Consider the following 72,089-nt stretch of genomic DNA (forward strand, 5'->3'; position numbering starts at 1 on the left):
ATGATTAGAATAATGAATAATGTTCTATATTCATATATTGTTTATCCTGGGTTCATGATTATATACCCTAACTGATAGTTTCCTCATCATTCTTTTTAATTCTTTGTAACTCATTATATACATGTATGTGGTCATTAAAACACAGTTTAATAATAGTGTTTTATTCTTGTCTTTTGTAGTTCTTATGTCACCAAACTCATTAACATGACAAATATGGGTACATTATATTTTTGGTGAAGCGCTAAACTCGTCTGGGTCATGCAGCGCCTGAGGTTAGGTAATGTTTGTCAGGAAACAGGACAAGTGTTTCCTGACGCAGGTCTTAGTTATATGATGACCCACAGCTGGAGCTTTTGGTCATCTGACCGAGGCCTTCCACTGGCTTACCACTCCACCACCTTAAAAATTATGGTTATAATTATAACCATTAGGGCATATTATTATAATTATGGGGGAGTGCTAAACCCGTAGGATTATACAGCACATGTGGGGGGGATGGAAGCTATTCAGGCTTAATTCAGGGAACTGAAGCACAGATCCAATTACCTAGATCAAGAGCCCCTCACCAGCATCAAGGAACCTTCCTTAAGGGGATGATATGTTATAATCAAAACTAAACCAGTATGGGTTATTCAACACATTATTTTGACATAACCATTAGTATTTTAATAGTATAAGCATCCTGGAGGACAGTAGTATACCTTAGATATGGCTGGGCTTTGAAATAAGTTGAGGTAGGATAACAATTCTTAGTTTGTGAAACTGATGTGTAAAAAAAATTCAAATCACTAATTTGGTATTTTTGTTGTGGTTTATAGGGCCATTGACAGCTTAAGCCGTATCGAGCCCGGCCTTCCAGTGTCCGGAAAGAGTCCTCGACTAAAGTGGAAGTATTATTATAATTAAAGGGACGCTAAACCCGTAGGATTATACAGCGCCTGTGGGGATGTGATGGAAGGCATTCAGACTCAGTTCAGGGAACTGGAGCACAGATCCAATTCCCTAGATCAAGAGCCCCTCACTAGTGTCAAGGAACCTCCCTTGAGGGGCAAAGTGGAAGTTTTTGACTAATGGCGGTACATATTAATGTCCAGATTCACACTCATTTTTATTATTATAATCAAGGGGAAGCGCTAAACCCGTAGGATTATGCAGCTTCACACTCATTATATACAGCATAATCATAAAGCAAGTAAAACTATTTCAAGTCAATTCTTTACATTCCACAATCCATAGCCATACTTTGGCAGTATCAATAAATTTAAATGAATGGGGAAATATCCCCACCGTTTATGCCAAAAGATGATGGGTTAACAGATAAGATTTTCTTCGGATTTTCAACTCCGGAGGGTTTGCCACCCAGGAGAACCCAAGAAAGTCAGTGCATCATCGAGGACTGTCTTATTTCCACTGGGGTCTTCAATCTTGTCCCCCAGGATGCAACTCACACCAGTCGACTAACACCTGGGTACCTATTTGCTGCTAGGTGAATATGACAACAGGTGTAAGGAAACACGTTGAAATGCTTTCACCCCGCTGGTAATCGAACCCGGGCCCTCAGTGTGTGAAGCGAGAGCTTTAGCCACCAGACCACCGGGGCACCCAGTGCCAGGCAAGCAGCACATGGGGAGAGTGGCACCATGTGGGAATTATTATTATAATCAAGGGGGAAGTGCTAAACATCATGTGGGAAGTGACACCCTGTGGGGAGAATAGTACCCCTACCAAATTATTATAACCAAGGGGAAAGTGCTAAACCAGTAGGATTATAAAGTGCCTGTGGGAGGATGTGGAAGGTATTCAGGCTTAAGTCAGAAAACTGGAGCACAGATCCAATTCCATAGATCAGGAGCCCCTCACCAGCATCAAGGAGCCTCCCTTGAGGGGTATTTAGGGAGCAGCAAAACCTGAATAGGTCATAAGTGCACAGGGACCAATGTCTTTGGGAATGAGAGGCATTCAGCTTGAATATTGAAGGAGATGAGCTCCTCACTGGTATCAATTATGATCATAAATATGCACTTAACCCACAAGGGCCATACAGTGCTGTGACTTTTTTTTTGTATCATGAAACCTTCTTTGATAAATTAGACACATGTGCAACTCTTGGGTATCTTTATTGAGGAAACGTTTCGCCACACAGTGGCTTCATCAGTCCATACGTAGGAGAAACTTGAAGAACAGGAGGAGAATGAGGTAATCAGTCCCTCAACCTTGAGTTGATGTGGTCAGTCCGTCAATCTTGATGGACTATTCAAGATTGATGGACTGACCACATCGACTCAAGGTTGAGGGACTGATTACCTCATTCTCCTCCTGTTCAAGTTTCTCCTACGTATGGACTGATGAAGCCACTGTGTGGCGAAACGTTTCCTCAATAAAGATACCCAAGAGTTGCACATGTGTCTAATTTATCAACATGTCGGTTCTCTGAACCATTCATCTACAAACCTTTGAGTAGAGGTTTGATTCAAGGGGATGTCAGGTCTAATTCAATGGATCAAGAACAACCTCACTCCTTCAAGGGTTAGTCATCCAGCACCTGGTAAACAGGAGGTAACAAGGTTTGATCCAAGGAATGCCAAGAGTGGTCTAATTATCTTAGGGAAACACTAAACCCATAGTGGGTCATACAGCAACTGTGGAATGGGAGGCAAGCAAACTTGATCCAAAAGAATGAAGCATTCACTAGCACAGACACCTCCCTTGAGAGTAGCTCTAATTACTTGGATCAAAAGTCCTTTAGCATCAAGACAATCCCTTCCTCAGAGCAAGTTCATGGACATGGGAGGTAATCACATCTGATTCTTGAGAGGTTAATGCAATTCCTAGCACAAGAATTTTCTTTGAAAAGCACCAAACCTGAAGGGGGCCATGTATGGTTTAGGGAAAGTGAAGGCAATGAGGTTTGTTCTAAGGGGAAAGCAGCTCCCATTCCTTCAATCAAGATCCATTCTTCCCTATGGAAATAATTACCAGAGGAAATGTTCAGTATACCTGATCTTACAAATAGTTATGGATAAAGAAAGTAAAAGATCATTTTTACTTTTAGTTATAAATTTTTTAAATAATCAAATACCTTAACCAAATAAAATTCCCATTAAAGAAAAAAAAAAAAAAGCATATCCCTCACTGTGGATTATTATTTTTTTTATTATCACACTGGCCGATTCCCACCAAGGCAGGGTGGCCCGAAAAAGAAAAACTTTCACCATCATTCACTCCATCACTGTCTTGCCAGAAGGGTGCTTTACACTACAGTTTTTAAACTGCAACATTAACACCCCTCCTTCAGAGTGCAGGCACTGTACTTCCCATCTCCAGGACTCAAGTCCGGCCTGCCGGTTTCCCTGAACCCCTTCATAAATGTTACTTTGCTCACACTCCAACAGCACGTCAAGTATTAAAAACCATTTGTCTCCATTCACTCCTATCAAACACGCTCATGCATGCCTGTGGATTATTATATCAAAAAGAAGTGCTAAACCACAAGGGCTGCCCCTCACTGTGGAAATGAAGTTTCACGAAAGGTACAGCATATGTGGTCTAGCTGGTACCTCTGTGTGACATTGACAATGAAATAGCTATGCACTTTTGGACTGATTTTTTTTTTTATGGAAATAAATTGTGCAATATTTAAGACACCAGTTCTGAGAATAATATATGTAGATCCTTAAAAAATTACTGGTGGGTTAATTCCACTGCACTTAATAATCCAGTGCTGGCAAGACAATGCTCTATGCCTGGCTGTCCTTGTGAAGCCCTTTCTTTATCTACCACATTTAACATTTTAGTGCAGTTTTATTTACCACATTTAACATTTTAGTGCACTATCTTGTTATAAGTATATGACTGAGTTGATGGAAAAGTAGGCAAAAATGAAGCACATTATTATTATAATCATAATTAAGTGAAGTATAATGCGATCTTTTAGTGATATTTTACCCCACACAGTGGAATTCGTAAGTCCACTGTGTGAATGAAACGTCAATAAAGGATCTATTATACGGAATTTGCGTCTACATTTCCATTGGGTCGATATTTTATATCACTGATCTCCATATGACTGCCAATGAATATAAGTTTACTGTTCATGTTTCCCTTCAATTTTTAGTATCAAAGCAATGTCATTTTGGTACTTGTACTTTGAAATATCACCAGGGATAAGGATTACAATAAGTAATGGAAAATGTTTTGACAAAAGGAGTTTAATACAATGAAGTGTAATGTCTAACGTTATTTAAAAATAAATAACCTCATGAACTCAATTCAACATATCTAGCTCTCACTATTTAATTAAAGATTACTATAATCTAAATTTTTTTATCATTCACACAACATACTGTATGTACATAAGACTTTGGTTATAAACATTCTTAGCAATGCATGATGTGTCCATGAAAGAATCTTCAGTACTGCCCACACACAATGAAGGTTTCTTGGGCAGCACATCATAAACTGGCTGTCACTTACTTAGTAACTATTTAAAGCATCAGCTATACTGGAATAGTAGAAACTATGAACAGTCATTTGAGCTTGCATTATCTATGGCCCATTCCTTGCACACTGCAAATACTATTTCCATCTACATAGCATATAAAGAATACTTTAGTTAATCTCTAGAAAATGTGACAGCCACTTTCTTAAATGAACACACACAACTCCCCTGCTATGTGCATATACAGGCACTAACAGAGGGATTAACGCCCTCATCCACCACCAGGCATTGGTGGGATTCCTGGAGAATCATTTCCACGTAGCCTACCCATTCTTCTCGATGGAGGACCAGGTGGTCTGTGAGAGAAATCTAAAATTAGAAACATATATACGGTATTGTATATTTGTAAAACACTAAGCAATAAAGTCGAACAATATTTTTATTTATAAAAATTCTAAAGTCTCCTTTAACATGTATTATAAAGGAGAGTTAAAGTTGAATTTTATATCTAATGTGCCAAAGTATTTTAATGTAACGAATAGAAATTTTTATTTAATGCAGTAGTTGCAACAGTATTACACAAAATTTAATTAGTCATACAATATATATTTATATAAATATTCTTGCAATTTACCCATATCTAATACCCTTCTACTAATGCTCCTACAAAAACCAATATTGAATGGAGAAGCAACTAAATAAACCATACTTACGGTCCTCTGCCAGTTGAACGGTAATTAGAACTATACCCATTCCCCCGCTTCGTTAAGTCTGGGTTGATCATCGTCTGAAAACTGATATATAAATGATTATTGTAACATGAGAAGAACTGCTTATTTCAGCACTGCATACAATATAAATAATTTTAAACAAAGAATAAAACTTGAAGCACTTAACCCTTTCAGGGTCCAAGGCCAAAATCTGAAGTGGTGCCCCAGTGTCCAAGAATTAAAAAAAAAAAAAAAAAAAATTGTTATTTTTTCTTATGAAATGGCAGAGAATCTTTTTGTGAATGTAATAAAACAAAAAGTACGAAATTTGATGTAAAACTGACGAAATTATGCTCTCGTGAATTTTGATGTGTCAGCGATATTTACGAAGCGGCGATTTTGCAGACTTTGACTCCCATTTTAGGCCAATTACATTATTCCAGTCAACCAAATTCTTAGCTATTTCACTAGTATTACTTCTATTCTATCGACTGAGCACAAGAAATCGCCAAGTCAACTGTTTCAACTACAAAATAAAGTGACTGGAAATTGGTAATTTGGCCAAATTAACACAAAGTTCAAAATATTCCAATTTCAAAATAGGGTCCAGAATAAACAATGTAGGTATTCCTGGAACTAAACTAACATTTCCTCTGCTCATTAGTTACGTTTTGAGGCTTTACAAATAAATTCCATTTTGATTTTTTTATTCACAATGAATTTTTATTCAAACCAAAAAATTGAAGATTTACTGTTATGCAATATTGTAATAATTGTATAAATATCATCACCACAGACGTGTGAGGTTGTTTGTTTACTCTTGAACATCTGCAAAAATTTAACATTTCCGCCACTCTGAGCTCAGTTTCAAGCCATTTCCAGTGCTAAAACCAATCAAAATTATCTCTATTTCTGTAATATTTCTTCCATTCTATCAAATGAGACCAAGAAATCACAAATACAACTATAAAAAACATACGAAAAAACACTGCAAAGTCGCTGTTTCAATAAAAAATCAGGGTCTCAGTTTTTTTCTCTCATTATACACAGTGTGCTGCAGGATTTGTTTTATGTGGTGCACACATACCACATAGATGTATTCTCTCATATCTAGGCCCAAATTTACCACTCACAGTTTATCAGAGTGAGCTGAGCTCATGACGTAGATCTACGGTTTGGACCCTGAACGTAAAGCCGTAGATCTATGGGACGGACCCTGAAAGGATTAATATACACACCTCACTCCTACACTCTCTAAACTATATTCCTTTGATGAGCCTTCTAAACAGATATATTAAATAATTTCACCAAATTAACAGATTACAGTATACAATACAGTACATACTGACATTTTCATCAATAAACTAAATGAAAGACTGTAATGAAATATGTAGTCCAAAAGTAAAAATTGTTTGAAGACTGACTTCTCCAACTCATTTTTTTCAACTGGTCCTCCAGAGAGCATGTTTTTATACTGTATGGATTAAAGCCAATTTTCCCTATGCATGGTCAAAAATGTTAACATGTTAGAAAATACGTAAATTATAACAGAATTTTACAGAAATGCACAAGTACCTAACTGGGAGTAAATTCTATGGATCTTAGTAGAAAACCAATGTTCTAACAGTGACAACACTGAAATGTTATCTTCAGTCAAACTATAATAAGATTTTTGGAAGGATTGACAATTTTCCAAACAAAATATGAAAATTTATGAAGATTTCCTCAAAGTAACTGAACCAAGAGCCTTTCACTAGCATAAAGGCACAGCATTAAAGGGACTACAGCTTAAAATACTCGATAACATGATATACAGTTAACTTACAATAAGACTATAAAGTTAATGAATCCCCAGAGTAGGTTGGGGATTGTAGATAAGCTCCATCCTCCCCCACCTCCAATCCTGCCATCTGTGAATAAGAAAACACATTAATAAAGGCAATACAATGGCTGAAACAATTCACAACCAACCCACAATTCTGAGAGGAACCTTGAGATCATGTTACAAAATATCAAGGACTATTGTCAAGTTGTGAGTTTACAAGCAACTTAATTTCAGAACAGACTGAATCATCATCTAAGGTTTCCTCTTCAAAGTACTGGTTGGCTGCAAAGAATTTTTTTTAAAAGAAATACTGAACATAATGGTCAATAGATCACTAAAGTTTCATTGGAGTTCTTGTGTTATATACTCTAGGTCTAGCTTTACAGAGGCATAAATAAAGCCGTCTTATTCTCTACCCTTAGCGACAGTAATAAAAGTCGCTGAACACAAAATTAAACATATCAAATCAATAAACATGATAATTTAAACACAAAGATTACTAATTATTTACTACACAGAAAAAGCCCATAAGTAAGATTTTATTTAGGCATTGGATCTAATGGTACAATTTTTTCACATTTTTTTTTGAGTGTGCACATGTTACAGGAACAGAAAATGAAGTGTGTGTTATGTAGACTTATCTTAGGTTAACCCAATATTATTATATTTATGTGAAAGTGCTAAACCCATAAGGGTCATACCATAGCTGGGAAATCAGAGGTAATTAAATATGATCTAAGAAAGAGGGAAGTCCAATTCCTTGGATCAAAAGCCTCTCACCAGCATCACAGAGCCTCTGAAAGGGAGAATAACTCAATAGTAAGTATATTTAGGTATAAGTACAATTATCACTATTATTATCATATCAAAAAGAAGCATTAAACCTAATTATTACTAATAGTAGTGTGTAAATTATCTAGGATAACTCAAAAAAGTCAAAAGGCACTTATTTCCATTGGAGTTCGAGTCATATGTCCTCTGGGGTAACATTCCGTACCTCAGTAACTTTATTCCAGGTATTAATGAATTAGTTAATGGAGTTTTAAACCTGACTACATTAGGGTCACTAAGGTTGCACATAATCTTATCACCACCTGAGAAGAATCCTAAGTTAATTTAGGTACAATTTACACAAGTAAAATTAAACAAGTTTTGTGTAATTACAAATATCTTAAAAGCTGACATAGCCATTCTAACTAGATGTGAAAAAAGACATTTATGTACAGTTTAGGACATTTATTTAAGAAGCCACTAGTGTAAGTTTATCTAGGCACTGGTACACATAAGTACAATTATCATACATAGTGTAAATTACCAAGAACAACCCAAAAATAAGTCAGCGACTTATTTCCACTGGGGTCTGTGGCATGATGAAACATTTCCTTTAATAAATGTCCTAAACCGTACATAATTGTTTTCCCACACAACTGTCTTGTATAGTAACACGTGTAAATTACCTAACACACAAAAATAGTCAAACGTGACTTATTTCCATTAGGGTCTCAGTCCCAGATTAAACTCTAGTAAGTAAATAAGTCTATTTGGGTACAGATACACATAGTTACACAAATTATCATACAGTAACATGTGTAAATTGCCCAGGATAACCCCCCAAAAATTTAGGTGGCCTGGTGGCTAAAGCTCCCGCTTCACACACGGAGGGCCCGGGTTCGATTCCCGGTGGGGTGGAAATATTGACGTGTTTCCTTACACCTGTTGTCCTGTTCACCTAGCAAGTAAGTAGGTACCTGGGTGTTAGTCGACTGGTGTGGGGTCGCATCCTGGGGGACAAGATTGAGGACCCCAATGGAAATAAGTTAGACAGTCCCTGATGATGCACTGACTTTCTTGGGTTATCCTGGGTTGCTAACCCTTCAGGGTTAAAAATCCGAAAAAAAAATCTTATCTTAGAGTGACTTACTCCCATTGGGGTCCTTGACATACATACACTGAAATACACATTTCGGTGTATATATCCCCTATAAATGAAAGTTAAGAGTATTTACCTGATGATATGTAAGTCATCAGTGTCAATAACCAGCTGTGGAATCACTCAATATCGACGTAATAATGAGAAAAAGAATGAGTATAACAATACCATCATGGCTCACTAACACGTCATGTTTACACCAGCTGCAGCAACTCCACCCCGTGACGTCACTGTGATCTCAGCCAATCATCACTCGAGTTTTACCTCTTCCTGGGTTCTGATTGGTTGTCGTCCCATGACCTCTGAGTTTCAGCAGATGAATCACTAGAATTCGCATAGCATTTAATGAATATTTAAAACAAGTTATTGTGGATTATTAATAGATTTATATATTTTATTAAATTAATTCAATTAATAATCAGTAATAGTGTAAGAAATAAGACCTCCAAGGACACCAGTGGAAATTAGTCACTGATATTTTTCGGATTATCCTGGGTAATTACACGTGTTGCTAATTAATTAATTAAATAAGTATGTAAGTAAGTAAGTAAGTAAGTTTATTCAGGTATACACAAATACAGTTACATAGAATTATCATACATAGCAGCATATGTGTAGAGAACCTGGGATAACCCAAAAAAGTCAGAGTGACTTATTTCCATTCTGCTCCTTTATTTTCATTGTATGATAATTTATTTAGCTGTATTTATGTGTATCTGAACCTGAGTAAAATTACCTAGTTACTAAGAGAGTTAATAAGTCGATATTTTGTTAGTTGTAATCAGCTGAAATCTGGAGAATTAATGGCGAATTATGGATTATTTTCTTTACTGTTAAGAGGGATGAAGACGGATGTTTACAAATATATTTTTTTACGTGTAGAAATGTGGGTTTAGAGTGTTAGTATAGTGGGTGATAGGTGAGTGGGAGTGGGGTGAAGGGAGGGGAGTGGGAGGTGAGGGGAGGGTTTTGGGGGTGGGGGGTGGGTTGATGGGCGGGGGTTAGGGGAGGGTTGTCGGGAGGGGGTGAGGGGAGGGTAGTGGGGAGGGTTTAGAGGAGGGGGTGATGGGAGGGTCGTTGGGAGTGGGAGAGGGGTGGCTAATGGGTGATGGGAGGGTAATGGGGAGTGGGTGAGGGGATGTGGTTAGTGGTAGGGGTGAAGTGAGGGGGTGAAGGGAGGGGGTGAGGGGGTGTAGGGAGGGGGAGGGGAGGGGGTGGGGGGAGGGTGAGTCGTCTGCAGCAGCACCCGCCGCGTGAGGCCGCTGCCGCTGCCGCTGCTGCCTCCTTCACTCTCCTATTTATCACTTCCCTCCTTCATTATGGGTAACATTCATGCTAGCAGCCCGGGGGCGGCGCCACCCCCGCCCCTCCACCCACCGCCCACACTCCTCACGCCCACACCTGAGGAGAAAAAGAGTGAGAATGGCGAGGCGGCGACGGATAACCCGGGTACCATGGAAGACTTACACAAGAAATGTAAAGGTGGGCATCATTACCCCCTCATATATACCCTCCCAATATTGGCACCATCATACCCAAGCTACCAGTCTTATTTTAAGGTCATTATGGGTATAATTACTAGAGATAATAAGGTCTTAACCTCGTGTGTCTGGGAGCACATCTCGTGGTATTTATTTTTAACTTAATTAACTTGATTTAAGTGAAATTTACACAATTTTTGGGTAATTTACAATAGGTTTACAAAATAATACTTGTTAGTTACTGAGGGTAAACCCAAAAATCAAAGTTACATTTCTATTTGGATTCTTAAATCAATTGCTGGCCTGTATAGGCCTATAATTATTTACCTCTAAATTAATGATACAATGTTCATAATAAAAGAATTTGCTTTTTATTTTACTATAGTCGTTTAATATTGTTAAGAGATTATTATATATGTGAACTTTTACCTTGAATGAAGATTTTTTTAGATACATGTTTACAATTTTAATATTTTGACTTATTATCTGGAACCTGATCCACGAAATCATAATGACGCGACTGCAGACAAACTAGACTATGGGTGGGGTTAGAACCCACGATCAGAGTCATAAAACTCCAGACCGACGCGTTAGCCACTGGGCCAGGTATTTAAGCTAGCTGGTCCAGTGGCTAACGCGTCGGTCTGAGTTTCGTGACTCTCGGATCGCGGGTTCTAACCCCACTCGTGGTATGGCTTGGGACCTGGGTTAGCCACCCAGGATAACTCGGGAAGGTTAGTGCGTCACTGAGGACTGTCTATCTTATTTCCATTGTGGTCCTTCAGTCTTGTCCCCCAGGATGCGACCATTTGACTAACACCCAGGTACCTAATTGCTGGGTGAACATGGACAGCAGATGTAAGGAAACATACTCTTATGTTTCTACTCGGCTGCAGATCGAACTCCAGATACTCTGTGAGGTGAAAGCATTGTCTACCAAACCATGCCACAGACGGGGTTAGAACCCGCGATCAGTCTCTCTGATTGCGGGTTCTAACCCCACCCGTGGTATGGTTTGTTTGCAATTGTGTCATTACAATTTCGTGAATCATTGTCTACCAAGTCACCATTGTTGAGGTAATAGTTAACAGTGTCGAGAGATTGTGAAAGCAATTTAAATATAGTTGCCATTCACTGTAGTTAAATTGCACAACTTCAGTTTTTCAGAATATTTCTTTTGTAGACATCCTCTTTGTATCTAAATTTTTCATAAGCTTGTGCATTCATTTTTTTCCTTTTTTATTGCAGATGTATTTCCAGTAATGTTTGAAGGTGGGAAATTTATGCTTAACAAAGGACTGAGTAACCACTTCCAAGTTTCACATACTATTAACTTCTCCACCTTACAGCCGCCTGGCTACAGGTAATTTTTATTTTCCATAAATAAACACTGTACCTAAAACCCATTTTGATTGTCATTTGTTTCTATCATTATGCTTATTGAAAAATATAGTTTTTTTTTTTTTTTTTTTTAAACAAGTTGGTCGTCTCCCACCGAGGCAGGGTGACCCAAAAAAGAAAGAAAATCCCCAAAAAGAAAATACTTTCATCATCATTCAACACTTTCACCACACTCACACATTATCACTGCTTTTGCAGAGGTGCTCAGAATACAACAGTTTAGAAGCATATACGTATAAAGATACACAACATATCCCTCCAAACTGCCAATATCCCAAACCCCTCCTTTAAAGTGCAGGCATTGTACTTCCCATTTCCAGGACTCAAGTCCGACTATAAGAAAATAACCGGTTTCCCTGAATCCCTTCACTAAATATTACCCTCCTCACACTCCAACAGATCGTCAGGTCCCAAGTATCATTCGTCTCCATTCACTCCTATCTAACACGCTCATGCACGCTTGCTGGAAGTCCAAACCCCTCACCCACAAAACCTCCTTTACCCCCTCTTTCCAACCCTTTCGAGGACGACCCCTACCCCTCTTTCCTTCCCCTATACATTTATACGCTTTCCATGTCATTCTACTTTGATCCATTCTCTCTAAATGACCAAACCACCTCAACAACCCCTCTTCTGCCCTCTGACTAATGCTGTTATTAACTCCACACCTTCTCCTAATTTCCACACTCTGAATTTTCTGCATAATATTTACACCACACATTGCCCTTAGACAGGACATCTCCACTGCCTCCAACCGTCTCCTCGCTGCTGCATTTACCACCCAAGCTTCACATCCATATAAGAGTGTTGGTACTACTATACTTTCATACATTCCCTTCTTTGCCTCCATAGATAACGTTTTTTGACTCCACATATACCTCAACGCACCACTCACCTTTTTTCCCTCATCAATTCTATGATTAACCTCATCCTTCATAAATCCATCCGCCGACACGTCAACTCCCAAGTATCTGAAAACATTCACTTCTTCCATACTCCTCCTCCCCAATTTGATATCCAATTATTCTTTATCTAAATCATTTGATACCCTCATCACCTTACTCTTTTCTATGTTCACTTTCAACTTTCTACCTTTACACACATTCTCAAACTCATCCACTAACCTTTGCAATTTTTCTTTAGAATCTCCCATAAGCACAGTATCATCAGCAAAAAGTAACTGTGTCAATTCCCATTTTGAATTTGATTCCCCATAATTTAATCCCACCCCTCTCCCGAACACCCTAGCATTTACTTCTTTTACAACCCCATCTATAAATATGTTAAACAACCATGGTGACATTACACATCCCTGTCTAAGACCTACTTTTACCGGGAAGTAGTCTCCCTCTCTTCTACACACCCTAACCTGAGCCTCACTATCCTCATAAAAGCTCTTTACAGCATTTAGTAACTTACCACCTATTCCATAAACTTGCAACATCTGCCACATTGCTCCTCTATCCACTCTATCATATGCCTTTTCTAAATCCATAAATGCAATAAAAACTTCCCTACCTTTATCTAAATACTGTTCACATATATGTTTCAATGTAAACACTTGATCTACACATCCCCTACCCACTCTGAAGCCTCCTTGCTCATCCGCAATTCTACATTCTGTCTTACCTCTAATTCTTTCAATTATAACTCTACCGTATACTTTTCCTGGTATACTCAGTAAACTTGTTCCTCTATAATTTTTACAATCTCTTTTGTCCCCTTTCCCTTTATATAAAGGAACTATACACGCTCTCCGCCAATCCCTAGGTACCTTCCCCTCTTTCATACATTTATTAAACAAAAGTACCAACCACTCCAACACTATATCCACCCCTGCTTTTAACATTTCTGTCATGATCCCATCAGTTCCAGCTGCTTTACCCCCTTTCATTCTACTTAATGCCTCACGTACCTCCACCACACTTACATTCTGCTCTTCTTCACTCCTAAAAGATGGTATACCTCCCTGGCCAGTGCATGAAATTACCGCCTCCCTTTCTTCCTCAACATTTAAAAGTTCCTCAAAATATTCTCGCCATCTACCTAATACCTCCCTCTCCCCATCTACTAACTCCCCTACTCTGTTTTTAACGGACAAATCCATACTTTCCCTAGGCTTTCTTAACTTGTTTAACTCCAAAATTTTTTCTTATTTTCAATAAAATTTCTTGACAGTGCCTCTCCCACTCTTTCATCTGCTCTCCTTTTGCACTCTCTCACCACTCTCTTCACCTTTCATTTACTCTCCATATACTCTGCTCTTCTTATAACACTTCTGCTTTGTAAAAACCTCTCGTAAGCTACCTTTTTCTCTTTTATCACACCCTTTACTTCATCATTCCACCAATCACTCCTCTTTCCTCCTGCCCCCACCCTCCTATAACCACAAACTTCTGCCCCACATTCTAATACTGCATTTTTAAAACTATTCCAACCCTCTTCAACCCCCCCACTACTCATCTTTGCACTAGCCCACCTTTCTGCCAATAGTCGCTTATATCTCGCCCGAACTTCCTCCTCCCTTAGTTTATACACTTTCACCTCCCTCTTACTTGTTGTTGCCACCTTCCTCTTTTCCCATCTACCTCTTACTCTAACTGTAGCTACAACTAAATAATGATCTGATATTTCAGTTGCCCCTCTATAAACATGTACATCCTGGGGCCTACCCATCAACCTTTTATCCACCAATACATAATCCAACAAACTACTTTCATTACGTGCTACATCATACCTTGTATATTTATTTATCCTCTTTTTCATAAAATATGCATTACTTATTACCAAATTTCTTTCTACACATAGCTCAATTAAATCTCCCCATTTACATTTACCCCTGGCACCCCAAATTTACCTACTACTCCCTCCATAACATTTTTACCCACTTTAGCATTGAAATCCCCAACCACCATTACTCTCACACTTGATTCAAAACTCCCCACGCATTCACTCAACATTTCCCAGAATATCTCTCTCTCCTCTACACTTCTCTCTTCTCCAGGTGCATACACGCTTACTATAACCCACTTTTCACATCCAATCTTTATTTTACTCCACATAATCCTTGAATTTATGCATTTGTAGTCCCTCTTTTCCTGCCATAGCTTATCCTTCAACATTATTGCTACTCCTTCTTTAGCTCTAACTCTATTTGAAACCCCTGACCTAATCCCATTTATTCCTCTCCATTGAAACTCTCCCACCCCCTTCAGCTTTGTTTCACTTAAAGCCAGGACATCCAGTTTCTTCTCATTCATAACATCCACAATCATCTCTTTCTTATCATTTGCACAACATCCACGCACATTCAGACTTCCCACTTTGACAATTTTCTTCTTATTCTTTTTAGTAATCTTTACAGGAAAAGGGGTTACTAGCCCATTGTTCTCGGCATTTTAGTTGACTTTTACAACACGCGTGGCTTACGGAGGAAAGATTCTTATTCCACTTCCCCATGGATATAAAAGGAAAAGTAATAAGACCAAGAACTATTAAGATAAAATCAAAGAAAACTCAGATGAGTGTGTATAAATAAGCATGTACATGTATGTGTAGTGTGACCTAAGTGTAAGTAGAAGTAGCAAGACGTACCTGTAATCTTGCATATAGGTAAAATATAGGTATTGTATTTTAATGATAAAATTCATTGTTATGCAGTAATAAATGTTGAGGATAATTCAGCCATGGTTACAAATACGTACATCCTGGCTCGTGGTAAAAGAATTGGACCCCTTCCTTTCCTTGGATCAAATCTGACTTTATCCCTTTTGGGATAAAAAAAACCCATAAGGGTCATACAATGACCCTTATGGGTTTATTTATCCCCTCCCTTATGAATATTTAAATAAATAAATTATTATATCCAATACAGCTGACTTACTGCATACAAAATAGTGTATTTGAATGAGATAAAGGCTACTTTTAGATTTTATGAATTCTAAAACTTAAAAAAAAATTGTACTAGGGGGGGATATAGTGTTGGAGTGGTTGGTACTTTTGTTTAATAAATGTATGAAAGAGGGGAAGGTACCTAGGGATTGGCGGAGAGCATGTATAGTCCCTTTATATAAAGGGAAAGGGGACAAAAGAGATTGTAAAAATTATAGACGAATAAGTTTATTGAGTATACCAGGAAAAGTGTACGGTAGGGTTATAATTGAAAGAATTAGAGGTAAGACAGAATGTAGAATTGCGGATGAGCAAGGAGGTTTCAGAGTGGGTAGGGGATGTGCAGATCAAGTGTTTGCATTGAAGCATATATGTGAACAGTATTTAGATAAAGATAGGGAAGTTTTTATTGCATTTATGGATTTAGAAAAGGCATATGATAGAATGGATAGGGGAGCAATGTGGCAGATGTTGCAAGTATATGGAATAGGTGGTAAGTTACTAAATGCTGTAAAGAGTTTTTATGAGGATAGTGAGGCTCAGGTTAGGGTGTGTAGAAGAGAGGGAGACTACTTCCCAGTAAAAGTAGGTCTTAGACAGGGATGTGTAATGTCACCATGGTTGTTTAATATATTTATAGATGGGGTCGTAAAAGAAGTAAATGCTAGGGTGTTCGGGAGAGGGGTGGGATTAAATTATGGGGAATGAAATACAAAATGGGAGTTGACACAGTTACTTTTTGCTGATGATACTGTGCTTATGGGAGATTCTAAAGAAAAATTGCAAAGGTTAGTAGATGAGTTTGGGAGTGTGTGTAAAGGTAGAAAGTTGAAAGTGAACATAGAAAAGAGTAAGGTGATGAGGGTATCAAATGATTTAGATAAAGAATAATTGGATATCAAATTGGGGAGGAGGAGTATGGAAGAAGTGAATGTTTTCAGATACTTGTGAGTTGACGTGCCGGCGGATGGATTTATGAAGGATGAGGTTAATCATAGAATTGATGAAGGAAAAAAGGTGAGTGGTGCGTTGAGGTATATGTGGAGTCAAAAAACGTTATCTATTGAGGCAAAGAAGGGAATGTATGGAAGTATAGTAGTACCAACACTCTTATATGGGTGTGAAGCTTGGATTGTGAATGCAGCAGCGAGGATGCGGTTGGAGGCAGTGGAGATGTCCTGTCTAAGGGCAATGTGTGGTGTAAATATTATGCAGAAAATTCGGAGTGTGGAAATTAGGAGAAGGTGTGGAGTTAATAAAAGTATTAGTCAGAGGGCAGAAGAGGGGTTGTTGAGGTGGTTTGGTCATTTAGAGAGAATGGATCAAAGTAGAATGACATGGAAAGCATATAAATCTATAGGGAAAGGAAGGCTGGGTAGGGGTCGTCCTCGAAAGGGTTGGAGAGAGGGGGTAAAGGAGGTTTTGTGGGCAAGGGGCTTGGACTTCCAGCAAGCGTGCGTGAGCGTGTTAGATAGGAGTGAATGGAGACGAATGGTACTTGGGACCTGACGATCTGTTGGAGTGTGAGCAGGGTAATATTTAGTGAAGGGATTCAGGGAAACCGGTTATTTTCATATAGTCGGACTTGAGTCCTGGAAATGGGAAGTACAATGCCTGCACTTTAAAGGAGGGGTTTGGGATATTGGCAGTTTGGAGGGATATGTTGTGTATCTTTATATGTGTATGCTTCTAGACTGTTGTATTCTGAGCACCTCTGCAAAAACAGTGATAATGTGCGAGTGTGGTGAATGTGTTGAATGATGATGAAAGTATTTTCTTTTTGGGGGTTTTCTTTCTTTTTTGGGTCACCCTGCCTCGGTGGGAGACGGCCGACTTGTTGAAAAAAAAAAATTGTAATAATAATAATAAGTAATAATTAAATTGATAGTACTCTATAATAATTCTGTAATCTCCTCTGGAAGTGGAAAAGAATCTTTCCATAAGCCTTGCATGTCGTAAGAGGTGATTGAAATGCCAGAAGCAAGGAGGCTAGTAACTCTTGTATAAATTACTCTATGTAAAAATAAGAAACTGTGTTTCTGTTTCAGGTCACCGTACCTCAGTGGGAAATGACTGTTGTGTTGAAAGAATGAATGACTGAATTCTGTAATAATAATGTAGATATTTTGCAAAATTTGATGACATTTACTAATACAGTTGGAAAGCCCCTGGTTATGCAGAGCATTTTGGTCAAAAACAGAGTAACAGGATAAGCATTTCTTTAGAATATTACTTGGGTATTAATCATCCTGTATTTATTGACATATACACAAGGATTATATTGATGTAGGTTTTATTTCTCTAGTTCAAAAACTGAGTGTTTGACCTCTTGACCTAGACTTGACCTCTAGCAAATACATATACAGTGGACCCCCGCATAACGGACGCCTTGCATAGCGGACAATCCGCATAGCGGACGCTTTGATCGCTAAAATTTTGCCCCGCATAGTGGACAAAAACCCGCTCAGCGGCCTTCGTCCGAGACGCGTCCAATGTGCGGCCTGAGCCACGCTCACGTGTTCCGCGGATGGCATTGTTTACCAGCCAGCCTCCGCGGTAACATCCAAGCATACAATCGGAACATTTTGTATTATTACAGTGTTTTTGGTGATTTTTTTCTGGAAAATAAGTGACCATGGGCCCCAAGAAAGCTTCTAGTGCCAACCCTACAGCAATAAGGGTGAGAATTACTATGGAGATGAAGAAAAAGATCATTGATAAGTATGAAAGTGGAGTGCATGTCTCCGAGCTGGCCAGGTTGTATAATAAACCCCAATCAACCATCGCTACTATTGGTGGTACAGCTGCTGCTGCTGCTGTATCACCGTCAGCTGCTGCTGCACTGTCAGCTGCTGCTGCACTGTCAGCTGCTGCTGCTGTACCACCGTCAGCTGCTCCTGCTGCTGTAGTACCGTCTGCTGCTGCTGTAGCATCATCTGCTGCTGCTGTAGCATCGTCTGCTGCTGCTGTAGCATCGTCTGTTGCTGCTGTAGCATCGTCTGCTGCTGCTGCTGCTGTAGCATCGTCTGCTGCTGCTGTAACATCGTCTGTTGCTGCTGTAGCATCGTCTGCTGCTGCTGCTGCTGTAGCATCGTCTGCTGCTGCTGTAACATCGTCAGTTGCTGCTGTAGCATCGTCTGCTGCTGCTGTAGCATCGTCTGTTGCTGCTGTAGCATCGTCTGCTGCTGCTGCTGCTGTAGCATCGTCTGCTGCTGCTGTAACATCGTCTGTTGCTGCTGTAGCATCGTCTGCTGCTGCTGCTGCTGTAGCATCGTCTGCTGCTGCTGTAACATCGTCAGTTGCTGCTGTAGCATCGTCTGTTGCTGCTGTAGCATCGTCTGTTGCTGCTGTAGCATCGTCTGTTGCTGCTGTAGCATCGTCTGTTGCTGCTGTAGCATCGTCTGCTGCTGCTGCTGCTGTAGCATCGTCTGCTGCTGCTGCTGCTGTAGCATCGTCTGCTGCTGCTGTAACATCGTCTGTTGCTGCTGTAGCATCGTCTGCTGCTGCTGCTGCTGTAGCATCATCTGCTGCTGCTGTAACATCGTCAGTTGCTGCTGTAGCATCGTCTGCTGCTGCTGTAGCATCGTCTGTTGCTGCTGTAGCATCGTCTGCTGCTGCTGCTGCTGTAGCATCGTCTGCTGCTGCTGTAACATCGTCAGCTGCTGCTGCTGCTGCTGTAGCACCGTTGTTGGTGTGGCTTATTGAGAATACCAAGAAACAATTAACCCCAGAGGATTTGCCACCCAGGATAGCCCAAAAAAGTCAGTGTCATCGAAGACTGTCTAACTTATTTCCATTGGGGTCCTTAATCTTGTCTCCCAGGATGCAACCCACACCAGTCGACTAACACCCAGGTGAACAGGGAAAATGCCTGGAACTAGTGCTCATATTGGTGAATTTAGAGCCAGCAAAGGTTGGTTTGAGAGATTTAAGAATCGTAGTGACATACACAGTGTGATAAGGCCTGTTCTGGAAGAAAATACCAAACAGGACCTACAGTACTCAGGAGGAAAAGGCACTCCCAGGACACAGTGTCTCATCAGTCATTGCTGCATCTTCAATAAAGGTAAGTGTCATTTATTCTTCATTTAGTAGAGTAGTACATGCACAATATATATTGTGCATGTACTACTCTACTATTGTGCATGTATCCTTCTCTTTGTGTGTAGGAAAATATATATTTCATGTGGTAAAATTTTTTTTTTTCAAACTTTTGGGTGTCTTGCACGGATTAATTTTATTTCCATTATTTCTTATGGGGAAAATTCATTCGCATAGCGAACATTTCGCATAACAGCCAGCCCTCTTGCACGGATTAAGGTCGCTATGCGGGGGTCCACTGTACGTATATGATGCATTTTCTGCTAGAAACTGCAATAAATACTGTTTTTTTTTTTTATCCTGGCCGTCTCCCACTGTCTTGCCAGAGGTGCACAGATAAAACAGTTTAGATGTTGTAAACAGCAGATATCCCAAATCCCTCTCTTAGAGTGCAGGCTCTGTACATCCCATCTCCAGGACTTTACTCTGACAAAAATATGCACATACACAAAATTTCTATTGCAGTTTCTTGTAATAGAAACATCAGCTTCTATTATTTGTCAAATAATTTTGTTGGATGATACTCTTGAGAGGTCATTTATGACCATTGAACTAGGTAAAGAAGTCAAACATTGAATTTTTTTACTTTTAAAATTAAGACCTACAGCAGTGAAATTCTTGTCCTCTGCTGGTTCCAAATATGTATACTGTAATTTAATAGGCATCTGATGATTAATACCCAAGTTATGGTACCTACTCCAAAGAAATATTTATTGTCCTGTGATTTTTAAATGACCTAGGTCATAACTCTTGACCTAAGATATCCTTGAATACCAAATTTGAAGAGATATAGAGTAGAGCTTTGGATAATGGTTGTCTTGTCCTGGAGATAAGAAAGTCTGAATTTAGAAGGGTGACTCTTTTCTTTTTCATTACAATTTGCCCATTTTTCTTTGAATTATGCAAGTCTATACTAATATGACTTTATGAGAAAAATAAATATTATAGATTTGGTGCTACGTTTGTGGGCACCCAGCAAGTGTCGCCATCAGAAGCATATCCCGTTATGTTAGGAGACATCGATCCATCTGGCAACCTCAATGCTAATATCATACATCAAGTCTCGCCACACCTCAGAGCAAAATTTGTAGCACAAGTAAGTATCCAATACACTTTTGATAATTTTAGTGTTATCATTATTGTAGTTTTAAGACTAATTTGAAGTACAGTAAATACACTGGGGATTACAATTACAATTTGATTACTGATGCCAAGCTCATGCACAACATCGAATGCAGAGCTAAAGCTAATACAGGAAATTTAAGTTGTAAATTTGTGCAATACATTTAAACGAATAAAGATGCTGCTGCAATACATAACACATTCATCAACACTATAGCTAACAAATACAGTGGACCCCCGCATAACGATTACCTCCGAATGTGACCAATTATGTAAGTGTATTTATGTAAGTGCGTTTGTACGTGTATGTTTGGGGGTCTGAAATGGACTAATCTACTTCACAATATTTCTTATGGGAACAAATTCGGTCAGTACTGGCACCTGAACATACTTCTGGAGTGAAAAAATATCGTTAACTGGGGGTCCACTGTATATGTATTAGGTACGGTCACACAGAAGAAGTTGCTTTGAACACCAGAGATACTTACCATAACAATACAACTCGCTTATTATTTAAATGTGCAGAGGAAGTGAAGAAATTAATAGGTAATATGAAAGGTATATTTTAAGGAGCAGAAGAGAGCAGAGTATTAGAGAGGTGCTTAGAAATTGCTGATGAACATAAATGACGGGTAAACCATTTACAGGTATTGATGATTTGTTAATCCTTTCACAGATCCAGCAAAGTAAATGGCAAGCAACACAACTAACAATGGATTGGCGTGGTTCAGACTTCACATCCTCTCTGACTCTAGGGAGCATAGATATCATAAATGGGTCAGGTGTGGCTGTCATGCACTACCTCCAACAGGTCACCAAAAAGCTAGCACTAGGAACAGAGCTTGCTTACCAGTATGGCTCTCAGGTTCCTGGAGGTCATATTGCAGTACACTCCATTGCTGGCAGATATACTAGTGAGCTGATATATGGTTTATTGATTTATTTTCTATTTTATTTTGAGAAAGCTATCTTGCTTGCTGTCTGCTGTGCTGTTGCAGCTCTTCCACATGCCTCATTTCAAATAATACTTTCTGCATTCCTTGTTCCGAACAATAAACCATACCACGGGCAGGGATAGAACTCTGATCGCGGGTTCTGTCCCTGCCCGTGGTATGGTTTGTTTGCAATCATGTCATTACGATTTCGTGAGTCATGTTCCGAACAATACTTTCTACATTCCTTGTTTCAAACAATACATTCTGCATTCCTTGTTTCAAAGAATACTTTCCACATTCCTTGTTTCAAACAACACATTCCACATTCCATGTTTCCTCCTCTTATGCACAGTCATAAACTGTTGAAGGAAAGGGGTCAATAGATAGTGGCTATTATTTTTTGAGATAAAAAAAAACATAAGATAGAGAAAATGAACAAGTAGAGGCTCCAGAAACATCAATTTTTGCATGATTCTCTGCCTTCACAAGTTAAAAGACAAGATGGGAGTTAAACCATGTAACAGCATTGTATATGAACATGGCGTGCAAACTTGTGCCTGCTATATTTTTCCAGTCTCCTGTCAAGCAAGTGCTAGATGTACACAAAAAGGTAGGGAACTTCTCTTTCAGTCCATACCAAGAGTTTCTGACAAGGGTAACTACTAGCTGGCCATTGCTAATTTTGTAGACAGTAGCTCATTGTTATTATTTGGCAGAACACACACTTCAAGGGGTGGTTGCCTTGACGCTAACATTTAGGTACCTATTTACTGCTAGATGAACAGGAGTAGCAAGTGTAAGGAAGCTTTACCATGTCTTGCCCTGCCCCATAATTGGTATTGGGTACTTTCGAATATTTTTCAAAAACTTAGTCTGTGTTTAGAAATATGTTTGGTATAGAACTGTAAAAGGAATGGAACAAATAGAGTTTAGACTTAGTACAGTACATTACTATTATTACTACTGTAATGTCAATTGCACAAGTACTATTATTATAATGGTTAGTCCAAGGAATGATTAGCCACTTCTTTATGGGCAGGTCTGCACAATACTGTACACTAATTGAATCCGATATCGGAGGGACATTGTGCATCTCTGGCAAGATAGTGATAGTGTGAATGGTGGTGAAAGTCTTTCTTTTTCGGGTCACCCTCCTCAATGGGAGATGGCGAACGTGATAAAAAAAAAACTTGGTTTTTTCTCTCACCTCCACCTCCCTATCGCCCACCTACCTCTCTTCTCCCCTGCTCACCTTTGTCTTCCACTTTTTTTTTTTTTACCTCCTTATGTCATCCCTTTATTTTTACTACAGTTGAGGGTTCTACAGAGGTTAGGGTAAGATTTCTTACATTTAGTATTTTACATTCCAAGCAATGTCATGTTGGATTCAGAGCACTGCTATCTTGCCTCAGCTAATTTTAATACCTTGAATTAGCAGTATTATAATACTGTAGTTAATTTATTGGCATGTACTTTTAAAATGTTTCTAAAAAATGCTTCTCTTTCAACAGGTGACAATTTTACAGCCTCAGGCACTCTTGGTGGTGCTGGGATTCATCTGTGTTATTTCCAAAAAGCAACAGAGCAGTTGCAGTTCGGAGTTGAACTGGAAACCAGCTTACGAATGCAAGAGTCTGTTGCCTCTATGGCATATCAGTTGGAGATTCCCAAAGCTAATACTGTATTTAGAGGTAATTATTTCATTAATTTACATTAAAGTTTAATAAAAACAGTGGATTTGTGATGAGGGAAAAAATGAATGATGACTGCAAGTACTAATGCATAATTGATCAGGCCGTGATCCTCCATGAAGCCTGATCACAGACCGGGTCGCAGGGGATTTGACCCCCGAAACCCTCTCCAGGTATATTCCAGGTAAGGGAAAGGGAGAAGATACCTACTGTATTAGTTCTTGGCATTTAGATCCTGTGGTATAAGTATTTGAGATTTTTTTTTTTTTGCAAGAAGTTTAAATGAGAAAGTTGTAGAGTGGAGGAACAGTATGTATCTTCACTTCAGTTCTGCCATGACATAAACTGACCACTTAAATACACAAGCACATTCTAGACACTCCTCACTTGATTAGATATGGCAGAGCAGTATATATTTGGTTGTCTAATGAGGGGAGATGTATACAAATTCTTTACAGCTGCTGCTGTTTTCATATTAGCAGCATACTAATATTTTGTGAGAGGAGGTGGTAGGCTGTTTTCTTGCTGATTGTAGCTTCAGTTTGTTAGGTAAGACACACATGCAACAGTTAGGTATCTTTATTTCGAAACGTTTCGCCTACACAGTAGGCTTCTTCAGTCGAGTACAGAAAAGTTGATAGAAGGAGAAGATTCTTGAAGACGATGTAATCAGTCCATCACCCTTGAAGTTTTGAGGTGGTCAGTCCCTCAGTTTGGAGATAGACTGATTACATCGTCTTCAAGAATCTTCTGCTTCTATCAACTTCTCTGTACTCGACTGAAGAAGCCTACTGTGTAGGCGAAACGTTTCGAAATAAAGATACCTAACTGTTGCATGTGTGTCTTACCTAACAACCTGTCGGTATTTTATACCATTTTAATGTTCAGCTTCAGTTTGACCAAAACATTTGGTTTAGGCAACTTATTTTTCTTGTCAACTAAACTAGAGAGAACTGATCTTGTAATATTATTGCTGGGAGTTGGCAGCTCTTCACAGCTCCAAGATGCGATTTGTTTCTATTTGGTACAGTTTGTTATGGAAATGTGGCCTTTATTCATTTTTTTACAATATTGACATGTACTAAAGGAGCCAATTCATGCCTGCTTCCATATTTTTTGACTATTTTTTCTCTTAGTTTTATCAGATACATTTCTTCTTTCTTTCAACACACCGGCCGTGTCCCACCGAGGCAGCGTGGCCCAAAAGGAAAAACGAAAGTTTCTTCTTTTACATTTAGTAATACACTTACCATCCGACTTACGACTGAGTTTGGTTCCGAGAAACCGGTCGTAAGTCGAAATGGATATAAGTCGAGCTTTACTACTGAATATCAACATCACATTTTTGTAATGACTTTATTTTATTGTTTTATTTTGGTATTTCATGTTTTACTTTACTTTTTATGCTGTTAGTACTGTATTTTATACTGTAAGGTTTAGGATAAACACTGTGTACAACACAAATAGTTATTTATTTTCCAGAAATTTGGCAAAAAAAAAAAAACACGGTCGTAAATCGAGTGGTCGTAAGTTGAGCAGGTCGTAAGTCGGATGGTAGGTGCATATACAGGGGAAGAGGTTACTAGCCCCTTGCTCCCAGCATTCAGATGCATTTATCTTTGGTATATATTTGGTGTAGGTGTAGTGCATTTCTGTTTGGTACAGTTTGGTAAGGGAATACATGTATATGATTATCATTGATAATTATAAATGTTTTAAATTATTGCAAAATTACTATACTGTACTGACGGGTTTAAAATTACAATACTGTATCAGTGCAAGGTTTGCCTGTATTGAGATACGTTGAGATAGGTGTTTTGTGCTCTCTGGCTTACCTTAATGCAGCCAAACTGTGTATTACAAGAATTGCTGCTGAAACTGGCTTAAGGATTTAGTCAGAACATTGTGTGTTAGAAGATATACAAGGTTTATTAATGTACATTTTTTTTTTTAACAAGTCGGCCGTCTCCCACTGAGGCAAGGTGACCCAAAAAGAAAGAAAATCCCCAAAAAGAAAATACTTTCATCATCATTCAACACTTTCACCTCACTCACACATAATCACTGTTTTTGCAGAGGTGCTCAGAACACAACAGTTTAGAAGCATATACATATAAAGATACAACATATCCCTCCAAACTGCTAATATCCCGAACCCCTTCTTTAGAGTGCAGGCATTGTACTTCCCATCTCCAGGACTCAAGTCCAGCTATATAAAAATAACTGGTTTCCCTGAATCCTGTAACTAAATATCACCCTGCTCACACTCCAACAGATCGTCAGGTCCCAAATACCATTCGTCTCCATTCACTCCTATTGAACACGCTCATGCACGCCTGCTGGAAGTCCAAGCCCCTCACCCACTAAACCTCCCTTACAACTTCCTTCCAACCTTTTCGAGGACGACCCCTACCCCGCCTTCCTTTCCCTACAGATTTACACGCACTCCATGTCATTCTACTTTTATCCATTCTCCCTAAATGACCAAACCACCTCAACAACCTCTCTTCTGCCCTCTGACTAATACTTTTATTAACTCTACACCTTCTCCTAATTTCCACACTCCGAATTTTCTGCATAATATTTACACCAGACATTGCCCATAGACAGGACATCTCCACTGCCTCCAACGACCTCCTCGCTGCTGCATTCACAACCCAAGCTTCACACCCATATAAGAGTGTTGGTACTGCTATACTTTCATACATTCCCTTCTTTGCCTCCATAGATAACGTTTTTTGTCTCCACATATACCACAACGCACCACTCACCTTTTTTTCCTCATCAATTCTATGATTAACCTCATCCTTCATAAATCCATCCGCCGACACGTCGACTCCCAAGTATCGGAAAACATTCACTTCTTCCATACTCCTCCCCAATTTGATATCTAATTTTTCTTTATCTAAATCATTTGATACCCTCATCACCTTATTCTTTTCTATGTTCACTTTCAACTTTCTACCTTTACACACATTCCCAAACTCATCCACTAACCTTTGCAATTTTTCTTTAGAATCTCCCATAAGCACAGTATCATCAGCAAAAAGCAACTGTGTCAATTCCTATTTTGTATTTAATTTTTTTTTTTTTTTTTTTTATCATACTGGCCGATTCCCACCAAGGCAGGGTGGCCCGAAAAAGAAAAACTTTCACCATCATTCACTCCATCACTGTCTTGCCAGAAGGGTGCTTTACACTACAGTTTTTAAACTGCAACATTGACACCCCTCCTTCAGAGTGCAGGCACTGTACTTCCCATCTCCAGGACTCAAGTCCGGCCTGCCAGTTTCCCTGAACCCCTTCATAAATGTTACTTTGCTCACACTCCAACAGCACGTCAAGTATTAAAAACCATTTGTCTCCATTCGCTCCTATCAAACACGCTCACGCATGCCTGCTGGAAGTCCAAGCCCCTCGCACACAAAACCTCGTTTGCCCCCTCCCTCCAACCTTTCCTAGGCCGACCCCTACCCCGCCTTCCTTCCACTACAGACTGATACACTCTTGAAGTCACTGTTTCGCTTCATTCTCTCTACATGTCCGAACCACCTCAACAACCCTTCCTCAGCCCTCTGGACAACAGTTTTGGTAATCCCGCACCTCCTCCTAACTTCCAAACTACGAATTCTCTGCATTATATTCACACCACACATTGCCCTCAGACATAACATTTCCACTGCCTCCAGCCTTCTCCTCGCTGCAACATTCATCACCCATGCTTCACACCCATATAAGAGCGTTGGTAAAACTATACTCTCATACATTCTCCTCTTTGCCTCCAAGGACAAAGTTCTTTGTCTCCACAGACTCCTAAGTGCACCACTCACCCTTTTCCCCTCATCAATTCTATGATTCACCTCATCTTTCATAGACCCATCCGCTGACACGTCCACTCCCAAATATCTGAATACATTCACCTCCTCCATACTCTCTCCCTCCAATCTGATATCCAATCTTTCATCACCTAATATTTTTGTTATCCTCATAACCTTACTCTTTCCTGTATTCACTTTTAATTTTCTTCTTTTGCACACCCTACCAAATTCATCCACCAATCTCTGCAACTTCTCTTCAGAATCTCCCAAGAGCACAGTGTCATCAGCAAAGAGCAACTGTGACAACTCTCACTTTGTGTGATTCTTTATCTTTTAACTCCACGCCTTATGCCAAGGCCTTCGCATTTACTTCTCTTACAACCCCATCTATAAATATATTAGACAACCATGGTGACATCACACATCCTTGTCTAAGGCCTACTTTTACTGGGAAATAATTTCCCTCTTTCCTACATACTCTAACTTGAGCCTCACTATCCTCGTAAAAACTCTTCACTGCTTTCAGTAACCTACCTCCTACACCATACACCTGCAACATCTGCCACATTGCCCCCCTATCCACCCTGTCATACGCCTTTTCCAAATCCATAAATGCCACAAAGACCTCTTTAGCCTTATCTAAATACTGTTCACTTATATGTTTCACTGTAAACACCTGGTCCACACATCCCCTACCTTTCCTAAAGCCTCCTTGTTCATCTGCTATCCTATTCTCCATCTTACTCTTAATTCTTTCAATAATAACTCTACCATACACTTTACCAGGTATACTCAACAGACTTATCCCCCTATAATTTTTGCACTCTCTTTTGTCCTCTTTGCCTTTATACAAAGGAACTATGCATGCTCTCTGCCAATCCCTAGGTACCTTACCCTCTTCCATACATTTATTAAATAATTGCACCAACCACTCCAAAACTGTATCCCCACCTGCTTTTACCATTTCTATCTTTATCCCATCAATCCCGGCTGCCTTACCCCCTTTCATTTTACCTACTGCCTCACGAACTTCCCCCACACTCACAACTGGCTCTTCCTCACTCCTACAAGATGTTATTCCTCCTTGCCCTATACACGAAATCACAGCTTCCCTAACTTCTTCAACATTTAACAATTCCTCAAAATATTCCCTCCATCTTCCCAATACCTCTAACTCTCCATTTAATAACTCTCCTCTTCTATTTTTAACTGACAAATTCATTTGTTCTCTAGGCTTCCTTAACTTGTTAATCTCACTCCAAAACTTTTTCTTATTTTCAACAAAATTTGTTGATAACATCTCACCCACTCTCTCATTTGCTCTCTTTTTACATTGCTTCACCACTCTCTTAACCTCTCTTCTTTTTCTCCATATACTCTTCCCTCCTTGCATCACTTCTACTTTGTAAAAACTTCTCATATGCTAACTTTTTTCTCCCTTACTGCTCTCTTTACATCATCATTCCACCAATCGCTCCTCTTCCCTCCTGCACCCACTTTCCTGTAACCACAAACTTCTGCTGAACACTCTAACACTACATTTTTAAACCTACCCCATACCTCTTCGACCCCATTGCCTATGCTCTCATTAGCCCATCTATCCTCCAATAGCTGTTTATATCTTACCCTAACTGCCTCCTCTTTTAGTTTATAAACCTTCACCTCTCTCTTCCCTGATGCTTTTATTCTCCTTGTACCCCATCTACCTTTTACTCTCAGTGTAGCTACAACTAGAAAGTGATCTGATATATCTGTGGCCCCTCTATAAACATGTACATCCTGAAGTCTACTCAACAGTCTTTTATCTACCAATACATAATCCAACAAACTACTGTCATTTCGCCCTACATCATATCTTGTATACTTATTTATCCTCTTTTTCTTAAAATATGTATTACCTATAACTAAACCCCTTTCTATACAAAGTTCAATCAAAGGGCTCCCATTATCATTTACACCTGGCACCCCAAACTTACCTACCACACCCTCTCTAAAAGTTTCTCCTACTTTAGCATTCAGATCCCCTAACACAATTACTCTCTCACTTGGTTCAAAGGCTCCTATACATTCACTTAACATCTCCCAAAATCTCTCTCTCTCCTCTACATTCCTCTCTTCTCCAGGTGCATACACGCTTATTATGACCCACTTTTCACATCCAACCTTTACTTTAATCCACATAATTCTTGAATTTACACATTCATATTCTCTTTTCTCCTTCCATAACTGATCCTTCAACATTACTGCTACCCCTTTCTTTGCTCTAACTCTCTCAGATACTCCAGATTTAATCCCATTTATTTCCCCCCACCGAAACTCCCCTACCCCCTTCAGCTTTGTTTCGCTTAGGGCCAGGACATCCAACTTCTTTTCACTCATAACATCAGCAATCATCTGTTTCTTGTCATCCGCACTACATCCACGCACATTCAAGCATCCCAGTTTTATAAAGTTTTTCTTCTTCTCTTTTTTTAGTAAATGTCTACAGGAGAAGGGGTTACTAGCCCATTGCTCCCGGCATTTTAGTCGCCTCATACGACACGCATGGCTTACGGAGGAAAGATTCTTTTCCACTTCCCCATGGACAATAGAAGAAATAAAGAAGAACAAGAGCTATTTAGAAAAAGGGGAAAAACCTAGATGTATGTATATATATATGCATGTGCGTGTCTGTGAAATGTGCCCAAAATGTAAGTAGGAGTAGCAAGATATCCCTGTTATCTAGCGTGTTTATGAGACAGAAAAAGAAACCAGCAATCCTACCATCATGCAAAACAGTTACAGGTTTCTGTTTCACAGACATCTGGCAGGACGGTAGTACTTCCCTGGGTGGTTGTTGTCTACCAACCTACTACCTACTTTAACTCTCCATAATTTAATCCCACCCCTCTCCTGAACACCCTAGCATTTACTTCTTTTACAAGCCCATCTATAAATATATTAAACAACCATGATGACATTACACATCCCTGTACATCTTTCTTTCAATACACCGGCCGTATCCCAACGAGGCGGGGTGGCCCAAAAGGAAAAACGAAAATTTCTCCTTTTACATTTAGTAATATATACAGGAGAAGAGGTTACTAGCCCCTTGCTCCTGGCATTTTAGTCGCCTCTTACAGCACGCATGGCTTACAGAGGAAGAATTCTGTTCCACTTCCCCATGGAGAATCCCTGTACATACTCTCATTTATTCTTATTGTTCCAGGAACACTGGATTCCAACTGGACTGTTGGAGCAGTTATGGAAAAAAAGCTGATGCCTCTACCCTTCACTTTGGCTTTGTCAGCCATGATTAACCACCCGAAAAATCAGTTTAAACTTGGATGTGGTTTTATAATAGGCTAATGTAAGAAAAGTGTGTATAAAATCCTGATTGACATGGTTATTCTTCCATCATGCTTTCCTGAATTGATGAGCAGGTTAAGCTTCTTTGACAGGATACGTGGAGGAATGAGTACCCATTCATAAATACTGTATAGGGGTATTGGAATGTATATAGAAATATGGAAAGCCCATTGTCATAATATTCCTGTGCATTGCTGGGGAGTTTAACTGTGACCAAGTACCATGTACTTACTAATATAATAGTACAGTTATAAAAATCTTATTTAATTTCATTGATAATAGTTTCCCAAACTGTGCATTGCTGCAGGCTGGACTTTTAACAAGCTTGTTCATCCTGTATATTCCTGGCAGTATTATTGTACTTGAATAGGTTGATAGATGACTTGGAAAGTCTGTTACCATTCCTCATGAACAAACACTAATAAATTATATTTTTTATTAAAGTGCTGTCAGATACCTAATTTTGTTTCTTTTTTAAAAATAGGTAATGCTTTAATATTAACCAGCATTTGTGTACCGTTTTATAAATAGTAAGCCACATGTGGTTAGTTATGCTAGAATGATAATAATTTTGTTTTTACTAAAGAATCTATAGCAGAATTGATAGCCTATGAATATAAAATTAATTTTCTTTATAGTGAAATTGACTGGAAATATCTAATTTTTCATAATTTAAATATCTGAAACAAAATAAATAGCATTATATTTATTTGATTTGATGTCTATTATTTTTAATATTACCAGGAACTAACTGCATAAAATATTTACAAAAAGGAAAATAATTTAAATCAGTTGTAATTTTGAGCATAGCAAGCAACAGATATGGTATATATTGTAGATATTGGTGCTTTGTACTTGTATAATTTGGGAGAGTTTGTGCAGTAAAACTAAATTTATCAGTTGCCTAATATTGCGAATAAATGGGTTTCTGCAGTTTATGAAAATATATCTGATACTATCAAATGATAAATAATGCCAGTATAAAAAAAGAACTTAATATACTGGTCATTGACACAAATCCCCATGGAGACAATAGAACAGAAGATTAAAAGAAAACTATCTTTTGGCCTTAAAAGATCCTCTTCAGAGGGCAGCAGTGCCAGGCATAAGTATACAGGTCTCGTTATGTTTTATCATTTCATGTGGGTTACTCCGGTCCATTTCCAGTACAGTACGTTAATTTAGTTTTGTAGAGTTGAATATAAACATAGATGAGCATTAATTACAGAAAGGAAAGTGCAAGGCATGCATTGTTGACTTAATTTTGGAATTAAAACCTGTTATTGAATGATGCATTGATACTTTTGGGTCTTTTTATGTCTCTTAACACAATTAGCTTATTTTAACCTGTGAAATCATTGCACTGAGAATATTTAATATTTCACCACAAAGCTGATAAATGTCAGCTTAATAGGCATGCTTTTCTGATGTATGTTTAGAATCATTCAACTTAATATCTTTATTTTTTTGGAAATTTTAATGCCTATCATAAGATAATTGATACAGAGGCTTTGTAAGGTTTTTCTTTAATGTGCTGCTGTGCTATTATGACCACATTAGGTACAGAATTTATATTACTAAGTTGTACACAAATGATTTTGCATTACCTCCCATTTTAGATAGCCATGCATATATGTAACTGATTGTTAGAATTGTTTTCATAATTGTTACCATGTACAAAACAGATGGTTCTTTTAACACATGTATTTTATTTATGCTCATAAATGATACTGTAGTTTATCTCTTAGACCAAACCCCTGAATCAGTGGCCAAAAATTTCACTTAACCTATTATAGAAAATGGACATTGGGATTAAGAAATTTGACACCATTTTCCTCAAAGACCTTCCTCAAATCACTTGATACAATACTGGATGAAGGCCAAGTTCTCTCCTTAAATGCATCTAAAACAAAGCTGCAGACTGGAATCACAGAACTGGAAAACTTGCATTGTGATACCAAAAGTACATGCACCTGCATAAATGTCTTAGGCAATGTGACTTTATCAAGGAGCACGCAGAATTTACCTCTGTCGTCGTCTTCGCCCCGCTGCTCTCTCTTTACCTTCCCTTCTCGCTGATGGACCCACCTTTCATCCGGACTCTCTCATTGACTTTTTGACAACGACTGACTTACTTCACAAATTCTGATACTTTCAGCCCTTTCTACTTGTATCTCTTGCTACCCTCTACCCCCGTACTATCCCCTGCCCCGCTGTTTTCTGTAACCTGCTGATCATCCCCCCTCCCTTCTGCCATCCAATTCCCTTGCTTCCTTCCCTACCCTGCAGCGCTGTATAGCCCTTGTGGCTTAGCGCTTCTTTTTTGATTATAATAATAATTAGGCAATGTGGAATCCTAGACCTATTACTGCATTTATAGTTAATTCGTGCTGCGAGGAATTAAATTATCCCTTGAACAGTGTGTGTGAAGCAGTCTTTTGGTGAATGCAAATGTTTATTTCCAAAAAGTTTGCTTGCTCTACCAATAGTGTTGCCAAAATCACTTTTCCCACTTGCTTCCTCATACTGTTTTGACTAATCAAGCAAAAATTACCACTGACCCTAGAACCAGAAAGAGCTCAATAACACTGAAAACTTAATTAAATGGCCTCATGTTTGCAGTCACCTTTTTGTAGTGTAGGGAATTAGTTTTTTGTAGATACTACACATGTAGTCTGGAACTTCCCATGCCAGTAGAACCATGACTATTCTAAGAACTGTTCCCATATTTGCTACAACTGGCAACCCTTCAACTGTTAACTCAATTGAAATGGATAGATTTTGTCATACCCTTTTGGATTTACTGCTTACTAGAGATGTTGATCCAGAGAATTTAGCTACCTTCTCTTTGGACAGAATATCCCTGCTGCTCTTCAAGGTACTGTAAGACCCTTATGGGTTTAGAGCTCCTTTATGAAATTTTATTTAGATTACTATTGGGTCAAGCATACTTAAATTTAGAGATGCAACTTTATGATCCTAAGGCTGCATCAAGCACATTTTTCCACTACTTATGGAGCCTCTCAAGGGAGGTGCCTTAATGTCTGTAAAGGGTTCTTGATCCATGGAACTGGACTTGCTTTGCCTCTCTCTCCAGGCACTATGTAACCTGTGGTTACAAAGCACAAGAAACTTAACCATTGTTCAGTCAGTCTTCTATTAAAAAATTTGATCTGCCTCATCTCCTAGTTCTTCATATACAACTTTGGTTGCTCCACATTTCTAGCAAAACCAAAGAAATCGTTTTCTCCTGGGTCCTTGCCTCTTCAAGGGGGGCTCCTTGGCGTGGTGAAGAGGCTCTTGGTCTGAGGAATTAGACCTGTCGGTCTTCTTCCTCAGACCAAACCTAATTACCCCTCAATCTCTCCTCCCCTATCCCATCCTTCCCTTTTTCCTTTCCTCCTCCTCCCCACCCCTCCCTTTTGCCCTTCCTCTTTTTGGCCTTTGGGATTTCTCCCACAGGCGCGCTAGTTCCTAGGTAGGAGAAAGGATACCGGCGTCCATCCCATTCCGTTGAGGTTCTTGGCGGTGGCATAGTTTGCCGTGGAATCTGGATCGCCTGGGGATGTCCCGAACCCTCTCCGGTATCCCGGAGTAGCTTTGGGTGTCTTTCGGGCGACTGGTGTATCTCTGGAAGCCACCTTTCGGATTCCGGGGGTGGTGGCCTAAGGAGGTATGCTTTGTGACGGATATCCGGCCGCCCTCTCTTTTGTCCACCGAGGTAGCTCGGCAGATGTGAGGTTGCTATCCCGGATTGCTGGTTTACTGGCATGAAGGGTAGGGTATGGCACGGGTTCCATGCTGCATCTGCGCTACTAGCGGTGCTGAGGTCCTCTTGGGCGCGGAGGGAGATTTCCGGCCCTTTCATTCCTCCTGGGAACTATTCCTCCCCGCTCCCCCCTTTTTTTATTCTTTTTTTTATTTTTTTCTTTTCTTTTTTTTCTTAAAAACATAAAGCAAAGGAGTAACCTAACCATGGAGAACCCAATCCATGAACCCACTACCCCCGGGCCCCTTCTTGATACCGCACCCCATTCTGACCCTGCCTTGTTTTTAGACCACTCTTCGGTTACTCCTGATGCCTCTGTACCTCTTGCTGGTGCTGTTTCCTCACCCGCTTCAGGTACCTGGGCTTCGACTGACTCCTTTGATTTGTCTGAACTCCGCTCTCCTTTGACTATGCTTCCGGCTTCTCTATGGTACGGCAATTTTCGAATCGCCCGCCCATTTCACGCTGGACCAACTCCGGTCCTACTCCTAAACACCAACATCAATATCCTGATGATGCTCCTTCGTTACCTTCCCATTCTACTCGGAAAAGACCGACACGTCATGCACTCCCTCTCCACGCTCAGTTTCGGACCACACAATGGACTAAATTCTTTACTTTAAGACCGACTTCTTCTTCTGCCTACCTTTCTGACCATAGTATTGGCAAAGCGCTCCTGCGTCATGTTGGTAGAGATATTTCATTTCATGCTCTCAAAAGCGGTACATGCATCGTCACTGTCCAGAATGCTACCCAAGCTCATGATCTTTCTGTCCTTTCGCATATAGATACTACTATCACTATTGAAAAACATCTTTCTCTCAATTCTTGTAGTGGTACTGTCATTCTGCCCCATACCATAGTCCAACAATTTCCAGTCATGTGGCAATGACATTCTTGAACAGCTGGAACTCCAGGATCTCCCAATCCTCACAGCAGACACTTACGTCCTTCCTGCCCGTGGGCGGAGACGTTACCCTTGCAATGTAGCTCGTTTAACTTTTGACAGCCGAGAACTCCCGTCCTCTGTATATGTTGCGGGACATCGGTTACAAGTTCGAAAGGTGATACCTACACCGCAACAGTAGAAATTGCTGGCGTTTTGGTCACCCAGCGAAATATTGCAGATCTATGGCTGAATGCCCAGTCTGTGGTGCCGACGACCATTCTAATACATCTTGCAGTCAACCTCCATCTTTCCTTAATTGTAATGAAGCTCACCCTTCGTACTCCCGCCGTTGCCAGGTCTGCTTAAATGAACGTGAAATCCGTTGCCTCAAAGAGGCAGAAGGTCTCCCTTATGCTATGGCAGTTACTCATCTCCGCCTCCAAGGGAGACTACCCCGTGTTTCTTATTCTCGTGTTTCCAAACATCCCCCCACTTCTGGGGTCTCATCTTCTGCAGCCTCCTCTGTTGTTACTCCTTCCATAGCCACTCCGGCATCTAATCCTTTTGCTGTCCTTGGCTCTGACGTCCCGACTACAACTCGGTCTGTTCTCACATCTTCGCGTCCTTCCTCACAAGCCCCAGTATCGACAAGACCTCGTACGACACCTAATACCAATCGCCCCTCTACTTCTCAGAAGTCCAAAAAATCCACATTGCTCAAATCTTCTTTGCCCCTTCCTTCCCTTCTTCCACCTCCACACTTCACCTTTCCAGTCTCTGGGCCTAGTTCTTCCCCTCTCTCTGGCTCTATTACAAGTGTGGAGATTCACCCTCCTCCTTGTACTATGCCTTCCACCCCTGTCCCCTCCCAAGTTTCTCCCTCTTCTGCCACCTCCCAGGTTTCTGCCTCTTCTGTCCCCCCCCACACTTCATCTCCAGTCCCTTACACTCTTTCCTCCCCCTCTACTTTGGTACAGTCCATTACTGTCCCAATCTTTACTCACCCTCCCCCTTCTATCTCCAATATGGTCTCCCATACATCTTTGAATTCAGAAACACTTGAAGCCATTTCAGAATATATTGCAGAGACTAAACCTTCAATGGACACTGATCCACTTCCTGTTCCTTCTCTTTCCTCTCCTCCATCTTCACAACCCCATTCTTCGCAACGCTCCGTTCCTTCGCTGCTTGAACGTCTTCCAATGCCACCACACGTTGACTTTTCTAACCCCTCTAGTCCGTAGGTGTCTTTCCCTACGGATTCCTGGTATTTTCTTCATTGCCAATCATGGCCTAATTTACAGTGGAATATCCGCGGCCTCAGGGGTAATCAGGGTGAGCTTCAGATGTTGCTTTCCAGGTTTTCCCCTGTTGGTGCTTGCTTACAAGAACCAAAATTACACTCGGTTGTTTTCCAACCTATCTCGGGCTATAATTTATTGTATTCTTCGGATCCTTTCTCAGATGGGACCTTTAATGAAAGTGCCCTTCTTCTACGCAATGATATTCCGTACTGTCAACTATTTGTCTATACCTCGCTGCATTACACTGCCGCCCATATCCACTTGAATAAGTGGTTTACGATATGTTCTTTATATATCTCTCCTTCTCGAGCATTTTCTATCCCAGACTTTACCTTTCTTGTTTCATCCTTACCACCACCACTTCTGTTACTTGGTGATTTTAACGCCCACCATTTCCTCTGGGGGGGAGTCTCATTGTGACTCACGTGGCATCCAGTTGGAGGCTTTTCTCGCCTCTCGCCCCCTCCATGTTTTAAATACGGGTACTCCCACCCATTTTGATCCTCGTACTCATGCTCTCTCTTGCATCGATCTATCAGTCTGCTCTTCCTCCACTGCACTAGACTTCACCTGGTCTGTTCTACCGGACTTACATGACAGCGATCATTTTCCAATCATTCTTACTTCTCCTTCCTATTCACCACGTTTCCGTAGCCCTCGCTGGCAATTTGATCAGGCAAATTGGGATCTTTACTCGCAACTCTCTGCTTTTAGTGAGGTTCCTTCTTCATCCTCCATTGATGAGCTCCTACACCTCTTCTCGACGTCAGTTTATACCGCAGCTTCTCATTCTATACCCCAAACCTCAGGCAGGCATTCTCAGAAGTGCGTGCCTTGGTGGTCTCCTGCTTGTGCTCGTGCAATACGTTTGAAACGCACTGCATGGGGCAGGTACCGGTACAATAGAACCGCTGAGAGACTTCTTGATTTCAAGCAGAAGCGTGCGATCGCTCGCTGTGTCATCCGTGAAGCTAAACGCACTTGCTGGCGAGACTATGTTTCCACCATCACCTCTGCTTCTTCTATGAGTGCAGTCTGGAAAAAAGTGAGGAAATTGAGTGGTAAATACTCTCCTGACCCGGCTCCTGTTCTACGGGTCGCTGGTGTTGATGTAGCAAACCCTCTCGACGTTGCCATTGAACTTGGCACACATCTGGTCCGTATTTCCAGGGGGCTCCATCTATGCCCCTCGTTTGCTGTATAGTCCTTGTGGCTTAGCGCTTCTTTTTGATTATAATAATAATATGCCCCTCGTTTCTTTCCTCAAAGTCTGCCAGAGAGTTAGTACCCTTGGACTTTTCTTCTCTCAGAGAAGAACAGTATAATGTGCCTTTTACACTTCAAGAACTGGAGGCAACGCTCTCAGCTTGCCGATCATCGGCAGCTGGGCCTGACGACATTCATATTCGTATGTTACAACATTTACATCGGTCAGCCTTTGTAGTCCTCTTACACCTCTTCAATCTTATTTGGGCACAAGGAGTTCTTCCCCAGCTGTGGAAATCTGCCATTGTTCTCCCTTTCCGCAAACCGGGTACTACAGGACATGATGCCTCCCACTATCGTCCCATCACTCTTACTAGTGCAGTTTGCAAAGTGATGGAACGTCTCATAAATCGACGTTTAATGTGTTATTTAGAGACACACAACAGTCTCTCCGCTAGTCAATATGGCTTTCGTAAGGGCCGTTCTACCATAGACCCCTTACTACGCTTGGATACGTATGTTCGTAATGCCTTTGCGAATAATCATTCAGTTATTGCCATATTTTTGACCTTGAGAAGGCATATGACACAACTTTGAGGTACAGTGGACCCCCGCTTAACGATCACCTCCCAATGCGACCAATTATGTAAGTGTATTTATGAACATTAAAATGGTATAAAATACCAACAGGTTGTTAGGTAAGACACATATGCAACAGTTAGGTATCTTTATTTCAAAACGTTTCGCTTACACAGTAGGCTTCTTCAGTCGAGTACAGAAAAGTTGATAGAAGCAGAAGAGACTTGAAGACGATGTAATCAGTCCATCACCCTTAAAGTGTATTTATGTAAGTGTGTTTGTACGTGTATGTTTGGGGGTCTGAAATGGACCAATCTACTTCACAGTATTCCTTATGGGAACAAATTCGGTCAATACTGGCACCTGAACATACTTCTGGAATGAAAAAATATCGTTAACCGGGGGTCCACTGTATAATATTTTGGCCCAGGCCCACTCCTTAGGCCTCCGAGGCAATCTACCATCCTTCCTTAAGAACTTTTTAACTGACAGACATTTCCGTATTCGAATCAATAATGTTCTTTCCCCGGACTTCGTCCAAGCTGAAGGTGTCCGTCAGGGATGTGTTCTAAGCACAACTTTTTCTCCTTGCTATAAATGATTTGGCCTCTGTTCTTCCACCCAATATTTGGTCATCACTCTATGTTGATGACTTCGCTATTGCTTGTGCAGGCGCTGACTGTCATCTCATTGCAGTTTCTCTCCAGCATGCGGTCGACCGTGTTTCCACTTGGGCCACCACGCATGGGTTTAAATTTTCAAGTACCAAAACTCACCAAATTACTTTCACTAGACGCTCTGTCATCTCCGATCATCCTTTGTATCTCTATGGCTTCCATATCCCCAAATGTGATAGTCAGGTTTCTAGGCCTTCTTTTTGACCGTAGGTTATCCTGGAAACCTCACATTACCTCTCTGAAGGCAACTTGTCACAGCCGGCTAAACCTTCTTAAAACCCTTGCTCATCTTTCCTGGGGAGCTGATCGTTGAACTCTGCTTCGCCTACATTCAGCCCTCGTTTTATCGAAACTCGATTATGGTGACCAGATTTATTCAGCGGCCTCTCCTGCTACTCTCTCTAGCCTTAACCCTATCCATCACCAAGGATTACGTTGAGAGCCTCTATGCAGAAGCGAATGTTCAATCCTTGTCTGATCGCCGTGATGCCCATTGCCTTCGCTACTATGTACGCTCTCACGATCTCCACAATCCTTCCATTTATAGAATGGTCACCGATATTAGTAGACATTCTTTATTCGTTCGCTGCCCGTTTGCTCCGTCCCTTTTCTCTTCGCCTACATTCACTCTTGTCTTCCCTTCAGTTACCACCTTTATATGTTCATGTAGCATCTCACTTTTCCCTACCCCCCTGGGAAGTTCCAGCTGTTCGGGTCTGTTCTTTCTCACCCCCATGCTTGAAAGCTCAACTGCCTACGGTGGCTTCCCGCTCTCTTTTTCTTGATCACTTCCACTGCCATTCTCATGCCATCGCTGTGTACACAGATGGCTCTAAGTCTTCAGACGGCGTCGGATTCGCAGCAGTGTTTCCGGACAACGTCGTGCGGGGGCATTTCCTATCTTCGGCTAGCATTTTTACTGCTGAATTGTATGCCATTCTTGCAGCACTTATTCGTATCGCATCTATGCCTGTGTCATCATTTGTGGTAGTCTCAGACTCCCTTAGTGCTCTACAGGCTATACGAAAATTTGATACATCTCACCCCCTAGTTCTCCGTATCCAACTTTGGCTATGCCGTATCTCTACGAAGCATAAAGATATTATTTTTTGTTGGGTCCCTGGTCATGTCAACGTACAGGGCAATGAACAGGCAGACACTGCTACGCGGTCAGCAGTACATGACCTACCAATTTCCTATAGAGGTGTTCCATTTCTGGACTATTTTGCTGCAATAGCTACCCACCTTCACGCCCGTTGGCAACAACGTTGGTCAACTCTGCTTGGTAACAAACTTCATTCTATTAAACCGAGCATAGGTTACTGGCCGTCTTCTTGTCATCAGTGCCGTGGTTGGGAGACCACTCTCTCCCGTCTTCGCATTGGCCATACTTGTCTTACTCACGGGTATCTCATGGAGAGGCACCCTGTACCTCTCTGTGAGCAGTGTCAAGTTCCTGTATTGATTAGTCACATTCTGTTAGACTGCCCTCTCTATCAACGAGCACGCAGAATTTACCTCCAACGCCATCTTCGTTCTACTACTCTCTCTTTACCTTCCCTTCTTGCTGATGGACCCTCCTTTAATTAATCCTGACTCTCTCATTGACTTCTTGACAACGACTGATTTACTCCACAAACTCTGATGATACCTTACGCACTCCCCTCAGCCCTTTCTAGCTCAGTCTCTTGCTGCCCTTTACCCTTTCACCATCCACTGCTCCGCTGTTATCCGTAACCTATTACTCATCCACCTCCCTTTTGCCACCTGATGCCCTCGCTTCCTTCCTGCCCTGCAGCGCTGTATAACCCTTGTGGCTTAGCGCTTCTTTTTGATTATAATAATAATCCTGGGTCCTTGGTTATGTTGATTATTATTATTATTATAATCAAAAAGAAGCGCTAAGCCACAAGGGCTATACAGCGCTGGTCATGTTGATGTTCAGGGCAATGAGCAGGCATACTCTGCTGTGTTGTCAGTGGTACATGAACTCCCAGTTTCATATAGAGGTATGCCATTCTCAGGCTATTTTTGCTATAATTTCTAACTGCCTTTGCAATTGTTTGTTTGATATAACTCAACAAATTGTATTCCAAGTCAAGTTTAGGTTTCTGGCCTCATCGTCGATGCTGAGGTTGGGAAACTATGCTCTCCTGTCTTTGCATCGGGCACACTCGTCATACTCATGGGTATCTTATGGAGAAGCACCGTTTCACTCTTCAGAATTGTCAAGTTCCAATATCAGTTTGCCATATTCTATTGGACTGTCCTGTCTTTCAAAGAGCATGCAGAATTTATCCCCGACATCGTCACCGCTCTAACACCCTTGCTTTATCTTTCCCCTTGCTGATGGACCCACCTTTGACACAGACTCCCTCTTTAACTTTTAAACATCAACTGATTTATTACACAAACTTTGATACTGTACTGCCTTTTGCACTCCTCACAACCCTTTCTGACTACCTATGTTATCCTCTCCACCCTTGGTTACCCTGCTCCAGCAACCACATTCCCTGCAGCACTGTATGACCCTAGTGGGTTTAGTGTTTGGTTTTGATTATAATAATTCATCAGTCGTGCCTGAAACATGCTGACGTGTTCAATTGGCTCTGGCCTCCAGGAATAGTCTATATAACTAGTTTCTTGAATCCCTTCATGTTACCTTGCATACACTAACAGCATATCACAAAAGCCACTCCCATCTAATGCACTTCGATTATTATAATTATAATCATGGGGAGCGCTAAACCCATAGGGTTATACAGCGCATGTGGGGGGATGGAAGGTATTCAGGTTCAATTCAGGGAACCGGAGCACAGATCCAATTCCCTAGATCAAGAGCCCCTCACCAACGTCAAGGAACCTCCCTTGAGGGGCTAATGCACTTCGAGCTTACTGGATGTCTAGGCTCCTATACTGTTATCATCATAACTAAGTGCTAAACTCACAAAGGTCATACAGCACTACCAAGCTCCTAGAGGTACACCCCTCAAGGAAGGTTCCTTGATGTTGGTGAGGGGCTCTTGATTTAGGGAATTGGTTCTGTGCTCCAGTTCCCTGAATTAAGCCTGAATACCTTCCACATCCCCCCCCCCCCCAGGCACTGTATAATTCTCCGGGTTTAGTGCTTCTCCCTTGATTATAATAATAATAATCCTAGAGGTACAATTATTATTACAATCATAACCCTCTACCTGTTATACTCTTCACCCTCACTGATCAGGCATTATTATACACCCCTCAAGGAATGTTCCTTGATGCTGGTGAGGGGCTCTTGATCTAGGGAATTGGATCTGTGCTCGTTCCCTGAATTGAGCCTAAATACCTTCCATCCCCCCCCCTACAGGCACTATAATCCTATGGGTTTAGTGCTTCCCCATGATTATATTATGTACAATCAAAATGAAGCACTAAACTCTGATCAGGCATATTACACCTAGCACACCCTACTCTGCAGTTCTGTATGACCCTAACAGGTTTAGTGCTTGCTTGTGATAATACAATCATTTCCCTCGAGGGAAGTTCTGATGCCAGTGAGAGGCTTTTGATCCGAGAAATTGGACTCGCCCTCCCCTTCCTTGGATTACACCTAAAAGCCTCCCCAGGCACTATATGACCCCTATGGGTTTAGTGCTTCTTCATAAATATTTTTTTTTTAGTGCTTCATAAATAATTATGATAGTCATAACCAGCTCCTATAGATACAACTTTGACTGTGTCTGTAGGGTTAATAACAGGCAAACTCAACTATTCATGACCTCCCAGTTTTATATAGAGGTCTTCCTTTCTTCTTACTACAATGAAAACTAGGTGCTAAACCCACAAGTCATACAGCACTGCTGCTTTTTTTTTTTTTAGACTTTTTCTATGATCTCTCAACTGCTGGTCCACAATAAATTAATATGTCAAAAGCACATTTGGCTTTCTGGTCATCTCACCATTGTTGTGTTGGGGAGACTGACCTCTTGCCTACATATTGGCTATACATCTCATGAATACCTCAGACAAATGACTGGCCAGTTTATCAGATTAACATTACCTTTCAATCCCACACTTGTCCAAACACTACAAATTTCACAATGCCACCTATAAAACTATGCAAAACTAAGGATATTTTCACCATACTCCCCTCAAGGAAGGTTCCTTGATGTTGGTGAGGGGCTCTTGATTTAGGGAATTGGATCTGTGCTCCAGTTCCCTGAATTAAGCCTGAATGCCTTCCACATCCCCCCCAGGCGCTGTATAATCCTCCGGGTTTAGTGCTTCCCCCTTGATTATAATAATAATTCACACCATATTACCATTACAATCATAGCTAAGTGCTAAACCCACTAGGGTCATACACCTCTGCCCTTGACACCACAAAGGATTCCTGATTCAAAGAACTGAAGCTGCTGTCTCTTGCCAAATCAAATTAAAATGCCTAACTTCCCAGGGTGCTGTGTGACTCCAGCACACTTTATTCTGGGATAATCACTAAACCCATAAGAGGTCACAGAACCTAGGGAATGGGAGGCATTCAGGTTTGCTTCCTGGAGACCAGCATCATGGCACTTCGTGAGAGGCATAACCCCTACAGGTTTATTATTATAATCGAAGAAAGCGTTATACCGACAAGGGTCATTCTGCGCTGCAGGGCAGAAAATAGAGCCAGGGCTATAAACAGCTAGGTGGAGAGGATCAGAGGTGAGGGAAGAAAAGGGCTGGTCCCTACAGGTTTAGTGCTTCTTCAAGGAAGAAAAAGGACAAGTCATTAGTCTATGACTGATGGGAATTTATCTCTTCCATGAGAAATACTCCTGATTTTCCCTGGTTAATACAAACTGTACTGGTGAAGGGTTTGAAGGACCTTAGGGTCCTTAATACCAGTTATTACATTGATGGGGAAATGCTAAACTCAGTCATACAATACCTGGGGGAATGGCAGTCAAGACTATTCAAGGAACTGGAACACAGGTACAATTCCTTATATCAAGAGCACCTCACCAATATCAAGTAACCTCTCTTGAGGAGCCTTGATAGCAGTGAAGGCCTCCCTATCCAAAGAACTGGGCCTGCCCTTTCCTTCCTTGGATCAAACCTGAATGTCTTTCATTCCACAGGTGCTATGACTACTATGGATTTAGTGCTCCTAAAAATATAATACTTTAAGAGCTAGAATGTATTGTGCTTTAACCGGTGATGTAATCTGTAGGAGTCTGAATGCCTTGCAAAATGGGACATTATTAAAAATCAGAAATAAACACTAAACCCACAAGGGTCATACAGGATAGGAAAATGGGAGAACATTTAATCAAAGGAAAGGAGTGCTAAACCCAAAAGCCCTTTACTGGCATCTAGGATCCTCCTTTGTGATGAGCAAGGGAAGAGAAAATTACTTGTATGCAGCTGGACATTCGGTCATTGTCTAGCACAGGGGTGGGGAGCCTTTTAATGTTGGAAGGCCGCAAGAAAGTTAGCTGTAATCCAATAAGGCCGTATTCAATAAATTTTGATTATACTGCAAATTATTATTATTATTATTATAATCAAGGGGGAAGCGCTAAACCCGGAGGATTATACAGCGCCTGGGGGGGGGATGTGGAAGGCATTCAGGCTTAATTTGGGGAACTGGAGCACAGATCCAATTCCCTAAATCAAGAGCCCCTCACCAACATCAAGGAACCTTCCTTGAGGGGATTATACTGCAAAATGTTTGTTACTTTACAAAAAGTTAATTATATAATAGCTCCAAGAAAAAAATTTATTCAGAAGGCTGCAGGTTCCCCACCCCTGGTCTCGCACATGTGACAATGATAGAAAGTTGCAGTATTTAACCCTTAAATGGTCCAAACGTATATATACGTTTTTTCAACATCTGAAAGTATGTAAAAAATGTAGATCTTTTTTTTTTTTGTTTTACATGTGAAAACGTGTAAAAAAAACTTTTATCTACATTTTTTTTTTGTTACATTTGAAAATATGTAAAAAAAGTAGATCTACTTTTGTAGTACTACGAATTTGAACGCCGATTTGTTTGGACCATTTAAGGGTTAAGTATAGCCATAAAATTAGTTGTCTTTCATATGATAACACTTTCAGCAATATAAACTTTTGGGTCTAATTAGTTTTCTACAAAATATTATAAACTGATACACTGTAGTCTCAGTGAATGATGATACCCAATTTCTTGTGCAATACCCCTCCTTGATGCTGGTGAGTGGCTCTTGATCCAAGGAATTGAACCTGTCGTCCCCCTCCTTGGATTTAGGGCTTTCCCCTAAACAAGTATAATAATAATAATTTAGTTAACTACAGTTGTATAATGATCTTTACAATGTAAATGAATACTGTAATCTTAATCATCCCACATTATTTAAATTCGTACAAAAGTGTAGGAATTACAAACTACCAGGTTCAATCTCAAGAAATTGAAAAAAGTTCTTATGCCACAACTTTAGTACTATTACACTACTAAAATTCTAAATTTTCTCTCATATGAAAATAAATATTATCCATTGCAAGCTTATTGGAAAGGGACACATCTTGCCATGAAGGAGAGGAAGTTTGGTTCCCTAAAAGGTTTAAGCACTGAGTTGTAAGTCGTTTGTAGTGGAGTTCATTCTGCTGATTTTGTTCAGAATGGTGCAACTTCCACAAAGTTCGATAGAGTCGAGTTTTCAATACCAAAATGCAAACATCCCACTCGGTTTGAGCAGCACCACTCACCCAGGACATTGCTTGTTCTAATCTGTAAATATAACGAGAACAAATTGAAATGTGTTATTATTATAATACGATGGAGTGAATGATGATGAAAGTTTTTCTTTTTCGGGTCACCCTGCCTTGGCGGGAGATGGCTGATGTGTTAATAATAAAAAAATTAATATAATGCAACAGATGATTAATTATTGTTTTTAAAACACACCAGGAGTTATAGCAGTTAAAATTATCAAGAATACAAATTAAAGACATAAAGAATTCATGTTTTGAAGTACAGTGGTACCTTGGGATACGAATTTAATTCGTTCCAGAAGGCTGTTTGAGTGCCGATACCGAACGAATCTGTTCCCATAAGGAATAATGTAAATTAGATTAATCCTTTTCAGACCCCTAAAAATACACTTACAAAAGCACTTACATAAATACACTTACATAACTGTTTGAGTTTTGAGCTGTTCGTATCCCGAGGTCCCACTGTACAGCAGTGTATACACATGTACATCAAAGAGAATGAATGCAATTTTTATTTTCTTACCATTCTGATTATTATACTCAAAAGAATTAACCAGCCCCTTATATTTCATGACAAACATTGCCAAGGTTTTGGATGTGAAAAGATGCAGATTTAAAAAACTCGTTAAAAACACGCACAAGAAAGCAGACGATCTAAGCATTTAATAATGCTAATATGGGGGCTATAATGTCTAACCCAAACTATGTTTACACACAAAGACCAAAATAAAGAGGAATCCTCTCAGAGTTCAGTGTTGAAGAGGCTTCCATTTTGTCACTAACAGGATTGTAGCACTTTAGCCCCAATGGATAGATGGTCTTCCAATTCCCTTCTCCTTCAGACCCACACTAATGAGGCTACATAAAACATGCCTGGATAAATACAAAGATAATTTTAACCTCAAATTTCTTGACATTTAGTAAAATGAAGCTAACTTAAAATAACCTTTCATACACAATGACATAGAATTCATTTTTTTTATGTTAATGAGAAACCATCTGAGAAATGGGGTAATCAGGTTTTATTAATGGGAAAGCACCAGGGAAATGGGATAATCAGGTTTTATTAATGGGAAAGCACCTGGGAAATAGGATGATTGGGTTTTATTAATGGGAAAGCACCTATGAAATGTGGTACTCAGGTTATAATAATGGGAAAACTCCTGGGAAATGGGGTAATCAGGTTATAATAATGGGAAAACACCTGGGAAATGGGGTAATCAGGTTTGATTAAAGGAAGAGACATTATCTATAATTCCTTGGGAAAAGGTACATCTCTCCTTGAAAGTTTGTTTCTAATATTGAACATCTGCCTCAAGGCCTTTATGCCAGCAAGTTATTTGTGACCAAAGGAACTGGACTTATCCTCCCATTCCTTGGATTGAACTTTAAGCCCCAGTGGGTTTAATGCTTCCCCCTGATTAAAATTAAGTAAACCTAATGTTAAAAATGCACATGTTTAAGATTTATTACAAGACTACATCATTAATAACATAGCTGTGCAACATTTTAAGGCTTTAATTTTAACAAGATGTCTTGAATGCCACAAGAAAAAACTTGGAAGTATTTTAGAGATTTGTTTTACAGGAAAGTGCTAACCCTGCTAACCCACATTGGCTCCAATCTAAGTTCATATAGTGGCACCTGCACACTGGCACACTTTAAATGTTCTTAAAAGAACTATAAATATCAAGAGAAACTTCTACAGCATTCCCTCAGAATAGGGAAAGATGCTGAGTCGTATATAAATTTAAACATTACTAACCCACCTGATGCATTCCTTGAGAGCATCCTTAACTTCTCCTATTTTGGCAAGAGCCTCAGTTCTGACAAGGCACGCAGCGGCTGTTGTGATGTACGATACCTTCAGTTCACAGGAACTATTGTAGAAATTGTTGTCGTCTAAGCCATCTTTAGGAACAAGTTACATGATATACTTTATTATTAATCAAAATCAAGCACTAAACCCATTAGGGTCATACACGATGATATATATAAACATTTATAATCTTTAGTGTCCTATGGACATTTTCCTTAATATACAATACAAGCAAAACTATAATTACATTGTACAGTGGACCCCCGGATAACGATCAGCTCCCAACTCGACCAATTATGTAAGTTTATTTTTGTAAGTGCTTTTGTAGGTGTATTTTTAGGGGTCTGAAAAGGACTAATCTAATTCACAATATTTTTTATGGGAACAAATTCGGTCTATAACGGCACCCAAACAGACTTCTGGATTGAAATAATATCGTTATGCGGGGGTCCACTGTATGTCTGCTGGATTTATGTGGGAGCGGTTAATGCAATAAAATCTCTCAAAATCAACTACATTCTTGATGGAAAACTTTAAAAGTAGTGGATCTAGATTAATAGCCAGATTTTGCGGGAAGGACTCGGTAATTAGAGCTCCCAGGGTTTCAGCTTGACTCCCATCTGTTCACCTATTTAAAGATAGTTACCAAGTGTTAGCACTGTTGTGGGTCTCAACCTAGGAAGAAATTGCCATGCAATATGCAAAAGAAAAGTTGAAATGGATGGATGGGCTGTGTATCATATATAATTCTGTGAACGGCACATTTGTAATACTATATTGTATATCCTACATACTAATGCTGGATAATTTGTCACTCCATTAAACTTTACAGTATTACAAGTCAAAGTCATTTTATAAATACACAACAGTCAGACGTTAAATACAATTTTAAAAATACGTACTTCTCTCTTTAAACTTGGATAATACCCTTAAGGCATTTTTACTTTCATTGCAAGTCATATGTGTAACAGCAGCCAGGAGAGAAACACACTCATATGTTGGCACCTCAGGTGCTTCATCCTCTGGCCTCAATAATGTCCTCAGCCTGGTAGATGATGGCACACATAGGCCTTCTAGATTCTCCAAGAGAAGGGTAAACTTATCCTTGGCTTCTTTGTACATCTGAAAATTTTACATGATTAATTATTACTATAATCAACACTAAGTGCTAAACCACCAGGGCTGCACAGCACTGATTTACACGATTAAATATAATAAGAAAGTATCAATTACTTATTTTAAAACATAGTTCTGCCATGTACAGAAACAAATGTTATATACTTTACCTCATTTTGAAAATTATAATTTTTAACTACCCAGTACAGTGGTGCCCCAAGTTTCGAACTTCCTTCATTCCAGAAGTCTGTTGGAGTGCTGTTACCGAATGAATTTGTTCCCACAAGGAATAATGTAAATTAGATTAGTCCTTTTCAGACCCCCAAAAATACACTTACAAATGCACTTACACTAATACACTTACATAATTGGTCGAGTTGGGAGCAGTTTGAAACTCGGGGTACTACTGTAATTAAAATACGTTACCATGGGGTTAACCATAATAATTTTTGACCTGTGGCTGAGCCTCTTTCACCAGCAACACTAAAATAACTGACACATTTTATACATTCACCTTTAACTGTAGGCACCTGCTGGCCAGTAGGTAGTGGGCACGAAGAGACAGGTTGACAGGTGTGTGATGCAGAGCCAAGATGGAGGCCTGTAGGTTCAATGGAGAAGGGCTGTCCTCCTCTTCTCCACTCTGAAGCATGATTATTACAATAAAAACTAAGCACTAAACCCACAAGGTACTCTGAAACAAGACATTGCATTATAATCATCAGGAAGTACCATATCTATAAGAGTATCACAGTTAATTGGAATCTTAAATAATCAGGACTGATCCAAGGAAGCTGAGATTAGCTCCAGTTCTTGGATCAAACCCCTTTAGCAGCACAAATGCATCCATCTTGAAGGGTGGGCCAGGTTACACTGTAATCAGGAAGCACTAAACCCATAGGAGCTATACAGTACATGAATAGGATGCTATCAGATTCATCCAAAGAAAGGGAAGGATAGGTTCTCTTCCTTGGATCAAGTGCCCCTTACAATGCAAACTAAGGGATACAAAGCATCACAGCTCAAGATAGACTACAACTAAGATTGCTCAAATGAGCAAAATTCATGAAAAAATGGTTCAAACTATACACCTAGAGAGAGGTGGATGAGAAAAAAAAATCTGTAAAGGTGGAAAATTTATTTAGCATACTGTGCCCATTTTTGTTTAATCAGGATTTCAAATGTACTGTATTTGATATCTAACAATACACAAAACCTACACTTTGGAGACAAACCTATGACATTTCAGTCCAACTTGGACCATTAGTCACACTGATTTATTAATGATCCAAGTCAGACTGAAACATCATGAGTTTCAGGCTGAAAATTATTTGTGTATTGTTAAATTCACAGTATTGTTGCTTCTTTAATAATAATAATAATAATAACAATCATATATTTTTAACAACGGCCATCTTCAAACAATGTAGGGTAACCAAAGAAAATACTATCACCATCATTCACTCTCACTATCTTGCCATAGTCCACATGCCCTTCCAAACTGCAATTATACCCACCCTTCCTTCAGAGTGAAGGCACTGTACTTAACACCTCCAGGATTCAAGTCCAGCTAACCAGTTTCCCTGAATTCCTTCACAAAATGTTACCTTGCTCCAACAGATAATCGAGTCTTGGCCAAAAACCATTTGCCTCCACTCACTATTATCCAACACACTCGCATATGTCTGCTGGATGTCAAAACCTCTCAAAACCTTTACCTCCCCTTCCTCCAATCTTTCCTAGGGCAACCCCTACCCCATTTTTCCTCCACAACAGATTTATACACCCTCTCTAAATGTCCAAACCACCTCAACTGGATAATACTTTTAGTAACCCTGCACCTCCTTCTAATCTCCAAGCTACGAACTGCCATTAAAGGATCATTTTATCTACTTTTCCACTGTCAATATTTTATACCATTTATCTCCATCATGAAGCCCTAAATCCTAAAGTGACAGCAACTATTGTAAAGGGTTTAGTAAGTTTGGGGTGCCAGAGGTAAATGATAATGGGGGGCCTTTGAACTTTGTATAGGTAGAGGTTTGGTAAAAGGAAATGCATATTTTAAGAAAAAGAGGATAAGTATACAAGATATGATATAGGGTGTAATGACAATAGTATCTTGGACTATGTATTGGTGGATAAAAGGTTGATGGGTAGACTTCAGGTTGTGCATGTTTATATAAGGGCAAAAGATGTATCAGATCCTTCAGTGAGAGTAAGAGAGAGATGGGAGAACAAGGAAAAATGGCATCAATGAGTAAAGAAGTGGAAGTTTATAAACTAGAGGAAGAGGTAGTTTGGGTAAGATACAAGCAACTATTGGGAGAAAGATGGGCTAGTGAGAGTATAGGGAATGAGGCTGAGAGTATGGGGCAGATTGAAATATGCTGTGTTAGGCATGTGTGCAGCAGTAGATTGTGGATATAGGAAGGTGGGTGAGAGGGAAGAGGAACAATTGGTGGAATGAGGTAAAGGAAAGTGGTAAAGGAGAAAAAGTTAGTATATGTGAGGTTTTAAGCAGAAGTGACATAAGGAGGGTGGAGTATATGGAGAGTAAAGAGGTTGAGAGAATGGTGGGGAAGTGTAAAAGGAGAGCAAACAAGTGAGTGAGGTTCTGTCAAATTTTGTGATTAAGAAAGTTTTAGTGAGATTAATAGTTTGAGAAAGCCTAAGGAACAAATGGATCTGACAGTTAAAGACAGAAGAGGAGAGATGAATGTATTAGGAAGATGGTGGGAATATTGTGAGCTGCTAAATGTTGATTACAGGGAGGCAGTGATTTCATGCCAGGGAGGTATATCCTTCAGGAGCGAGGAAGAGCCATATGTGAGGGGTGGATGAGGTAGTGGGTAAAATGAAAGGGAGTAAAGCAGCTGGAATTGATAGCATCAGTTATGTCAACGTGACAGTTTTTACAAAATTGGACATTCAACAGTATACTTTAGAAAGTCTCTGGTTATGCAGAGCAAACAGTGGCCAGAGCATTTATAGAACGCTTCCAATGGGGACTAAGGTAGTGCATGGGCATCATGGTCCATATGGTTGCAAACCAGTCTGAGTGAAAGGAGAGAAGGGGAGGGGAAGTATACAGTGGACCCACGCCTTACGATATTATTTCATTCCAGAAGTCTGTTCGGGTGCCGTTAGAGACCGAATTTGTTCCCATAAGGAATATTGTGAATTAGATTAGCCCATTTCAGGCCCCCAAAAATACACGTACAAAAGCACTTACAAAAATACACTTACATAATTGGTCGAGTTGGGAGCTGATTGTAAGGCGGGGGTCCACTGTATAGTATTTTGGAAGATGGGAATGGCCTAAAAAATTAGGAACCCTTGAGTGTTACAATGGTGCAATGTGACTACATAAAGGCTTTCTGGACAACCTAAATGTTTTCCACAGAACCCTTCGGGGCATCTAGGAAGCACAGCTGTTGAAGCAGATTATATACGCCCACCATATTACATTTATAATTCCATATATGCAATACCTGCAGGGGACATACAGTGCCTGGGGAGTGAGAGGCAATCAGGTTCCATTCAAGGATAGGACAGGTAGAATCCCTTGAATAAGTGCCCTTCATTATCCTTTAAAGGCACAGGGAAAAGGAATGGAGTCTTACAGCAGAAACAGTGGAGGGGAAAAGGACAACATATAAAGTATGAAGGGTGTGCTGAAGAGGTCAGTTTGTTTCACAAATAAGTATTAGTGAAGTGTTTGCATTTAAGGTGGACATTCTAAGGCTGTCCTCCAGAGCCTAGTCTAGGGAAGATTAATTTTGAATGGAGAAATTTCCCTGCATGCCCTTTCACAATAAAAATGTTACAAAAATACATCCAGTAAAACTTGCACAAGGCTATGTGGGATTTCTAGATTCAGGCATGAAAGGGCTACAATGGCAGCAAAAAAAAATCAAGTCTGGCACAATAGAGTACACAAAACGTGTCAAGGAACAAAGTGATGAGAGTTTTGGTTTGTGGGTACTTGCCTATATGTGGCTGCAGGGGTAGTTTCAGCTTCTAGCTCTGCCTCTCAACTGGCTTGCCAGATTCACTCCTAGCCTTATGGGCCATATCATACCTGTTCTTAAAATTATGCACAGAATCTGTGGAGGGCATTGACCCCCAAAACCCTCTCCAGGTATACCTCTTATCAATTTCATTTCACTTCCCAACGACCTTGAGACTGCAGAATTACTGCATATCATGGTCAGGAAAGTGGTGTAACTTCCAGCTGCACCCCTGAGTACCTGTCTCCAATAGCCTGTCCTTTTCTGCCCGGTAAAGGGTTAATGCCTCATTTTTGTATGTCTCTCCTGGTCCTTCTGTCTTTAAATTGTTCTCCTGTGACCTTTCCTTGTAGCTCATACCCCTTAGCTCTGGAACCAGTTTTGTCACATACTGCTGCATTTTTCTCGTTTCTGAACATGCTTGTGGGTTCTATATTGGTGCTTTGTGTGCCAAGATGGGTCTGCTGTCGTATAAAGTACAAGGAACAACTGTTAGAGATTCTTGAAGGCCACTCTGATTTGCCATGTGAGCATTGGCTGCAGAGGTTTTTCAGTTGATGATAGCCTTGGGCAATATGCTTAATCCCAGGTCCTGTGTGTGCAGTCTGCAGCCTCTCTCCAATTGTCTGGCCCTTTCTCTAGCCTTTTTTAACCTTGCATTTGCTGGAGTTTAATTCAAGCAACCAATTATCTGACCAGCCCTGCAGTTTGTCCACATCCTTCTGCAGATTTTTCCATCCACTTCTTTGTATTCTCAAATAGTTCTAACCCTTTCTGGGTCGAGAGGCCCTCTCCTAAACTTGTTCTCAGGGTCGGAAATTTTTCGGAAAATTTTTTTTTTTCTTATGAAAAGATAGAGAATCTTTTCCCGATCATAATGACACCAAAAGTATGAAATTTGATTTAAAACGGAATTATGCTCTCGTGAAGTTAGCGGTCTCGACGATGTTTACGCATCCTCGATTTCGCCCACTTTGAGCCCTATTTTCGGCCAATTCTATTGTACTAGTCGACAAAAATCATAACTATTTCGCTAGAACTCCATTTTTTCTATTAAATGAGTACAAGAAACCACCCATTTACCAATTTCAACTATCCAATAAAGTGGTCAGAAATTAGCAATTTTGCCAATTTCACACAAATTTCAAGATGCCAATTTTCAAATAAGGTCCAGAATAAACAAGACAGACATTCCTGGCACTAATATAACATTTTCTCTGTTCATTACTCATGTCCCCAAGCCCCTCTTACATTTCTTTTACTTTCAACTTTGAATTTTTATTCTCACAAAAAATAGATTTACTGTTATGCAGACTACTTCATTAGTGTAGAAATGGTATAAATAATATCAGTGCACTTGTGAAAGAATATTAGACTCACCAGTTGATGTGTATTGGACGCGTAGCATTTGTTTACTTTTGAACTTTGGCAAAAATCGAATTATCTCAATTTCTGTAATGTCTCCCATTCTATAAAATGAGACCAGGAAAACTAGAATACAACCATAAACACCATACGAAAATACAGTGCAAAGTCGCTGTTTTAAACCGAAAACATGGTCAAAGTTTTTTTTTCTCATTATGCACTGTGTGCTGCAGGATTTTTTTTATACTGTGCACACTGACCACAGACCCATTCTTTTGTATGTAGGCCTACCAGCTTTCTCTCGCTAGATTTGAAGGAGCTAGAATTTAGGCGTACAAGTATGTCAATAACCCTAGTGCGTCAGCTGTACTAGTACGTCGGAAACCTTACAAGGGTTAAATCAGCAAACAGATACATCTAACAGATTATATTAGTAATACTATCTATTTCTACAAGAACATGTAAAAAGTATACAGGCCTTGCTGACATCAACGACACACTACTGTACTATATAGAAAACTGCTCGTTATGCAGAGCATTTCGGGTAAATTGTTAGTTTTGTCCCAGGATGCAACCCACACCAGTTGACTAACACCCAGGTACCCATTATTACTGATGGGTGAACATGGACAACTGGTGTAAGGAAACATGCCCAATGTTTCCACTCTTTGCCAGGAATTGAACCTGATCCCTCAACGTGTGATACGAGAGCTTTTTCCACCAGGCCACCATAATACACAAAGTCCATGTGATTAATTCAACAGTATTAATTATAAGTTAACCAGTTATAACTATGCTACCAAACTAGCCAATATATTTCAAGTTGAAGGGGGGGGGGAGTGAGGCACTGCCGATACAAGGGCAATGCAGTTGGTAGCTACAGCTACTTGTTTGGGGGAAAGATCACAATTATGGGTAAGTGCTAAACCCATATGGGTTATATAGCACAAAGAAAATGAAATTTTTGATCAATAGGAGAGGCTGGATGGTACGAGAGACAAAACTTCCATTCAAAATTTCCTCAAACACAGGTAAGAGAAATTCAGTAATACCTTCATTTCTTTATTAAAAAAAAATATATATATATATACACAGGTCAACCATAAAAGGCAGCCCTGAAAGACCCATACAGGTTCAGTATCTTTCAGAATATATCAATAAAAAGGACAGACTGTAGATAAACCAAACCTCCCAGTAAGGTACTATCACTGTGATGGGAGGCACTTCAACCCTACCACAGTGGTAGTTCCTACCTCGGAAATTATGAATTACACTCCTAGGCCATTTACACTGGATTTTAGACACCCTAGGAACTTTAACAGTGCCACTTACCTACTTCATTGCTTTTTACCTCCCAGGTCATCCATGTAGCAATCACAGCTGCAAACTGGATGAGTGTGAAATCTCTAGTCATGACTTAAACTACATGTACCAGAGACACACCCATCTAGTCAACCCTGCATTTCAAATAACCACCATTCCAATATACATAATGCTTATAAAAAAATTACAGATACTTACTGCCATCAACAGGGACAATGTCTCGAGTTCTGCACTGCAAAGATCTAAACTGTAGAAAACTTGAGCTATGTTGTAGATAGCAGAGACACATTTCTGACTCTTATCAACAGCTGCTTGAAGTTTTAATAATGCTGTATGAGGTTTTCCTAATTTTAAAAGGCAAAGTCCTGTAAGCCAAAATATCCATCCTTGTAGGTCTGCTCCACATTCAGATTGTGGAATACAATGCAAGCAATTTAGGCTTTCTTCAAAATTCCCTTTCTTGTAGAGCTGGCTTCCATGGAGAAATTTTACTGTGGAACCAATGTATCCACCTTCAAAATCCACATTAACTGTATCACCTCCGAGCATCATGGCCGAGTAAAAAAGGAGACCATTCAGTGCAGATACATCTTCAGTGCAGCCAGCTGCATCCATCAGCCATACAGGAGTAGTAGTGTTAAACCATTTTTTCTCCCAGGTAAGAGTCTCTCGTAGTTCAACAATATCACATCCGGGGGGTAGAAGGTTGGCACGTAATAATAATAATGTTGAGACAGCACTGCACTTCCATTCACATTTCAACATGTGAATTAAACTTGAAAATTCTGCACTGCCTCCATCTTCAAACCCTGCAAATTAAAATTTTAATATTACTATATTACATAAAATATTCATTAGTATAAAAATGCATTTTACACTTAGTAAGGCTCCTAAGATTAGTGTTAACTAAATATTCCTGGAGTAACAAGTCTAACATTAGTTTTTTTTTTTTAATTTAACCCTTAAATTGTCCAAACGTAGATCTACATTTTTTTTTTTGTTCTTTCTTATGGGGAAATCAAAGTCGGAGCACTACGCATAAAAACATAGATCTATGTTTGGACAGTTTAAGGGTTAATGCACTCCCACAACCATCCCGTGGGCAGTAGTCAAAAGATTAATGGGCACATAATGTGTCCAGGTGGGCCTCAGTTTTGGCAGCTAAGTTATAATGGTAATTAACCCTTTGAGGGTCCGTGCCGTAGATCTACGGCTTTACGTTGAGAGTACAAACCATAGATCTACGTCATGAGCTCAGCTCACTCTGATAAGCTGTGAGCGGTAAATTTTGGCCTAGATATGAAAGAATACATCTATGTGGTATGTGTGCACCACATAAAACAAATCCTGCAGCACATAGTGCATAATGAGAGAAAAAAACCTGAGACTGTAATTTTTTATAAAAACAGCAACTTTCCAGTGTTTTTTTCGTATGTTTTTTTGTAATTGCATTTGTGATTTCTTGGTCTCATTTGATAGAATGGAAGATATGTTACAGAAACAGAGATGATTTTGATTGGTTTTAGTACTGGAAATGACTTGAAACTGAGCTCAAAGTAGCGGAAATGTTAAATTTTTGCCAATGTTCAAGAGTAAACAAATGACCTCACACATCTAATACTGTACATGCCTGCTGGTGGGTCTAATATAAGTTCACAAATGTGGTGATATTATTTATACAATTATTACAATATTGCATAACAGTAAATCTTCTATTTTTTGGTTTGAATAAAAATTTATTATGTGAATAAAAAATCAAAATGGAATTCATTAGTAAAGCCTGAAAACAAAACTATTGAACAGAGGAAATGTTAGTTTAGTGCCAGGAATGCCTGCATTGTTTATTCTGGACCCTATTTTGAAATTGGAGTATTTTGAACTTTGCATTAAATTGGCCAAATTACCAATTTCCGGTCACTTTATTTTGTAGTTTAAACAGTTGACTCGGCGAATTCTTGTGCTCAATCGGTAGAATAGAAGTAATACTAGTGAAATAGCTAAGAATTTGGTTGACTGAAATAATGTAATTGACCAAAAATGGGAGTCAAAGTCGGCAAAATCATCGATTCGTAAATATCGCTGACACATAAAAATTTGCAAGAGCATAATTTTGTCAAATTTCCATCAAATTTCGTACTTTTTGTTTTATTACCTTCAGAAAAAGATTCTCTAGCATTTCATAAGAAAAAATAAAAAAATTATTTTTTGAAAACTCTTGGACACTGGTGCACACTTTGAAATTTGGCCTCTTGACCCTGAAAGGGTTAACTATATTTACACATTTACTCCCCTCCATACTGCACATATTTGCTATTTCTAAAATACCCTTAAGTGAAAGGTGAGAAATGCTTTCCTACAGCTGCTGAATTTCAACGTCCAATTTTAATTGCTTTTAGTCTATTTTTTTTATTACATTTATACATGAATTTATTCACTAATCTAAAATCCTAGATTGCTCTAGACATTCCATAAATTCCAAGATTCTCTTAGCTCCAGCCATGTCTAAAACGGTGGGATAAATCCATGGGAAGATGCACTGTAAAAAGACCAGGCATTTTCTGCAAGCAGGTTGTCTATGTACAAGGTAGGTGTGCAGTATCAGTCTACAAAGAATAGTAGTCACAGGTATGTCTGGGCACACTATAGAGCCTTTTTTCATTACCAGAGTCTATATATGCCCTGAGCACTGACAATCCTCTATAAGTTGGTTTTATAACAAACCAAATCATTAAAAATAATATATATAGTGTACATTATATTCAAAGCCTACATCAAAAAGGTTCCATGAAAATAGTGTGCTTGCTTTGCTTAGCCTAGCATTCGACAGAGCAATATACATTCAGACAATGATACGTCTCCTCAGGGTGTAATTCTTGTGACAATATACCCACTTATCAGTGTTCAATCAATCTGACTCCTTTATTCTATTAAGCTTTATTATAGTGAAGATACATTACTGCCTTCTCTTAGCAATATATTTGGCAAAACAGATAATTAATTTTTCCACTTCTCCTATCCAAGATAAAACAGGCTAGTTTTTTAGTGGAAGTTCTGAATTAGTGTTGGGCTGCGCATGTCTTAATTTGCCATTTTATTGAGAACTGGACGTTAATTATTTTAGCCATAGTAGAATAAAACAGGGCAGTTTTTCTTCGATAAATCCAGACCCTCCCCCATTCCCAGTTCACTGAACACTTCCTAAAGGAAAAAATCCACCGACTAGAAGCCAGGATGAACTTCAAAGAATTACAATTTACACATTCTATACAAACATTTAATTTTAGAGTAGTGTATGTGCGAGATTCCAATGGCAACTGTTAAATAAATGGATAAATGAACTGATGGAAATAGAAAGTGAAATCAGGCCAACTGAATACTGACAAAATATTGAAGGTACTGTATCAGAGGGACCTAGGAGTTGAAAATTAAATAAGCAAATTACAGAGGATGGAACATTATGAGCATAGCTCTCATACTGTAGCTATAAGTAAGAGAATTTAGGCACAGGTACACAAGTACAATTATTATACATAGCAACATGTGTTAATTACCTAGGATTATAAAGTTTGTTTTAAAAGTACCCTTGGATGCTATGCAAAATAAGCAAAAGGCCATAAGCAGGTAAAATGAAAAGTTTGCCACTTACATCTTTCAAAGAAATCAGCAACAACTCCTTTGATCAAAAGCAAATTGCACTGCCCAGGGAAGGACATTGCCATGTATAATATTGTAATAACCAATTCACACTCTTCATCAAAGCTGCTGCATGTTGGAGATGACAAGAACTTTGTCGATCCAAGATCAAGCAATCTTGTAATTGATGCCTCACAGGCCTGAGAAGAGAATCAAATAATCTGCCATCAACAACAAAAAAGGCACAATAGCATGACTGGAGCAATACATAAATAACCACACACAGGAAGGAGGAGCTATACATTAACGTTTCGGTCCGACCTGGACTATGTGTGGGCTATTTGTGAATTTGCCACTGCTTAAAATGGCCTAACCTACTATTTTTAAATTAATGCTACTGGTTAAGCTGCATAAATGAACATACATTAGTACAGTGGTACCTCGGGATACGAACAGCTCAAAACCAGAACAATTATGTAAGTGTATTTACATTAGTGCTTTTATAAGTGTATTTTTGGGGGTCTGACAATGATTGTAACGTAATTTACATTATTTCTTATGGGAACAAATTCGTTCGGTATTGGCACTTGAAACAGCCTTCTGGAATGAATTAAGTTCATGCCCCGAGGTACCACTGTAAAAAAAAAAAAATCATGTTTACTCTTCACAATCAGTCTTGCCAGACGTTTAAGTCACAGCTCTAAAAATGCCCAAGATGACTGATGAGAGCATACAAGGTCATAAAAGCAGAAACGAAGAGAATTTTTCTTACCTGCAACAGGTATAGAAAGATGTAAACTGAGAAAAGTGGAGCTGAAGGGATACTAGCAATTTTTTCTTTGCAAACAGCAATAGACCAATGGAATGAATTAACCATTAAATGGTCCAAACGTATATATAAGTTTTTTCAACATCTGAATCTATGTAAAAAAATGTAGATCTTCTTTTTTGTTTTACATTTGAAAACGTGTAAAAAAAAACTTATCTACATTTTTTTTGTTACATTTGAAAATATGTTAAAAAAAGTAGGTCTACTTTTGTAGCACTACGAATTTGAACGTCGGTTTGTTTGGACCGTTTAAGGGTTAAAAGAACGAAAGCAGTACAAATTATATAATGAACAATTTACTGAAGACCTTAACAAATTTGATTGCTTCTTCTCTCTTTTTTGTCAAATATGGACAAGCAACTAAGTGATTAATTGAAGTACTGTACTGAGATATGGAGAATACAAGTGGAAGACAAGTACGTATAAATAATGGATATTTAATTATAAATCTAATGCTGATATCAAAACAAGAAATTAAAAGTCAAGTTACATTTATAGAAACCATGAAATTATATATATATAAAAAAGGGGCTAAATCCAGAAAATATGAAAGTCAAGTCCCTAATAAGACTAAAGTTTATGCAGGTACACAAATACAGTTACATAAATTATCATACATAGCAGCATATGTGTAGAGAACCTGGGATAACCCAAAAAAGTCAGAAGGTAAGGAAAGTATAATAAGTTTATTTAGGTACAAGCCCACACAAGTACAGTGGACCCCCGGTTAACGATATTTTTTCACTCCAAAAGTATGTTCAGGTGCCAGGACTGACCGAATTTGTTCCCATAAGAAATATTGTGAAGTAGATTAGTCCATTTCAGACCCCCAAACATACACGTACAAAAGCACTTACTTAAATACACTTACATAATTGGTCGCATTCGGAGGTAATCGTTATGCGGGGGTCCACTGTATAATTATCATGCATAGTAATGTGTAAATTACCTAGGATAACCCAAAATGTCAGACGGAGGGACTTATTTTCGTTAGGGTCCTTATCATTTCAAGACTACCTACCTACCTAGAGGGTATTCCAGGGATCAACGTCCCTGCGGCCGGGAAAGTTACAATAGAAATCAGTCATGTTTATAACCTTAAGTTAAAACAGCTAAGTAACTCAACTGTGCTAAAATCAGTTAGGTTCAATCCAAGATGGGAAAGACATCCAATTCCTAGGATAAGAAGCTCCCCCACCTGCAACATGGAACCTACCTCGAGGGAAGTAGATTGGGAGGTTTTAGACAAGTGGAAGAACCGTGTAAAGTTAAGAGGGATCAAAGCTAGCACCTAAGTAAGCTTAATGCAAGTGATGACCAAAAGAGAAGCAAGTTGGTCCATTTTTTTTTTTAGAGCTATCCTAGGTAACGCACAATATGTATGTTAATTGTACATGTGTACCTGTACATAAACAAACTTACTAGTGGCATTTAAAGGTTTACCTAGTATGGGCCAACAAGTCTGAAGTGCTCGGGTAGGTTCACGGTATTCCGAGTTAAAAAAAACCAAGTACGTAGATGCAAAGACTAATACACGTAGCCAGAATCTATCCTACAATAGATCAGCATTTCTATTTATAATATTAGAAATACTGCAGTAAGCCTACTAGCTTAGGACTGTGTTAGGCCATACTGAGCAAACACCATCGAGCATTTTCTTTAGCTCAACATTAAATCCCGATCCTTAAGTTTACGATTGGATAACTTAAATAAATTATGAAACTAAATTTACTCGTTAACTAATATTCAATACAATAGATAAAATATTCATCAATATTAAATGCAAAACGTAAAACTAAGCAGAAAAAATATAAATTTGTAGTCTAGGGTAGTCGAACCTAGCCTAGCCTAGGCCTCATTCAAAATCCATATTAAAAATGCTGAAAATCATTAAAATGCAGTAGGAACAATACAGTAAACAATTAAAAGTCTAGTAATTCCTAGTCTTATTATTATTAATGTATTAAACAAAATAGATGAGATTTAACTAAAGTAGGCATATACAACTTCAGCCAATATTCCACGTTAAGCCTAGATCTAGGATGACTAAAAGCAAAACAAATGTAAATTCTAAGCATAAGTATAATATAAAATGGGAAAATGCTGCCAATAAACACAGGTCAGCTTAGCCTAGCGAAGGCTAGGCTAGGCTAGCCTCTATGCTACTAATTATAAATACTAAAATTATAATTAAAAAAATAAAAAGGAATATGTCACCAATACACACAGATCAGCCTACTCCGGCCTGGCCTTCCCCGGCCTAGCCTGGCCTGTCCTTCCCTGGCCTAGCCTGGCCTCCATGCTACTAGATCTATGATTAAGCAAATCAGCATAAATATAATATACAAATTGTATTAATACAGTAATTATAGCAGTAAATCTAGTAATATGTGGTGTGGGAGTCATGGAAGAGTCTTCCTGGTCTGGCCTGGCCTGGCCTGGTCTGGTCTGGTCTGCTACTAGACCTATGTTAAAACAAGTAAATTAACATAAATACAATAGGTAATTGATATTAATACAGTAATTATAGTAATATATGATGAGGGAGTCATAGGAGAAAGTCTTCCTGGCCTAGCCTGGCCTGGCCTAGCCTGGTCTGGCCTAGCCTAGCCTGCTACTAGACCTATGTTAAAACGAGTAAATCAACATATATACGAGAGATAATTGGTATTAATACAGTAATTATAGCAATATATGGTGTGGGAGTGATGGGAGAGAGTCGTCCTGGTCTGGGCTGACACATGGCATCCAAGACGCATTTATTTAAGCTTGGCGCCGCCAACATGGCGCCAATTTCATACATGGAGCGTGGCGGCGGCGGCGGCAGCGGCGGCACTGGAAAAAATCAAGTTCCTTGTGGAGGTTAATGTGATACTTACCAGGACATGTTGGGCGAGACGTCTGAGGGAGGCGGCGGCGGCGGCAGGGCGGCAGGGAGGCAGGAACGCCGCCGGTTTGAACGTGGCGGCGGCGGCGGCGGCGGTGGCAGTGGCCGTTACCACGCCACTCCTTTGTTCAGAGTGGCGGCGGCGGTTGTGCCCTCCCCCGCCACTGTCCTCCCTCCCTCCCCTGCCACTCAGCCCTCCTCTCCCCGCCGCCAGGGTGGCAGCCTCCCTGCAAGCACACATTGCATGCCAGGGATGGCAGGGTGATGGAGGTGATGGAGGGTCGTGGAGGACCTGTGGTGATGGTGGCTTGTTCAGCACTGATACTCCCTCCTCCACGATGCTCTCCCTCCCTCCCAGCCCTCTCTGGCCCTCCCTCTCCCACCCCGACCCATCAGACCTCCCTTTTCCCACCCATCTATTAGTCACCCTCCTCCCAGTCCTTCCTACCTCCCTCCTTCACTAACCCTCCCTCAGCCCCTCACCCTTCCTCAGCCACTCACTAACCCTCCCTCAGCCCCTCACTAACCCTAACTCAGCCCCTCACCAACCCTAACTCAGCCCCTCACCAACCCTCAGCCCCACACCCACAGCCCCTCACCAACCCTCAGCCCCTCACACTCAGCCCGTCACCCTCAGCCCCTCACCAACCCTCAGCCCCTCACCCTCCCTCAGTCCCTCACCAACCCTCATCCCCTCACCCTCCCTCAGCCCCTCACTAACCCTCCCTCAGCCCCTCACTAACCCCCTTCCCTTACTACCACCCTGACTCCCCACCATTAGTCACCCTCCACCCCTCCCTCCCACGGCCCCTCACAAACCCTCCCTCTCTCCCTTCCATTACTCACCCTCCACCCCGCCCTTCCTCCCTCACTCCACCCCTCTCCTTCCTCCATCATTCACCAACCCCCTCAAAACCCCTTCCTCCCGTACATAAGTCACCCCCACTCCTTCCCTTCTTTTCCTCCATTATTTTCCCTCCACTTCCTCCCAACCATCCCTCACTAACCCCTCCATCACTCCCCTACCATTACACCCCAACCCCACCACATCCTCCCTCCCTCAATACCTCCCCCTACAGACCTCCACATCCTCAATACCTCCCCCTACAGATCTCCACATCCTCCCTCAATACCTCCCCCTACAGATCTCCACATCCTCCCTCAATACCTCCCCCTACAGACCACCACATCCTCCCTCAATACCTCCCCCTACAGACCTCCACATCCTCCCTCAATACCTCCCCCTACAGACCTCCACATCCTCAATACCTCCCCCTACAGACCCCCACATCCTCCCTCAATACCTCCCCCTACAGACCACCACATCCTCCCTCAATACCTCCCCCTACAGACCTCCACATTCTCCCTCCCTCAATACCTCCCCCTACAGACCACCACATCCTCCCTCAATACCTCCCCCTACAGACCTCCACATTCTCCCTCCCTCAATACCTCCCCCTACAGACCACCACATCCTCCCTCAATACCTCCCCCTACAGACCTCCACATTCTCCCTCCCTCAATACCTACCCCTACAGACCTCCACATCCTCCCTCAATACCTCCCCCTACAGACCACCACATCCTCCCTCAATACCTCCCCCTACAGACCTCCACATTCTCCCTCCCTCAATACCTCCCCCTACAGACCTCCACATCCTCCCTCAATACCTCCCCCTACAGACCACCACATCCTCCCTCAATACCTCCCCCTACAGACCTCCACATCCTCCCTCAATACCTCCCCCTACAGACCTCCACATCCTCCCTCAATACCTCCCCCTACAGACCTCCACATCCTCCCTCAATACCTCCCCCTACAGACCACCACATCCTCCCTCAATACCTCCCCCTACAGACCTCCACATTCTCCCTCCCTCAATACCTCCCCCTACAGACCTCCACATCCTCCCTCAATACCTCCCCCTACAGACCACCACATCCTCCCTCAATACCTCCCCCTACAGACCACCACATCCTCCCTCAATACCTCCCCCTACAGACCTCCACATTCTCCCTCCCTCAATACCTCCCCCTACAGACCACCACATCCTCCCTCAATACCTCCCCCTACAGACCACCACATTCTCCCTCCCTCAATACCTCCCCCTACAGACCACCACATTCTCCCTCCCTCAATACCTCCCCCTACAGACCACCACATCCTCCCTCAATACCTCCCCCTACAGACCACCACATCCTCCCTCAATACCTCCCCCTACAGACCACCACATCCTCCCTCAATACCTCCCCCTACAGACCTCCACATTCTCCCTCCCTCAATACCTCCTCCTACAGACCACCACATCCTCCCTCAATACCTCCCCCTACAGACCTCCACATTCTCCCTCCCTCAATACCTCCTCCTACAGACCACCACATCCTCCCTCAATACCTCCCCCTACAGACCTCCACATTCTCCCTCCCTCAATACCTCCTCCTACAGACCACCACATCCTCCCTCAATACCTCCTCCTACAGACCACCACATCCTCCCTCAATACCTCCTCCTACAGACCACCACATACTCCCTCAATACCTCCCCCTACAGACCTCCACATCCTCCCTCAATACCTCCCCCTACAGACCTCCACATTCTCCCTCCCTCAATACCTCCTCCTACAGACCACCACATCCTCCCTCAATACCTCCCCCTACAGACCTCCACATTCTCCCTCCCTCAATACCTCCCCCTACAGACCTCCACATCCTCCCTCAATACCTCCCCCTACAGACCTCCACATTCTCCCTCCCTCAATACCTCCTCCTACAGACCACCACATCCTCCCTCAATACCTCCTCCTACAGACCACCACATCCTCCCTCAATACATCCCCCTACAGACCTCCACATCCTCCCTCAATACCTCCCCCTACAGACCTCCACATCCTCCCTCAATACCTCCCCCTACAGACCTCCACATCCTCCCTCAATACCTCCCCCTACAGACCCCCACATCCTCCCTCAATACCTCCCCCTACAGACCTCCACATCCTCCCTCAATACCTCCCCCTACAGACCTCCACATCCTCCCTCAATACCTCCCCCTACAGACCTCCACATTCTCCCTCCCTCAATACCTCCCCCTACAGACCTCCACATCCTCCCTCAATACCTCCCCCTACAGACCTCCACATCCTCCCTCAATACCTCCCCCTACAGACCTCCACATTCTCCCTCCCTCAATACCTCCCCCTACAGACCTCCACATCCTCCCTCAATACCTCCCCCTACAGACCTCCACATTCTCCCTCCCTCAATACCTCCCCCTACAGACCTCCACATCCTCCCTCAATACCTTCCCCTACAGACCCCCACATCCTCCCTCAATACCTCCCCCTACAGACCTCCACATCCTCCCTCAATACCTCCCCCTACAGACCTCCACATCCTCCCTCAATACCTCCCCCTACAGACCTCCACATTCTCCCTCCCTCAATACCTCCCCCTACAGACCTCCACATCCTCCCTCAATACCTCCCCCTACAGACCCCCACATCCTCCCTCAATACCTCCCCCTACAGACCTCCACATCCTCCCTCAATACCTCCCCCTACAGACCCCCACATCCTCCCTCAATACATCCCCCTACAGACCTCCACATCCTCCCTCAATACATCCCCCTACAGACCTCCACATCCTCCCTCAATACCTCCCCCTACAGACCACCACATCCTCCCTCAATACCTCCCCCTACAGACCACCACATCCTCCCTCAATACATCCCCCTACAGACCTCCACATCCTCCCTCAATACCTCCCCCTACAGACCTCCACATCCTCCCTCAATACATCCCCCTACAGACCTCCACATCCTCCCTCAATACATCCCCCTACAGACCTCCACATCCTCCCTCAATACCTCCCCCTACAGACCACCACATCCTCCCTCAATACCTCCCCCTACAGACCACCACATCCTCCCTCAATACCTCCCCCTACAGACCTCCACATCCTCCCTCAATACCTCCCCCTACAGACCTCCACATCCTCCCTCAATACATCCCCCTACAGACCTCCACATACTCCCTCAATACCTCCCCCTACAGACCTCCACATCCTCCCTCAATACCTCCCCCTACAGACCTCCACATACTCCCTCAATACCTCCCCCTACAGACCTCCACATACTCCCTCAATACATCCCCCTACAGACCTCCACATACTCCCTCAATACATCCCCCTACAGACCACCACATCCTCCCTCAATACCTCCCCCTACAGACCCCCACATCCTCCCTCAATACATCCCCCTACAGACCTCCACATCCTCCCTCAATACCTCCCCCTACAGACCTCCACATCCTCCCTCAATACATCCCCCTACAGACCTCCACATCCTCCCTCAATACCTCCCCCTACAGACCCCCACATCCTCCCTCAATACCTCCCCCTACAGACCTCCACATCCTCCCTCAATACATCCCCCTACAGACCTCCACATCCTCCCTCAATACCTCCCCCTACAGACCTCCACATCCTCCCTCAATACCTCCCCCTACAGACCTCCACATCCTCAATACCTTCCCCTACAGACCTCCACCTCCTCCCTCAATACCTCCCCCTACAGACCCCCACATCCTCCCTCAATACCTCCCCCTACAGACCTCCACATCCTCCCTCAATACCTCCCCCTACAGACCTCCACATCCTCCCTCAATACCTCCCCCTACAGACCTCCACATCCTCAATACCTCCCCCTACAGACCTCCACATCCTCCCTCAATACCTCCCCCTACAGACCGCCACATCCTCCCTCAATACCTCCCCCTACAGACCTCCACATCCTCCCTCAATACATCCCCCTACAGACCTCCACATCCTCCCTCAATACCTCCCCCTACAGACCTCCACATCCTCCCTCAATACCTCCCCCTACAGACCTCCACATCCTCAATACCTCCCCCTACAGACCTCCACATCCTCCCTCAATACCTCCCCCTACAGACCTCCACATCCTCCCTCAATACCTCCCCCTACAGACCTCCACATCCTCAATACCTCCCCCTACAGACCTCCACATCCTCCCTCAATACCTCCCCCTACATACCCCCACATCCTCCCTCAATACCTCCCCCTACAGACCTCCACATCCTCCCTCAATACATCCCCCTACAGACCTCCACATACTCCCTCAATACCTCCCCCTACAGACCTCCACATCCTCAATACCTCCCCCTACAGACCCCCACATCCTCCCTCAATACCTCCCCCTACAGACCTCCACATCCTCCCTCAATACATCCCCCTACAGACCTCCACATCCTCCCTCAATACCTCCCCCTACAGACCTCCACATCATCCCTCAATACCTCCCCCTACAGACCTCCACATCCTCAATACCTCCCCCTACAGACCTCCACATCCTCCCTCAATACCTCCCCCTACAGACCTCCACATCCTCAATACCTTCCCCTACAGACCTCCACATCCTCCCTCAATACCTCCCCCTACAGACCACCACATCCTCCCTCAATACCTCCCCCTACAGACCTCCACATCCTCCCTCAATACATCCCCCTACAGACCTCCACATCCTCCCTCAATACCTCCCCCTACAGACCCCCACATCCTCCCTCCATACCTCCCCCTACAGACCTCCACATCCTCCCTCAATACATCCCCCTACAGACCTCCACATCCTCCCTCAATACCTCCCCCTACAGACCTCCACATCCTCCCTCAATACATCCCCCTACAGACCCCCACATCCTCCCTCAATACCTCCCCCTACAGACCTCCACATCCTCCCTCAATACCTCCCCCTACAGACCCCCACATCCTCCCTCAATACCTCCCCCTACAGACCTCCACATCCTCCCTCAATACATCCCCCTACAGACCTCCACATCCTCCCTCAATACCTCCCCCTACAGACCTCCACATCCTCAATACCTCCCCCTACAGACCTCCACATCCTCCCTCAATACCTCCCCCTACAGACCTCCACATCCTCAATACCTCCCCCTACAGACCTCCACATCCTCCCTCAATGCCTCCCCCTACAGACCTCCACATCCTCCCTCAATACCTCCCCCTACAGACCTCCACATCCTCCCTCAATACCTCCCCCTACAGACCTCCACATCCTCCCTCACTACCTCCCCCTACAGACCTACACATCCTCAATACCTCCCCCTACAGACCTCCACATCCTCAATACCTCCCCCTACAGACCTCCACATCCTCCCTCAATACCTCCCCCTACAGACCTCCACATCCTCAATACCTTCCCCTACAGACCTCCACATCCTCCCTCAATACCTCCCCCTACAGACCTCCACATCCTCCCTCAATACCTTCCCCTACAGACCTCCACATCCTCCCTCAATACCTCCCCCTACAGACCTCCACATCCTCCCTCAATACCTCCCCCTACAGACCTCCACATCCTCCCTCAATACCTCCCCCTACAGACCTCCACATCCTCCCTCAATACATCCCCCTACAGACCTCCACATCCTCCCTCAATACCTCCCCCTACAGACCTCCACATACTCCCTCAATACATCCCCCTACAGACCTCCACATCCTCCCTCAATACCTCCCCCTACAGACCTCCACATCCTCCCTCAATACCTCCCCCTACAGACCTCCACATCCTCCCTCAATACCTCCCCCTACAGACCCCCACATCCTCCCTCAATACCTCCCCCTACAGACCTCCACATCCTCCCTCAATACATCCCCCTACAGACCTCCACATCCTCCCTCAATACCTCCCCCTACAGACCTCCACATACTCCCTCAATACATCCCCCTACAGACCTCCACATCCTCCCTCAATACCTCCCCCTACAGACCTCCACATCCTCCCTCAATACCTCCCCCTACAGACCCCCACATCCTCATTCCTCAATACCTCCCCCTACAGACCTCCACATCCTCCCTCAATACCTCCCCCTACAGACCCCCACATCCTCAATACCTCCCCCTACAGACCCCCACATCCTCAATACCTCCCCCTACAGACCCCCACATCCTCAATACCTCCCCCTACAGACCCCCACTTCCTCCCTCAATACCTCCCCCTACAGACCCCCACATCCTTCCTCATTCCTCAATACCTCCCCCTACAGACCTCCACATCCTCCCTCAATACCTCCCCCTACAGACCACCACATCCTCAATACCTCCCCCTACAGACCTCCACATACTCCCTCAATACCTCCCCCTACAGACCTCCACATCCTCCCTCAATACCTCCCCCTACAGACCTCCACATCCTCCCTCAATACCTCCCCCTACAGACCTCCACATCCTCCCTCAATACCTCCCCCTACAGACCACCACATCCTCCCTCAATACCTCCCCCTACAGACCACCACATCCTCAATACCTCCCCCTACAGACCTCCACATACTCCCTCAATACCTCCCCCTACAGACCTCCACATCCTCCCTCAATACCTCCCCCTACAGACCTCCACATCCTCCCTCAATACCTCCCCCTACAGACCCCCACATCCTCAATACCTCCCCCTACAGACCTCCACATCCTCCCTCAATACCTCCCCCTACAGACCCCCACTTCCTCCCTCAATACCTCCCCCTACAGACCTCCACATCCTCCCTCAATACCTACCCCTACAGACCTCCACATCCTCCCTCAATACCTACCCCTACAGACCTCCACATCCTCCCTCAATACCTCCCCCTACAGACCCTCACATCCTCCCTCAATACCTACCCCTACAGACCTCCACTTCCTCCCTCAATACCTACCCCTACAGACCCTCACATCCTCCCTCAATACCTACCCCTACAGACCTCCACATCCTCCCTCAATACCTACCCCTACAGACCTCCACATTATCCCTCAATACCTCCCCCTACAGACCCTCACATCCTCCCTCAATACCTACCCCTACAGACCTCCACATCCTCCCTCAATACCTCCCCCTACAGACCCTCACATCCTCCCTCAATACCTACCCCTACAGACCTCCACTTCCTCCCTCAATACCTACCCCTACAGACCCTCACATCCTCCCTCAATACCTACCCCTACAGACCTCCACATCCTCCCTCAATACCTACCCCTACAGACCTCCACATACTCCCTCAATACCTCCCCCTACAGACCTCCACATCCTCCCTCAATACCTACCCCTACAGACCTCCACATCCTCCCTCAATACCTACCCCTACAGACCTCCACATCCTCCCTCAATACCTACCCCTACAGACCTCCACATCCTCCCTCAATACCTCCCCCTACAGACCTCCACATCCTCCCTCAATACCTCCCCCTACAGACCTCCACATCCTCAATACCTCCCCCTACAGACCTCCACATCCTCCCTCAATACCTCCCCCTACAGACCTCCACTTCCTCCCTCAATACCTCCCCCTACAGACCTCCACATCCTCCCTCAATACCTACCCCTACAGACCTCCACTTCCTCCCTCAATACCTACCCCTACAGACCCCCACATCCTCCCTCAATACCTCCCCCTACAGACCCTCACATCCTCCCTCAATACCTACCCCTACAGACCTCCACTTCCTCCCTCAATACCTACCCCTACAGACCCTCACATCCTCCCTCAATACCTACCCCTACAGACCCTCACATCCTCCCTCAATACCTCCCCCTACAGACCTCCACATCCTCCCTCAATACCTACCCCTACAGACCTCCACATCCTCCCTCAATACCTCCCCCTACAGACCTCCACATCCTCCCTCAATACCTCCCCCTACAGACCCGCACATCCTCCCTCAATACCTCCCCCTACAGACCCCCACATCCTCAATACCTCCCCCTACAGACCCCCACATCCTCCCTCAATACCTCCCCCTACAGACCCCCACATCCTCCATACCTCCCCCTACAGACCCCCACATCCTCCCTCAATACCTCCCCCTACAGACCCCCACATCCTCAATACCTCCCCCTACAGACCTCCACATCCTCCCTCAATACCTCCCCCTACAGACCTCCACATCCTCCCTCAATACCTCCCCCTACAGACCCCCACTTCCTCCCTCAATACCTCCCCCTACAGACCTCCACATCCTCCCTCAATACCTCCCCCTACAGACCCCCACATCCTCAATACCTCCCCCTACAGACCTCCACATCCTCCCTCAATACCTCCCCCTACAGACCTCCACATCCCCCCTCAATACCTCCCCCTACAGACCCCCACATCCTCAATACCTCCCCCTACAGACCCCCACTTCCTCCCTCAATACCTCCCCCTACAGACCTCCACATCCTCCCTCAATACCTCCCCCTACAGACCTCCACATCCTCCCTCAATACCTCCC

The 72,089-nt window shown here is 41.8% G+C and overlaps 4 protein-coding genes across 5 annotated transcripts in view; 2 read left to right on the forward strand and 2 right to left on the reverse strand.

Moving 5' to 3' along the window:
• Positions 1-3,035: 3,035 nt before the first annotated feature.
• On the reverse strand, positions 3,036-9,138 carry LOC138854929 (selenoprotein K-like). 2 transcript variants are annotated; one of them, XM_070100947.1, is made up of 4 exons: positions 8,980-9,138; positions 6,974-7,058; positions 5,152-5,232; positions 3,036-4,794 (listed from the first exon to the last, which is right to left on the reverse strand). In XM_070100947.1, exons 1-4 carry the CDS (start codon positions 8,996-8,998, stop codon positions 4,710-4,712), a joined length of 270 nt encoding a protein of 89 aa, XP_069957048.1. In that variant the 5' UTR covers positions 8,999-9,138; the 3' UTR covers positions 3,036-4,709. The 2 variants fall into 2 exon arrangements, with proteins under 2 accessions (XP_069957048.1, XP_069957049.1); XM_070100948.1 differs by having other exon boundaries at positions 9,089-9,126.
• A 982-nt stretch (positions 9,139-10,120) lies between these two features.
• Tom40 (Translocase of outer membrane 40) lies at positions 10,121-32,391 on the forward strand. Its single transcript, XM_070100949.1, has 6 exons — positions 10,121-10,385; positions 11,633-11,747; positions 20,726-20,873; positions 21,576-21,813; positions 23,346-23,525; positions 30,552-32,391. The coding sequence occupies exons 1-6, from the start codon at positions 10,223-10,225 to the stop codon at positions 30,689-30,691; spliced, it is 984 nt and encodes a 327-aa protein (XP_069957050.1). The 5' UTR covers positions 10,121-10,222; the 3' UTR covers positions 30,692-32,391.
• A 10,467-nt stretch (positions 32,392-42,858) lies between these two features.
• Positions 42,859-63,153, reverse strand: LOC128691888 (uncharacterized). The gene is made up of 7 exons (XM_053780860.2): positions 62,807-63,153; positions 59,112-59,298; positions 55,664-56,274; positions 49,279-49,407; positions 48,551-48,770; positions 47,599-47,740; positions 42,859-45,845 (listed from the first exon to the last, which is right to left on the reverse strand). Exons 1-7 carry the CDS (start codon positions 63,053-63,055, stop codon positions 45,569-45,571), a joined length of 1,815 nt encoding a protein of 604 aa, XP_053636835.2. The 5' UTR covers positions 63,056-63,153; the 3' UTR covers positions 42,859-45,568.
• Positions 62,744-72,089, forward strand: part of LOC128691887 (thioredoxin domain-containing protein 16-like) — a 101,481-nt gene continuing 92,135 nt past the window's right edge. The window contains exon 1 of the mRNA XM_070100954.1: positions 62,744-62,789. The gene's annotated coding sequence lies outside the window, so the exon portion shown is untranslated. The remainder of the gene's footprint in view (positions 62,790-72,089) is intronic.

Source organism: Cherax quadricarinatus, chromosome 75 (genome assembly GCF_038502225.1).
Source record: "Cherax quadricarinatus isolate ZL_2023a chromosome 75, ASM3850222v1, whole genome shotgun sequence".
Classification (NCBI taxonomy): domain Eukaryota; kingdom Metazoa; phylum Arthropoda; class Malacostraca; order Decapoda; family Parastacidae; genus Cherax; species Cherax quadricarinatus.

Bases quoted from the DNA above. Each gene is read 5' to 3' on its own strand.
- LOC138854929 (XM_070100947.1), bottom strand. The intron at 5,233-6,973 runs GTAAGTTAACTG...TTTATATATCAG, and splicing joins ATTAACTTTATAGTCTTATT to TTTTCAGACGATGATCAACC. The intron at 4,795-5,151 runs GTAAGTATGGTT...TTTCTCTCACAG, and splicing joins CGTTCAACTGGCAGAGGACC to ACCACCTGGTCCTCCATCGA.
- Tom40 (XM_070100949.1), top strand. From the start codon at position 10,223: ATGGGTAACATTCATGCTAGCAGCCCGGGGGCGGCGCCACCCCCGCCC. The intron at 10,386-11,632 runs GTGGGCATCATT...TTTTTATTGCAG, and splicing joins CTTACACAAGAAATGTAAAG to ATGTATTTCCAGTAATGTTT. The intron at 11,748-20,725 runs GTAATTTTTATT...TAAATATTATAG, and splicing joins TTACAGCCGCCTGGCTACAG to ATTTGGTGCTACGTTTGTGG.
- LOC128691888 (XM_053780860.2), bottom strand. From the start codon at position 63,055: ATGTGTGCTTGCAGGGAGGCTGCCACCCTGGCGGCGGGGAGAGGAGGG. The intron at 56,275-59,111 runs GTAAGTGGCAAA...TTTAATTTGCAG, and splicing joins TGCTGATTTCTTTGAAAGAT to GGTTTGAAGATGGAGGCAGT. The intron at 45,846-47,598 runs GTGGGTTAGTAA...TTATATTTACAG, and splicing joins GCTCTCAAGGAATGCATCAG to ATTAGAACAAGCAATGTCCT.